This window comes from Adiantum capillus-veneris, chromosome 10 (genome assembly GCF_014529385.1).
Source record: "Adiantum capillus-veneris isolate H3 chromosome 10, ASM1452938v2, whole genome shotgun sequence".
Lineage (NCBI taxonomy): Eukaryota > Viridiplantae > Streptophyta > Polypodiopsida > Polypodiales > Pteridaceae > Adiantum > Adiantum capillus-veneris.
In genome coordinates this window covers 36,021,625-36,093,713 of record NC_140940.1, presented here as the reverse complement: position 1 = coordinate 36,093,713, position 72,089 = coordinate 36,021,625, and the positions used below count along the sequence as shown (strand labels likewise).

Sequence of the window (72,089 nt, the reverse complement as noted above, 5' to 3'; positions counted from 1 at the left end):
TGAGGAAGGAGAGCAACTACCATGTTTTTTGACGACCAAGACCACATCATCACAGTAGATAATCAATTGGAGCAAAGCTTTGATGGAGAACTACACTCTTAAAATGAGGAAATTGATGAAGAGGGAGAGAGAAGCATTGGGTTTCTCAACATTTAGTAAATTCAAGAAGATACCATTCAAAGAGATCTAAGAGAAATTTGCATTCACATGGGACTCCACATTCAAATCAGAGGGGCAAAGTGAAGGTTCACACTGATGTTAGCGGTGCCAGTAGACATAGTAGAAGAGCATGATCACACACAAAAGTTGGTCAAAGGGATGAACCTCATACGGTTATAGAAACTAATGATAACTACAATGACAGATGGGAGACAAACACAGATTATTATAGCAAGCATAGACATTGAGGAAGGAAATTAGATCACAAGGAGAAGTTCAGACGCAGTGAAAAAGAATTAGATCATCATAGATCAAAATACAGTGATCGGTCTAGTGATTTGAAGATCGCGTTTTCTACCTTCAAATGTAGAAGAAGGGATGATCCAAATGTTCATATATAAGCCTTTGAACAAAAATGTTGAACTGACGGACATCAATGAAGATGAGTGGACTGAGTACTTTCCACAAACATTAAAGGACACAAGGAGGAAGTGGTATTATCACTATCCAACATGTAAGCTTCGAACTAACAGTAAGTTGAAGAAGGAAACTAGATCACAATCTTCGCATACTTCAATGGGGGCACCTTGGGAGACATGATGTGCCGCCTGCCATTTGCCCAAGGAGTGTTTAGACGCTCCATGCACAGGCTAGAATATGGTTGGAGGACTTTGCCACTAGCAAATCAGAGACTACATGGCTCAAAGCAGTGATTGAGTAAATGCCAAAAATCTTACACACTCTTATTGATGGTGTTGCAGCTGTTCACTTAGCTCGTATAGTGCACAACGACTTACATCCTTTTAGCATAATGCTAGATTTTCCTCACACAAATAAACCCTACGTTGGCATCATTGATTGGGGCATGATGCTTAGAACACCAACCAAGCGAGTATCAAATGATTTTCAATACTCAAGGTCTAGCATGTAAGCCACACTATGGAGTGGACTATGAACACTCTTCCACCCTGCATGAAAGTACTTAAACATTATTTTTTGTTGACGAATTGGATAAGAACAAATAAGGTAAGTTGTCTATCAAGAGTCATGCAAAAACGATAAAGGAATTGACTAGGAAACTGAATGAACCACCATAAGAAAAATGCATGCATCCATGGTTTCTGAGTAGGTATAAAAATTAAACCAGCACCAACTCAAAAGTTTAATGATCTAGTGCAAAGAGCTCTCTAGTTAGAGGAACAGGCCAAGAAAGAGAAGGGTTGTAAGGGGGTTGTAAGGGAAGGGAGAGTTATAGTGATAGTGAGTCATCAACTGAAGGGTCTAGTACTAGCTCCAGCTCTTCGGATAGTGAGTCGGAAAACACGTCCAAGAGAAGTGAGAACGGAGCTTGGACCAAAAAGATCAAGGCACTATGCAAGCAGATGTCCGAGATCAGACAAATCCAAAGCCAACTAATCCAGAAAGGATACCAGAGAACATGGAAAATGGATCCATTAACAACAATATGGCTAGAAGAGGATGCTATCATAACTTTGTTGGTAGAGGTCTGGATAGAGCTGATTTTACCAAACATAACTTTAGCTGCTATACTTGTGGAAAATACAGACATTTTGTAGCACAATGTCCAAATAATCTAGAAGTTGAAGTGACTAAGGGCAAGATGGCAGAGACAGTTCCACTGCCTTAGATCACTAGGAGTGTTGGACTTGTAATCAAGTACTACCAAATGAGCCATCCAGTCAAAGAAAGCAAAGTGAAGAGGCTCAAACGTGGAAGAAATAGGAATCTATTTGGAAGGCAAAAAGCCAAAGAAGTGGATGAGTGGCAAGAGCAGAGGGCATTGGTGACTCAGATCACTAAGGATTTGGAGAAGAGAATACCCAAAATGCCAAAACACGCAGATGACAAAACCATTCAATGGATTTCATTGAAAGATTCAGAGGCTCTAGAGAAGGAACTCTTAGTTAAGGAATATGTTAAAGAACCTGCTAGAATAGAAATCAAGGAGGCAGGAAAAGGCTCAGAGGAGCACTTGGAGCAAGAGGTATGGCAAGTCAAGGTGACTTTGTTACCATACATATGTGGTAGTGATGTGTGTGAACACACTTAGGACCACCGGGGCAATTTTCCCCTCACTAGGAGATATTTACCCCGTGCATTGTTTATACGCCCATTATTCTAGGGCTTTTCATTGTACACTAAGAAAAACTACTCTCTGTTGTGTGTCTTGAGTTTCTTCGTCTTCTTCAAGTTGTGTCTGTTTCCCTGCAAACCGTATTTCCAACAATTGGTATCAGAGCATGTTGCATCCTCTTGGGCTTAGTTGCTAACACACGCCTGTTCACTTTCTCAAATTTCAGTGAGTTTTGGAGACTTTAGCAAGTCGACAAATACTTTGGGTAGACTCGTAGACTTTAGTCTACTCAGATTTTCCATTTCGGCCTCACTTTCCACTACATGCAGTATTGCACAGGCAATTTCACCCTTTTGTGCATAATTTCTGTCAATGCCCTTTTCTGCATAAGAGGTACCTTATAGTCTTCTTCGGGTTGTGCTATATAGCACACATTAGTCCCACTTCATTTCTCCTCTTATCGAATAGTTTTCACATCAAGTGCAGGCATTAGTCATGGCTGACAAACAACACAAATGTATTCAAGATGTTTGCTATTGAGGATGCACTGGATGGGGACAATTACCCAATGTGGGCTTAAATGATGCAACATGTTCTTGTGACAAAAGGTGTTTGGAATGTTGTGCAGGGCATTGATGTACTCCTTGATTTTGAGGATACATACAATATTGAGGATGTTGCAAGTTTTGGTGGTAGGGTTGCTTCTGCCAGAGCTGTTTTGCCAACGATTGAGCAAGCTCGTTGGGATGCAAGAGATGCGCATGCTCATGCATTGATTGCATTATCTATGAAGTGCACTATTACTCCTCACATTTGTTCAGCTAAATCTACAAAACAAGCTTGGGATATTCCGGTTGGTCTTTATGCAAGTCGCAAGTGAGGCTAAAATTGCATTACTGCATAAAACACTGGAATCAAAGATTATGCATGAGGAAGATGACATGGAAACTTTCCCTGCTGGTATCAAGGATATTGATGAGCAACTCATTTTTGCAAGCAAAGTCATTTCTGATAGTTCCCTTGAGATGACTGTTCTTGATGCTTTGCCACATTCTTATCAAACTTTTGCTAGTTTTTGGAGACTTATGACCCAAGGAAATCCTGATGTTGTCAAGTTTGATGCCTTATACATACACATTGATGTTGTAAGATTGACTTTTAAAAAAAAATAGGGCTAAACAAGGTGCAGTTGAGCACGCCTTTAGTGTTGCTCAAAGAAAAAGTGGTAATAGCAATGTAGCCACTTCTCATGGTTCTTCTGAAAGTGGTAAATCAAATTTTCCTAATGCTTCTTCTGGTAGCACTTTGTTTGGGAATTTTGGTGAAAAGGGCAAAAAAAAGATGCATTGCCATTATTGTAAACCTAATTATCACTTGATCAAGCAGTGTCCTAAGTTGAAGACAAAAGAGGCTAAGAAGAAAGAGGTTGGTTCTAGCTATTGTAGAGTCTTCTATGAAAGGAGATTGTGATGCTGATGTACATGTAGAATGGGCTTTTAATGCAGAGTGCACTTATGATCCTTTTGTCCATGATGCATGCATGTAATTGTTGCAGATGCTCATGTGTGGTACTTTGACAGTGATGCTACAAAGCACATTACCTCTCATCGTGACTTGTTAACCTCTCTCGAGGATGTCCCTCATGGGAATTCAGTCATTTGTGCCAACAATGCCTCCTATCCAGTCAAGGAAGTTGGAAAGATTGAATTATTGTTGTGAATGGCAGTTCTTTCACACTTGTTGATGCATTTTATTTACACCTCAAATCAAGAAGAACCTTTTATTTGTATCTACACTTGCTAGACTTGGTCTTGTTGTGAAATTTGTGGATGACATATCTACATTTCATGATCTCATTGTTGCATCATGCATTTTGTGTCGTGGGTTGTATAAGCTCACTTTGCATGACAAGTGTGGGTAGAGTTTTGCAAATGCAATTGTAGATTCAAAGGCCGTTTCAGATGCAAAACTTTGGAATGCACGTTTTGGGCATTTGAATTTTGCCAGTTTGTTGCGTTTTCAAAGTTGTTACTGAATGGATGGACTTGATGACCATTCCATGTGCAAAACATGTTAGGGCATACTTGACCTCGACAGAGCTCCCCAAATCAAGCTTGATGGTCAAGACGTGTGCACAATCAACTAGAGCATACTTGAGTTTGGCAGGGTCCACTATACATGGTTTCTCTTAATTAGGTGTGTTGGAGATACATTAGATATGGTACAAAGATTTGTGATGGGCAATTACCAAATGATAAATCTAGACCATTGGTGACAAGTTTTAGACCTTATAATGTTTTGCATATACTTACCAATTATGTGAACTTGATGGCAAATAGCTTAAAGTGCTTATAGCATATGCAAATTGAAGATTGATTGGCACATATTGTAGGTTGTACAGGTATAGAGGGGTTGGATGACGTGTCACTCCGCTTCCATGATGGAAAAATAACAAAAGGATCCATATTAATCTTATTTGAAGTCTACATGTTTATTGAGCAGTGACCAAGGCTCAATAGCAAGCAATTTCAATGCTAAATGTATATCAGATACGGCTTTAAAGGGCCAAAAACTATGTTTTTGATGCTAAAAGTGGATATGTTTGAAATTTTTCAAAATGGAAGTTTGTGGACTAATAATGTAGTGCTCAGAATGCTCCACGTGCCTCTCCTTACGGTTCGTCAATTGCAGCTACGGTGTGAAAGTTATGCCACTTTGAAGTTTGGAGTGGTTTGCAAATCCGTATTAGATTGGACAGTTGCAAATGAAGAATCAGGGATGAAATGAGTGAATGGGCCTAAAGTTCTCATCTTATGGTGCATGTTGGCCTTATTGAATTGACAATCGGAGTTCAAATGGCCAAGATATCAACGTTGGAAGTTTCACCAAGGACCAATTCTGTGCAAGATAGGTCACCTCACTAGGTGTGCCATCTAGAGGTTTTTTAGCCTCAATAGGGCTTGTATGAGAGGTATGTAGTATATGAAGGCCACAGGAATCAACGGCATGCCAATCAGGATCATGGTTGGCAAGATACTGATGGTCGAAGCAGGTGGCAGTGTTTAGCGGTTTGGTGATAGATGAATCTTTCCAATTTTGGTGGCCTCGGTTGGAGAGCCCGACAAAGTCAAAATGTGGTGAGGATTGCACGGGGAAAAGTCAATCATTGGCACTTTTAGTTGGATGTTGCGGCTTGAGCACTAGATGTGTGAGCAGGGAACTGCAATACTTGAAAGCTGGGGGTAAAAAAGAGTTTTTTGGTTTTGGAGGGCTAGGCTGATATGGAGGTGCCACGTGGCATAGAGAGGATAATCCCGTAGACGAATGCATACACAGTTGATCAAGGGTACTTATACTAAATGTGAGCCCTTATGGTGTGCAAGGGGGAGTGAGAGCCCTTGAGCTCCCTTAGCTATGGCTCCCATGCGTGGGCACTGGGCTTGGCAGCATTTTTGGCATCGGGTGGTGTTGCGATGTCGAGCTCTACCGTTGGTGGTGTTGAAGTTGATGATGACGTGGTAATTTGGGATGGGGGAGTTCCCACGATGCCTCCAAAGGCCCAAAACCTTTTATGAAGGCAAGACTCCCACAAGCTAATGTCACGGCGCCTTGACATCCAAAATGGAGGTTGCTCACACACCATTGCCTCCAAGGCACTCAAAAATAGCAAGGGGAGTCTCACATGCAAGTGGGGAGTTAAAAATAGGAAGATCAACTAAAATACGGGAAGCTCCATACGCCCATAAGTGGCACAAGGCACAATTTTTGGCAATTGGGGGAGATATTTTTGAAGGCAATTTGGAGAGTACTTCGAGCAACGGAAAAGGGGAAGAGAAGGAGAGATCTACAGGGGAGTTGGTGGGTGATCAAGGTTTTCCATTACTCTCTCCATCATTATTGGCTCTCGCATAGCTTATGCTATGATAACTTTGCTTAGACTTTTGTAAGGAGCTTAAACTCCATAATTCTCATTCAATCCAAGTTATGGTGCCGTTAAGGGCCCGCTTTGGCTATTGATTAAGCTTCACTAAAGGTTTATTTACCATCATGGTGATTGTTAGAGCTATCTGTGTCTACTATATTCCCTCTCTTACATCTCCCATAGCTAGAGGCCCCACGGGGCCTTCCCGACTCGCCTCTTGAACGCATATCCCCTGAAATTGTGGCATGTTGGAAATACTATTGTAGAGAAACACACACAACTAGGAGAAGATGTGGAAGCTCAAAGCACACAACAGTGAGTAGTATTACTTAGTGTGCAATGGAAAGATAAGTTAGCCCTAGAGTGATGGACGTATATACAATGCACGGGGGGGGAAATCTCTTAGTGAGGGAAAAAATGCCCCAGCAATCCTAAGTGTATTCACACACATCACTACCATATATGGTAACAAATCCCCCCTAGGAGTGATGCAGTGAACAAGAGCTGTCACATAATGTATAGGAAAGTGACATCCTCTGAGTGCAAGATCATTCACAAAGGGGTGTAAGCCCAAAGCTTTGTGGAAAGTTTCAAACTTCTCACAAGGCAATTTCTTTGTGAACAGGCCTGCAACGTTGTCCTGTGTTGGCACAGAAGCCAAGCTGATCTCTTGTGTTGAGAGTATCTCCTTGACATAATGACAATGCACCTAAATGCGCTTTCTGTTAGCATAAAAAATTGGGTTCCTCACAAGCACCAATGATGTCAAGGTACATGAAGTTGGTAGTGTCTTGTCCAACACCCAAATCACCCATAAGGCATCTGAGCCATACACACTGAACTGTAGTTGTGAAGAGCGCCATGTACTCAATCTCACAACTGGAAGTGGCCACAGTAGGTTTCTTCTTGCTCAACCATGATATGCATGAAATGTAGAGCATAAAACAAAGGCTACTCGTGGACACTCGCGTGTCATAACAACCAGCCCAATTTTAGTCCCAAAAAACATGTAAATCTAGCAAAAATGATCCTCTCTTGGGATAAAACAACCGAAGATGTAAAGTGTCACTCAAGTAGAAAAAGTACCTCTTGACAACTTGCCAATGCTTAGACCTTGGGCTATGCATAAATTTGTTGACTTATGAGGCTGCAACTGAATATTAGGCCTCGTTTTGTGTTCATAAATAAGGCAGCCAATAGCAGTTTGGTAAACATTAACATCAACAAGATCACCAACATCATGAAGACCCAATTTCAAGCCTATTTCCATGGGAGTAGCAATATGTTTATAGTTCTTAAGTCCAAACTTACATAGCAATGTCTCTATGTAACTTGTTTGACATAAGGAAATACCACCATCACACTGCCTAAATTGTATGCCCAAGTACTGATGCAACATCCTCAATCTTTGATCCTAAAAGTAGCATTCAAATCACTCTTAAATTCAGCAATGTATCTCATTCGGACCAATGATCAACAAATCATCAACATAAAGAATGACGATGAGAAGTACATCAACCTCACGCTTTACATACAAAGTTCTTTAAATTGCACTATTACGATAGCCTCATTTACCCAAATGAGTGTGAGCTTTCTTATACCAAGCACGAGAAGATTGCTTCAACCCATACAAAGCTTTCTTGCATTTGCACACTTTGTCCTCGTCCCTTTTTGAAAAAATTATGAGGCTGCATTACAAAAACTGCATTAGATAAACATCCTCAAATATATCACCATTCAAGAAAAAATAACATGCCAATGCCAAAGTTTTGCATATGAAACAACCTTTCAATCCTAACTGCATTTGCAAATTCTTCCCACTCTTGTCATATAAAGTGAACTTATACATTCCACGACATAAAACGCAAGATGTAAAATTTTTATCACCAAACCTAAGATCATGAACTCTATATCTGTCATCCACAAATTTGACAACAAGACCAAGTCTAGCAAGTTCATATACATACAAAATGTTCTTTTTTATCCCAGGTACTTAAAGTGAATCGACAAGTGTGAAATAACTGCCATTCGTAGCAGTCGGCACAATCTTTCCAACTCCCTTAACCGGATAAGAGGCATTGTTGGCACAAGTGATTGTATTTCCATGACGCACATCATCAAAAGAAGTAAACAAGTCATGATGAGAGGTAATGTGCTTTGTAGCACCACTATCAAAGTACCACACATGAGAATCTGCAACAATTGATATACATGCATCATGGACAGAAGATTCATAAGTGCACTTTGCACTCAAAGCCCATTCTGCATCTACATCAGCATCACAATCTCCTTTCATAGAAGGCTCTACAATAGCTGCACTTTTAGTGGAACTAGATTCTTTCTTCTTGGCATCTTTTGCCTTCAATTTAGGACATTGCTTGATCTAGTGATCCTTAGCCTTACAATAATGGAAACACGTCTTCTTTTTTCTTTTTTCATTAAATTTCACAGACGTGGTGTTGCCAGTAGCAGAAGCATCAAAAATAGGTGATTTACCACTAGCAGAAGAACCATGAGAAGTGGCCACGTTACTGTTACCACTTTTTCTTTGAACATCAACAAAAGCCTCTTCAATTGCACGTTGTTTAGCCATGTTCTTTCTTGAAACTGACTCTTGCAACATCAAAGTGCATAATGCATCAAACTTGACAACATCATGATTTCCTTGGGTCATAAGTCTCCAAGTACTACCAAAAGTCTGGTAAGAATCTGGCAAGGCATCAAGAACAATCTGCACAAGGGAGCTGTCAGAAATGACTTTGTTTGCAAAAATGAGTTGCTTTTTAACATCCTTGATATAGGCAAGGAAAGTGTCCATGTCATCTTCCTCATGCATAATCTTCGATTCCAGCTCTTTACGTAGCAATGCAATTTTAGCCTCATTGCGGCTAGCATAAAGACCATCCAGAATATCCCAAGCTTGTTTTGCAGATTTAGTTGAATGAATGTGAGGAGTAATAATACGCTTTACAGATAATGCAATCAATGCATGAGAATGTGCATCTCTAACATTCCAACGAGACTACTTAGCTGTAGACAAAATAACTATGGCAGTAGAGCAACCCTGCCCCACCAAAACTTGCAACATCCTGAACATCGCCTGTATCCACAGAACCAAGACGTAAATCAATGCCCTCCACAACATTCTAAATTGACACAAGAACATGTTGCATCATGTAAGGTCACATCGTATAATTATCTTTGTCCAATTTATCCTCAGAAGAGCAAACATCTTGAACACATATGTGTTGTTGTCAGCCATGGCAAGTGCCTGCACCTGATGTAAAAACTGCCCAAAAAGAGGAGAAACAAAGGAAGACCAACACATGTTATGTAGTAGAACCCAAAGAAGACTGTAAGGGACCTGTTATGCAAAAAATGGCACTGACAAAAATTTTGCACAAAAGGATCAAATATCCTGCGTAGTACTGCCTGTAGTGGAAACGAAGCCAAAATGGGCCTGAACGGAAATTTTGAGAAGACGAAGCTCTACAAGCTCTCCCTAGTATTTGTCAACCCGCTCAGGCTTACCAAAGCTCACTAAAATTTGAGAAAGTGAGCAGGCATGTGTTGGCAATGCTGGAGACTAAGCCCCGGAGGATGCAACCTGCTCTGATACCAATTATTGGAAATAGGGTTATATGGATACACACAGTTGATGAAGAAGCTCAAGGCACACAATAGAGAGTAGTATTACTTAAGTGTGCAATGGAAACATAAGTTAGCCCTAGAGTTATGGGCGTATATACAATGCACGGAGAAAAAACTTCCTAGTGAGGAAACAAATACCCCGACGGTCCTAAGTTTGTTCACACACATCACTACCACATGTATATGGTAACATGGCCCCCCCTTTTCACGCACCTTGCTACCTTCCATGATAGCGCCCCCATGCACGTCAGTTGCAGCCCATTGTCCACGTATCATGCACACCTTATTGGCTCCTGATGTCACTTCTTACCACTCTCCTTGGAGCTCTTTGAATCTCTACACATGCTAGTACCTCCATTTGTTGCACTCCCCAAATCACCATGTAGAACCCCTATCTCAATGGTGGCCCTTTCATATCTTTATCCTCACAAAACTCCTTTCTTTTAACTCAATATTGTAATCTTTTTTTTTGTTTAATCTGCTTAGTCATGGTTCTGACATGAACTCAACTTCAAGCTTTGTCAAGGCACCTCTTTGGCATATCTCTCATAAAATGCGCTCCAATAGATAACATCTTGGCCATCAAGCCCTTGAATAGTTTTTTGCTATCAAAGGTGCACCAGATTATGTACTTTTTTTAGCATAGTTTTACTCGTACGTGTCATTCAAGGCATCATATTCACCATCCATATCAACCAAAGCATTGCTCACTACAACATGTTTCTTTGATAGTCGCCCTTGGGCTAACAATATCCTTGTTAATTCTCTTTCCCATGTCATCGGCTTTTAATAAGGCCACTTCCCTTCAAGGTACAAGCATAGGTGATTGTATTGGAAAAAAGCCTTCCATTAGCATCGGATTAAAACATATTGTAGCTTCCCTTCCATAGCTATACTGGTCATATTTGCATTTAATACAGTCCGAATAATGACATTCCAAAGGAGAAGCCCATCAATCACTTTATCTTCTTTCTCGTGGCACCACATTTGGCATATATTTAAACTATGATCATGCTAAGAAAAACCTTATTCCAAGCAAAGCGTTGCTAAACATAACATTTCAACATACCCAGGTGTCAGTGCACCGCAAGAGATGAAATGTATCTGCTTATGTGAGAGAATCACATTTGGCTTACATATCAATCCAAAGTAGTGCAAGTCACTTAGTTTAGCCCAAATATAGTGTTCAATACAATTCAAATTGCTTGGAACACATTTGATTTTCTTCTTTTTTTCATAAAATATATCTAACTTTACCAAATGATTTTCTCATATTAAACTGATCATTTAATGTGGAAGAATAAACGGGAACAAGAGTTAGAATAAAGACATGTGCTTCTAGACCTGTCTCAACACGGGACCAAAAGGAGAGATGGTTGCATCTCAATAGGGGTCCAAAAGGAGATGGTCTATCACAGAGCAATGTGCAATAAGTGCTTCTAGACTTACCTCAGCAAGGGATCAAGAGGAGAGATGGTTACATCTCAATAGGGGTCCAAAAGGAGGTAGTCTATCAAAGAGCAATGTGCAACTAATGAAGCTTAAAAGACCTTAGGGTTAGCTTCATTAAAGACCTCCAATGGTTAGTGTTAAAAGTCCTTTGACCTTAAGCAAGCTAGGGCTGAGCTTGAGGTGGGAACCCGACCTAAACTTAAGCAAGCTAAGGCTGTGCTTGAGGTGGGAACCTTAAGCAAGCTAGGGCTGTACTTGAGGTAGGAACCTTAAGCAAGCTAGGGTTGTGCTTGAGGTGGGAACTCGACCTAAACTTAAGCAAGCTAGGGATGTGCTTGATGTGGGAACCCAACCTAAACTTAAGCAAGCTAAGGCTGTGCTTGAGGTGGGAACCCCACCTAAGGTGCTTGTCATGCTTGATGACTAAGGTACTTGAGGTACTTGTCACATTTAATGAGGAAGTTGCTTGAGAAGCTTCCTATGCATGGGGGGTAAGATGCTTGAGTCAAAAAGAGAACCTACTCACTTTAATGAGGAAGTTTCTTGAGAAACTTCTTATGCATAAAAATCTCAAAGTTAGGGAAATTCTAAAAGAGAACATGGGACACATGTCAGACTCTCACTAAGCTTCACCACATGGTGTGCTTGAATGTTGTTGGTTGGGCTAAAGAGGGGTCCAATGAGATTCTACTTCCATCTAACAAATATCTAGATATTTTCAAGCTCTCTCTCTCTAAGGGGTAAGGAGGACACTTGTCAAAAGACTACCCATATGCTTGACTGCATGCTGGATGTGATTGGCTAAGGGGAGAGGGGTCCAATGAGCTTGTAGCAAGTAGAATTTTTGCCCAAATCAAGAAAGGGGGGTGCTAGGGGGATATACTCCACACACACACACTCATTTGCAAGGCTATTCTCACTTGGTGAAAGTTGAGGAACACCACCTCCTTCTCCAAGCTTGTGAGAGTGAAAGCCTACACTAACACTCTTGGCTATGGAATGCAAATCCAACCAAGAGTCATGCTTCAATGCTTAAGCTTTTCATCTTCTCCATCTCCATTACTATGTTGTTATGTATGCTAGCAAGAAGAGTAATGATAAGTGAGGAACTATTTCTTTCTCCTATGGAATGTTTCGTCTTTCTCTTCCCTATCCTCATTCCCCGTTAGCTCTCTCCACCTTTGAAGGTGTTTGAGGCCTTGGGACTGAGGCTTGGGATAGTTAATGCTTTCTACAAGTTTATGTTATGCTTGTGATGCATGAAGCTTTCCATCTTCATTGCATCACGTAGGTCACAAGGAACACAAAGATTGTATTGTACTAAGTCTCTCTTGATGGGAGAAACTATAATACAAATGCCTACAAGTTTATGTTATGCTTGTGATGCATGAAGCTTTCCATCTTCATTGCATCACGTAGGTCACAAGGAACACAAAGATTGTATTGTACCAAGTCTCTCTTAATGGGAGAAAACTATAATACAAATGCCTATTAGAGGGGGGACCGGCTCCACTTGAATCCGGTCCTCAACTATTGTCATGTTCTCTAAACTCTCTCGCTTTTGCAAAAGTATTGTTCATGCCAAGTTAACTAAGTACCATGTTTATGTTGCTACCATCAATTAAGTTCACCCGCTATGCTCACAAAGTAATCTCTCAAAAGTGCTTCACCTAATTTCCTTATTCCGCTACTCTCAAAGTTCATAGGCCATTTCCATTACATTGGTATCAGAGCATTAGGTTTCTCTTTTCTTGCTTAAGAAGAGAGGTCCTTAAGTAGCCTATTAATGGTTGATCTTGTTAATTATATTAGGGTAAGTGGGACTGGGATTTATTATCGGTTTTGTTGAGCCCACTCTGTGGGATATGGTGCACACCTCGGGAGCTTTGGGCTTAATAATGGAGTCTTTTTAGACTTGCCTACGGATTTACCATTATTGAGCCATAAGAAGTCTGAAAGGAGCTATCCCTCGGCAACTCCGCTATGTTAGACTCACTCCACTACTCTCTATAATTAACCAATTCGAGCCGTGGGTGTAGATACTTAAGTGCCTATTTTCAAAGGCTAAGAGGAGTAGCAACTAAGGTTTTGAATTGCCAAAGCATACACTAAGTAAACACATAAGATCAATTAACATGGCTGACAATAACCAAGAGAGTAGAATGAACACTGATAACTTTGATTTTGCACATGAAGGTGCTAATGATGATGCCCCCACGTTTGTTAATTATCTTGTTACTAGGTTGCAACAAGCTATGTGCAACCCCTCTTTGCAAGCCGAAGTTACTCAACAACTTCGTGCTTATGGGATTTTATTTCCTCTCAAAGAGGAGGGAGAGCTTAGGAGGCCTCTTGGTGAGACCCCCAAAAGAAGACTCTCTCCCATACGAGAGGAGGAATCCAAAGAACGAGAAAGTAATGACTCCCTAGGCTCCTCAAAAGATGTGGCTCCATGAAGATGGCGGTCTAGATGATCGCCAACTCCTCCCAAGAGGAAATGGTTAACCCATAGTCCTTCTCCTTGTCACTCTAAAAGGGAAGAGAGGAAACAAAGGAAGAAATAGGTAAGAAAGTGGTCACCCTCTTCTCCTTCTTCTTCACCTTCCTCCTCTACCGATGAAAGCTATGGCTATTTTCCTAGAGAATACAAGAGGGGAGGACATCGCAAATCTTACCCTGCATGGCGAAGGTCACAAAAGTTAAAGAAGTTTAAAGAGGGAGGAAAGAGTATCTCTTTTCTCACCTATGATGGCACCTTCGGTGCTACGGACAAAGTATTGGCCTTCATCCAACAATTTGATGCGGCCTTTAGAGACGAGGGCTTCATGGAGTCCTCCAAGCTACACCATGTAGCTATGCACTTCCAAAAATTGGCTCATCAATGGTGGGCTAGCCTTTGTGGCAACGGCAAAGCCCCAAAGACATGGAAAACTCTACGAGTTTCCATCATGAAGCAATTCCTTGCAAGTGATGCAAAGGACAAAGTGCTTACCAAATGGTGAAGTTTAAAGCTTCTCTCTCATATCCACAAATATGTGGACAAATTTGGGATTTACATCTCAAGACTAGTATCTTTCAAAAGATATATTGTGCCATGCAAAAGAAAAAATTTTGTGCGAGATTACCCAAAGAGATGGCCGAGTATGTCAACTCTCAACGGCCTAGTTCTATCACCAAAGTAATCCACCACACCATGGTTGCTTCGTGCATCAATTTCCAACAAGGGGCTAGACGCAATGTCAAGCCCATGGAAAATAAAGACAAAAATGATGCCAAGGGGAAAACCAATGCCCAAAATTTTTACAAGGCTATTCCAATAACAACAACAATTGGTCCAAGGAGAAGGGAGTTTACAAAGGTAAATATAAACTCTCTCCTAAAGAGCTAGAATGTTTTAGTAAGGACCACAAATGTTTTAAGTGTGGGGAGCAATGCCATGGTTATCGTCCTTGCCCCAAGAGAATTGCCGCAATGAGACTCCTAGAGTCTCTATATTTGAAGCTCCAAAAGAGGATGCTCATTGCTAAAGATTTCTCCTTTCCTATGCTTGGGGAAAGATGCAAGAGCATGATGCCTTTATTTTGTTTGACACTAGTTCAACTCACAACTTCATATCCACGGAGTTGACCACTAAGCTAGGCATACAAGACCACAAGATGGGAGATGCATTGAAAGCCAATGGAGCGATCAAGGGTTAAGATATCTCGGTTACTTCTTTCATTGGAAAATTAAGGCTTCATGTCCAAAGCTATTTGGACAAAGAGGAATTCTTCATCTCCCCTCTCAAACATGAGAATGTTATCGTTGGGGCACCATGGTTTAAGCACATGGCTTCCAACATGAAGTTCCTTGAAAGGAGAATCTACTTCACTATAGGAAAAAGAGCATGTACATAGATGCTAATGAGTTGGGGAACACCATATCCTTGCAATAAAGGGAATCAAGAGGAATTAGAGTTGTCTAATTTTCTAAAAGGATTCCAAGATGTTTTCATTGATGGAATCCCTAGTGAGCTATCTCTAAAATGAGGGATGATGACCATGCAATTGAGCTCCTATCAAGAAGCTCACCGCCTAACAAACCTCCTTATCGAGTTTCGCAAGCTCAACAAGAGGAGATCATGAGGCCATCCAAATTCTCTTGGAGAGTACCAGCAACACCTCCAAGTAACCTTTCAAGTTGTGAGAGAGAATAAGCTTTTCATTAATCAAAAGAAAAGTGATTTTTTTCTACAAGAGATTCAATACTTAGGTCACATTATCTCTAAAGATGGCACCCGTATGGATGCAACAAAGTTAGAGGTAATAAATAGATGGCATAATCCAAGGAATCTACAAGAGGTACGAAGCTTTGTAGGTATGTGTGTCCATTACATGACTTAACAAAAAAAGAACGTTAAGTATTCATGGATTGCAAAAGTGCAAGAAGCTTTTGAGAAGTTTATCTCTCAACGTGTATTCACACTACTAGATCTCTCAAAGCCATTTGAGGTCCAATCTGATGCTTGTGGTGATTGCCTTGGAGCTATTTTGCTTCAAGAAGGGCATGCCATAGCATATGAGAGTCAAAGACTCGACTTCAATAAGTGAGTATTGGGCAAATACAAAAAAAAAGCTATTAGCTATTCTATATGCCCTAAACACGAGGAAACACTATCTCTTGGGGACTCCATTCATCCTACGAATGGATCACAAAACCTCAAGAACTTCATGACGCAAACCAAGCTCTCCGACAAACAAATGAGGTGGGAAATTTTTCTTTTGTAATTTAAATTTCATATTGCTCACATTGTTGGCAAGCACAATCAAGTGGTCAATGCACTTTCACAACAACCAAGGGTAAATGTGGTGTCTATAGCAACTCACAATGATCTATCTTTTAGGATAGATGAGTATGCTACTGACCAAGACTTTAAGTATGTAATTACAGCCTTTGCAATAGGAAAGAAACAAGAACCATTCACCTTGAAGGATGGTTATTTTCCAAACGGCAATAGACTATGTGTTAATCACCCATATAATACGAAAGTCGTGTATGAATCCCATACTTCTCCTTATGCGGGGCAAAGAGGGATTCCATAGTTTACTCTTTGAGGAGTAGAAATGAATTTTTGTTGGTCTACCATGAATAGTAAACATACAAGAGTATGTTTCAAAATGCATGGTATACCAAAGGTTGAAAATTGATCAAGAGAAGCAACTTGGATTGTTTCAGTTGACATGCTTAACAAGAAAACACACTCTATGCTTGTCAAAAAGACTATTAAGGCACATCAGATGGCAACCCTCTTCAGATCTCAAATTTTCAAGAATCATGGATTTCCAACATCTATAGTGTCAGACAAAGATCCTAGAATGACCAATAATTTCTAGAAGGGTCTCTTTTGGAATCTAAGAAGTAGATTAAATTTCTCTTTCGACCTATCATCCACAAACGGATGACCAAAGTGAAATAACTAATCTAATGATCCTTGAATCTACTAAAAGCCTATGTCATGGAAGTAGATCAATGTTCTCAATGATAGAAGTACCTACCTCTTATAGAGTATGCGTACAATGACATTGTACACACTTCTATGGGGAAAGCACCTTTTGAGGTTAAAGAGGGAAGATCCAAAAGTCCCTTACTACTTCAATTACAGGGGAAGATCTTCGCTGCTGATGAATATAGCTGAGACCTACAAGAATCTTTTCCAAAGATTAAAGGGGTTATATCCATCTCACAGGAAAGGCAAAAAGGGTTGCTGCTAATAAGCACAAAAGAGCCTTAGCCTTTAAGGAAAATGAATGGGTCTTGCTAAAATTTCTCAAGACTCATCTGAGGCATACTACGGGCAAGAGTCCTCGGACCACCAAGAGTATGATGCTAAACTAGCAAAAAGATACTATGGTCCTTGAAATTCTTAAGCCAGTCAATGATATGGCTTATCAATTGAAGTTGCCCAACCATTAGCTCATGCACCATGTTTTCCATAAGAACCTACATAAGCCTTACAAAGGAGCGCCATCAAAAGAAGCAATAGTTGTTGCAAACCCTCCAAAAATCAAAGATCAAGAAGAAGTACTTCAACCTGAGTCCATCTTATGACATGAAGACAAGGTATTAAGAAACGGTAAGATTATCTGACGATATCTTATTAAGTTTAAGAATTATTCTTTTAAAGATGCTAGATGAATGCTAATATGAACCTTGTCAATGCTTACAATGTTGCACTAGAGTAAGCATATGAAAATGCATTTTAAATGGAAAATGTTTTTGTCTTATAAGACTAGTTCTCTTTTTATTGTGCACAAATTTAAAAGTATGCATGCTTAGAATCATGTTTGTGGTGACGACATCTCCCAAACACCAAGTAGAACTTGTCACTCTACTTTGGAAGTATGATATGGACTAAAGAGTAGACATGCTTGCGGCAGCTATGTCTCCCAAGCACCAAATGGACTAGTCATCCATCTTGGAATGATGTCGTAGGGTAAAAAGGGATTCTCTACCCGCTAAGAAACATGGACTAATGACTAGGATTTATCTTCTCTACCTCATAGTCGAGGACGACTATGATTTCAAGAGAGAGGTAATGTCATAAAATATATCTAACTTTACCAAATGATTTTCTCATATTAAACTAATCATTTAATGTGGAAGAATAAACGGGAACAAGAGCTAGAATAGAAATATGTGCTTCTAGACCTGTTTCAACACGGGACCAAAAGGAGAGATGGTTGCATCTCAATAGGGGTCCAAAAGGAGATGGTCTATCAAAGAGCAATGTGCAATAAGTGCTTCTAGACATACCTCAGCAGAGGACCAAGAGGAGAGATGGTTACATCTCAATAGGGGTCCAAAAGGAGTTAGTCTATCAAAGAGCAATGTGCAACTAATGAAGATTAAAAGACCTCAGGGTTAGCTTCATTAAAGACCTCCAATGGTTAGTGTTAAAAGTCCTTTGACCTTAAGCAAGCTAGGGCTGAGCTTGAGGTGGGAACCCGACCTAAACTTAAGCAAGCTAAGGCTGTGCTTGAGGTGGGAACCTTAAGCAAGCTAGGGTTGTGCTTGAGGTAGTAGGAACCTTAAGCAAGCTAAGGTTGTGATTGAGGTGGGAACTCGAGCTGAACTTTAGCAAGCTAGGGATGTGCTTGATGTGGGAACCCAACCTAAACTTAAGCAAGCTAAGGCTGTGCTTGAGGTGGGAACCCCACCTAAGGTGCCTGTCATGCTTGATGACTAAGGTACTTGAGGTACTTGTCACATCTAATGAGGAAGTTGCTTGAGAAGCTTCCTATGCATGGGGGGTAAGATGCTTGAGTCAAAAAGAGAACCTACTCACTTAATGAGGAAGTTGCTTGAGAAACTTCCTATGCATAAAAATCTCAAAGTTAGGGGAATTCTAAAAGAGCACATGGGACACATGTCAGACTCTCACTAAGCTTAACCACATGGTGTGCTTGAATGTTGTTGGTTGGGCTAAAGAGGGGTCCAATGAGATTCTACTTCCATCTAACAAATATCTAGATATTTTCAAGCTCTCTCTCTCTAAGGAGTAAGGAGGACACTTGTCAAAAGACTACCCATATGCTTGACTGCATGCTGGATGTGATTGGCTAAGGGGAGAGAGGTCCAATGAGCTTGTAGCAAGTAGAATTTTTGCCCAAAGCAAGAAAGGGGGGTGCTAGGGGAATATACTCCACACACACACTCATTTGCAAGGCTATTCTCACTTGGTAAAAGTTGAGGAACACCACCTCCTTCTCCAAGCTTGTGAGAGTGAAAGCCTACACCAACACTCTTGGCTATGGTATGCAAATCCAACCAAGAGTCATGCTTCAATGCTTAAGCTTTTCATCTTCTCCATCTCCATTACTATGCTGTTATGTATGCTAGCAAGAAGAGTAATGATAAGTGAGGAACTATTTCTTTCTCATATGGAATGTTTCTTCTTCCTCTTCCCTATCCTCATTCCCCGCTAGCTCTCTCCACCTTCGAAGGTGTTTGAGGCCTTGGGACTGAGGCTTGGGATAGTTAATGCTTTCTACAAGTTTATGTTATGCTTGTGATGCATGAAGCTTTCCATCTTCATTGCACCATGTAGGTCACAACGAACACAAAGATTGTATTGTACCAAGTCTCTCTTGATGGGAGAAACTATAATACAAATGCCTACAAGTTTATGTTGTGCTTGTGATGCATGAAGCTTTCCATCTTCATTGTATCACATAGGTCACAAGGAACACAAAGATTGTATTGTACCAAGTCTCTCTTGATGGGAGAAATTATAATACAAATGTCTATTGGAGGGGGGACCGGCTCCATATGAATCTGGTCCTCAACTATTGTCATGTTCTCTAAAATCTCTCTCTTTTGCAAAAGTATTGTTCATGCCAAGTTAACTAAGTACCATGTTTATGTTGCTACCATCAATTAAGTTCGCCCGCTATGCTCACAAAGTAATCTCTCAAAAGTGCTTCACTTAATTTCCTAATTCCGCTACTCTCAAAGTTCATAGGCCATTTCCATTACACTTTTTATCCTATTTCCCATTGTGGAAGTGGAGCGACATGACATTCACCCCCACTGAGCCTGCACATCCTTCAACATGTGCCACATATATCCAAAACTACAAGCTTCCACATATACCCACCCAATCACTGTCCCACTTTAAGCATGCTTTGAAAAATCTTCCAAAATGTAGCTTCATGAGAGTATAGGAATCTATTACTTTTTTATAAAACAAAGTACCCTATACTGAACGCATTCCATGTCTCGGCACATAGAAATGCCCTACCCAAAACCATAAACACCATTTGGCTCTCTTGGATCGAGCGAAAAAGGGAGAAAATGTCCAAATACTGGAGCAACATAATATCCACTTGAGCATCATTGCCTGAGAACCATTGATGTCAATATGATGTTCCTGAATCAAATAGCAAACAACCATACTGTGTAGCCAAAAGCACCCATCCATATTTAACCTGATTTTGAAGATCTCTAGAATCTCCTAGATCAAACACCATTAAGAGCACATAGCACTGATGAGTCCCACAATAGACTTAAGATTTGCCTGAAACAAAGTGCAACATCCTCATCCCATAAAATTTTGGCAACTTTAGCTTGTTATCAACAAGCATACAAGAGCTTTGACTCCTTTTGATCTGCATCCATAGAATTACTAGCATACACATTAGTAGAAAAAAAAAGACCCAACCGTGCTTGGTACATTGTCCAAAATCGGGAGGAAACTATGCCCTCCCTGCACTGACCATGAGGATTTAGCATCATCACCTCCTATGACTGCATAGTCATTATGAACCTTTTCACAATTTGTACCCGTATTAGAGAATTCCTTGATTGGGATTCTAGCTTGGTCAACTTCTACCTATAAATCTGCATCCACAACACCCTCCATTGGATTGGTAGAGCCCTGAAAATCTCCATCATTTGTCAAAGAGCTAGACATTGTTTCCTCTTGTAGCTCATGATGAGAAAGCATGGAAGAAAAAACCCTCTACATATCCTGCACTTGTGAAGGTTCTTCTTGCACCCCTTCTGAACATGCATATATATTAGAAAGCCCTTTTATTTTATTAGTCTCATCTCCTATAGATCCAGCCAAGAAACCATTAATAATGGCATCTTCTTCTTCTTCTAAGATATCAGCACACTGTAAACATGTTGTCAACAATAAGCATAAACTCATTTGTATTCTCATCCACATCCTCTGTCGTCTCCACAATCTCTTGCACTTCATCAGTTACCATAAAATGTTATCTATTCAATCGTCTTCAACAAACTTACAAATCTATTTGACTTCACATGCTTCCATGATGCTTAAAAATCCATTACTACCTTGTGAAAGTTTGTCTTGAGCTCCTCGAGAAAAACCCTTGCCGAGGTCCTAGCTTGTGAAACACTTGCCGCACAATCTACACCTTCACAAGAACTAGCAATGGAGGTAACTGCCATGCGAGCAATCTTTGAAAAATTTCCATCAATTTTTATTTTGCCATTGAATTCTTTATTTACCTCTGTTAGATTGCCCAAAACGTGGTCCTCTGGGATTGAATCTGTTACTTCCAAAGCTACATTTGCTTTGGCTTTGTTTCTTGTAGAAATGTGTTCCCAAAATTCATCATAGCTATGGAACTCAATCTGATCCCCATCTCCTTTACTAAAGGTCATTTGACTTCGCCCATTAATTTTGTTCATTCCAAGTCCATAATCCTTGAACTTTCATAAATAAATCCATATGCAAAATAGTGGGATATTTGTCTGCCAATTCTTGAACATGATCTCTGAACTCAGAGGTTACAACTTCTTGAAAAGCTACAATCATCCGATCTCCTGGAACCCCTCCACTCTTCATCTCCACTTTATAGTTTCAAGGAAACCCTCAAGATCATGCCCTTGAAAAATACAACACTAGTTGCATACAACATCAAGTGCCATCTCTATTGCATCATCAATTTTGTTTTTCATCTTCATGGCTTTCACTTTCAATAGATATACCTAAACCAATTTAAGCATGTTGAATTGTTAAGTTTTTATGAAATCCTTTGAAATTGAACTCTTCAATAAAATTCATCAACTATTCTGGCTTTTCCATGTGCACCTCTCACCCCGGACAACTTCACATTGGATTCACCAAAGATGTGGAAGTGCACGGTTCTCTAGAGTTGATGAGGAAAGCGCCAGGCTTTTGGCTGTGAGAGAGTTGAGAGAGAGAAAGACAACAAGACAAAAACATTTATATAATTGCAATAAATATCCAACGTAAACGCTAAATTCATTCAATATCCCAATTTATGTACAAACTGCGATCGAGATCAACCCTCGATAATTACCAGAAAATTGAAAAAAAACCTAGGTAACGTGTAGAATGTTTGGCCCTCCAAGCGATAATAAATTTGATTCTTACCCATTGCATGCTCAGTCCGTCATTGACCCGAGCCCGCAATGATCACACGCTAGTCCTGGTACAAGCATTGGAATTCATCCCTTTGCACCTGAGCTCATCCAAACCCTTCTCTACCCACTTTGTCAGAATCACTTGAAAGTCCAAGGTGATTATCCCAAGCGCAGTTCTTTGTAGTCTTCACAAACCACTCTTAATTTCCATGGCAATGGGGACTTGCGAGCTTGCCCCTTCAAATCCATCCATGAGAGAACAAACCTTTCTCAATCTTATGGTCAGAGAGAGATATGTAAGAGCTTGAGTATGAGAGTGAGTTGTAGAGCTTTATGGAAAAAGAGAGAGAAAGTTGATTAGTTGTCAAAGCTTAATGGAGAGAAAACTATGGAGCTTAGGCTATGGGGTTTCAACTCAGGGTGCCTAATTATGGAAGCTTGATAATTAAGAACTATGAAGATCAATTAGGAGCAAGAGAGATAATTAAATATGGTTTAATGATAATCGAGCTAATGAGCTTGGCTTAACGAGGAGGAGGACGAGAGAGAGAGAGAGAGAGAGAGAGAGCTTGTTTTCAGTAGTGCTCTGCTTCTTTTTGCATTTCAAATTCTTCTTCCTTCGCTTGGTGTGTCCGAGCTCTTCTCCCCCCTTCTATGTAGCTTGGCTTTGCTTGCAGCACCCAAAAGCTAGGCCCTCTTCTACTCACGGCTTCTTGCCCTTTTTCAGCAACATGCTATCTCCCCTTTCTTGTAGGCACCGCTAGCACCCTCTTCTATAGCACCTTATGGCCCTCCCACCAGCTCACAGCCCCTTCATCTCCAGACAACACTCCCCTTTTCCTCCCCTTGGCGACCTCCTTAATTACTCCTTACAACCCCCACCCCTTGCTTTTCAGTAGCATTCACACCTCCCATGCAATAGCACAAAAACTTTAATGCCTTAGCCTTTTCATGCACCTTGCCGCTTCCCATGATAGTGCCCCCATGCACGTCAATGGTGGCTCATCATCCATGTGTCATGCACACCTCCTTGGCTCTTGACGGCACTTCTCATCAACTCTCCTTGGAGCTCTTTGGATCTCTACACACGCTCGTCCCTCCATTTGTTGCTCCAACCAAATCACCATGCAGAACTCTTGTCAATGATGGCACTCTCATTTCTTTATCCTCTTAAAAATCCTTCTATTAACTCAATATAGTAATCTTTTTTACTTATTACTTGGTTGGCCTACGACCTTTTTTTCCAAATATGCGTGCATGCTTGTCCATGTAAACCAATTGTCTGACGTTAGATGACTGCCATCATTGTACGGCCAATCCTCAGTCTTGTCCGCTTTGCTTTTCAAACCCTTTCATAGCTAATTGTCTTTTATTGCTGGTGTTTTTCATCACTGGCGTTTTGTGTGAACAGCCTGGCCCATTAACAAGTAGCAATAGCCTGCGTGAGACCTTGTCCTATTATCTTCTCCTTTGCCCGACCCATTCACAAGAAATTAGCTTGCTTTCTTGGCTCAAAGGAAACTATGAAGACGGTGAGGACGGTAGATGCAGCTCGTGTAAACCTGTTGAAGAAGAGGAACAACACAAAAGCAGTGACGATGGTGTACATGCTACCGAAGCAGAACGACACGGTCAACACTATAGTAGAAGTCGTAGAGGAGGTCACCGTAGTTAACAACAAGGAAAATATTGTACACTTTAGTCGAGGTTGCTAGCTTGTAGTGTGTAGAGAGAGAGAGAGAGAGAGAGAGAGAGAGAGAGAGAGAGAGAGAGAGAGAGAGAGAGAGAGAGAGAGAGAGAGAGGGAGAGAGATTTAATCGCATTCATAATGTCAATTGCATATGACGATGACAAGTAGGCAACAATTGAGCCGCTACCTGCTACGGATCTCCATCATCATCTCCTCTACCTGCAAGTTACGAGATATGTTTCCAATAGTGGAACCAGATATACAACAAGCACTCTAACTATCACAATGTAGCACTGAAGTCTGATAAATGTCAAGGTCTTCCACTAGGCGACCTAACCATAGAGCTTCCTTGTTAGCACCAAAAATTGCAACATACTCTACCTTCGTGGTGAAGATGGTGAAATCCCGGAGACATGATCTCTATGACATGGCTTCTCCAACAAATAGGAATACATAGCAAGATGTGGATCTTTGACTATCAACACAACCCACATAGTTCGCAACCATGTAGCCACTATGGATACATCACTACTCTCGAAGAATGATCACTTTCTTGTTATACCCTTACGATATCTCAAAATGTGATTCACTACCTCCTAGTGCTTCCAGCCAGGATTTTCCATAAATCTGTTAACCACTCCCATTGCAAATGCAATGTTTGGTCTTGAGGCTATCGTGGCATGCATAAGGTTGCCTGCTATTGAAGAATAAGGCACCTTGGCCATTTTCGCTTTCTCAGCATCAGATTTGGGAGCATCGCTCTTGCTAATTTTTTCATATGGCTACATTGGGGTACTCAATGTAGCCTTCCCACATGCATATTAAGATGTTGCAAGACCTTCTTGTGGATATGCATTTTGTGAGATAACTCTAGTATTCCACATTGCCTATCCCTCTTGATACACATACCAAGAAAGTGGTTTGTATCTCCCAAATCCTTCATAGAAAATTGTTAGCTAAGTGACTTCTTCAAGATGTCAATTTTGTCTTTAGACTTATCGACAAGGAGCATGTCGTTGGAATAAAGTATCAAGACGATAAGTGAACCACTATTCAACTTATGGGGATACAAGGAGTGATCTTCTTGGCTCCGTACATAACCTTGGGACAACTTATGGGGATACAAGGAGTGATCTTCTTGGCTCCGTACATAACCTTGGGAGTGCATGTACTTGTCAGATTTCCATTACCACTACCTTGAGCCTTGGTTTAGGCCATACAATGCCCCCATCTTGTGTTCTCTCTCTCTCTCTCTCTCTATCTCTCCCTGTGTGTGTGTGTGTGTGCAAACACCACATTTGTGCACCCTTCAATTGGTATTAGAGAACACGATGATGGTAGGGAGCATGGCAACGTTGAGAGTTTCGAGGAGATAGCTTGCTCGCTCTTCGCGATGGAGAGATCAAAGCTTTGTGAGAAAGCAATATTGTGATCTCAATCAAGAGTGATGTATGCTCTTGTGGAAGCTCACAAGAGACTTGAAGATAGTGTGTAGGTGAAGGTGAACCTATCTACCGTTGTTGTGCCACTTTGTGGGCACGGAGTGAAAGACGAGGATATGCTTTCCTTTTCATGGTTTTGCCAAACTGATGATTTAGACCAGATTCTGCCATGATATCAGGAGATGATAGGAATGTATGCATTATGTGATTTTTGTAGACCAAAGTGGACCAATTGGGCTGACAAATGGAGATTGTATGGGAGGCTGGTATTCTACTTACAAAGGTAGAGCTTGAAGTGCTGAGTAAATTGATCCAGACGGCTCGTTAAACCGAGCTACAGAGCCCAATATATTTGAGTTTGAAGGTGTAGTGCATTGCATATCTGAGATGGAAAGGGCATGTGATGCCAGGTAGTCCGAGCCAGTGTCAGTGGATACATGTATAGTGCTTGATTTACGAAGCCTGTTGGTCTTTTCAGATCGGCAATCTCAGTCCCGAATGTCATTATTAGCAGTCAAAGTTTTGCCGAGGGCCAGGTTTGGGCCGGATTGGTGCCCACTTGATCACATTGGGAGTCGTGCCATCTGGAATTTTTGGGGCCTCGTTAAGGTTCCAAAGGGTGATGTGTATCAAGTAAAATCAACAGGAACTTATGGCACGTTGATCGGAGTTTGGACGAGGGAGATCTCCCACTTTGAATTTTGGGCAGTTGTTTGAGGGACAGTACCAAATGCATTTTGCTGATTTGGCGGCCTGAGTTTGTGGGCTCGGAGGAGTCAAAAGGGGGCCACATTTGCAAGGCTCGGAGATGATACGGCGGAGATCTGACACAGCTTGACAACTTGGGATTCCAACCGGCGGATAGAATGTGGGAGCACGAGGAAGGTGGGGACAAAAAGAGCCTTTTAATGGGCTTTATGAAGTTTTTTATGGAGCAAAGGGGGAGGAATTCCCTGCAGGTGCCACGTGGCGGCTAAGTCATCCCATATGCATGGTCAGGGGTGGTACGGTTGGTTGTGGTGGCCGTCGGCGGGCAGCAGCATGTAGTGATCGCCTACGGGTGATGATGTGGCATCTTATACGAGGATTGCTCCCGTGCCCGCTGGGGCCCCATCTTTTGAGTGTTAAGGCAAAACTCCCCCCCCCCCCCCCCCCCCACACACACACACTAGCGACCTCGCTAGTGCTCGGGGCCGGGGCAGGGGAAGAATCATGGGACAGAGAAAGAGAGAGCTCCAGAAGGGCATTTTCGAGGCAATCAAAGCCTTGCACAAGGGCAGTCAAAGAGTAAGGGGGAGTTCATGAGCTGAGAGAGAGAGAGAGAGAGAGAGAGAGAGAGAGAGAGAGAGAGAGAGAGAGAGAGAGAGAGAGAGAGAGAGAGAGAGAGAGAGAGAGAGAGAGAGAGTTCAAAGATCGGGAAAGGGAACTCTAAGGGCACAATTCACATGGAGCCATCCAAGAAGTGATTCCCATGCAAGGGTGTGAGCCGAGGTGGGAGTCATGCAGTATACATGCTAAAAGGAGGGCCACATGTGGGGATCATGCATAGGAAATTCTAAAAAGGGACTAAAACGGGATGCACGGGCGGGAAGAAGCCATTTTTTTGGCTTTTTTTTGGAAATGCTCACCTCCTATAAGAGGAGTTTTTTTATGAAGTTGAAGGGTTCTTTTTGGGGCCAATTTTGAGGATCAATGGGAGGGCTTTTTGGGGAATCGACAGCAGAAGAGAATTCTAGAGCCTGAGAGCAGTTGGAGAAGACAAGGGAAGGGCGGGAAAAGCATCAAGAGCATGAAACGACTGGATGGTGGTGCAACTTGGGGGAGTTTTCTTATCCGAGGGTTGCAATTCGAACGGCATACCGAATCGAGCATATGCAATGGAATTGTAAAAGAGCAATCAAGAATCTTAAGATGTATCTGCTGTCAGTAATCAGCATCTCTTGAGTCTTGAATCTCTATTTCTATTCGTCGTATCAATTACTAGCGTTCTTATTTGCAGTATACTCTCTCTCTTCAACTCTCTTTAATCACCAGTATTACGTGTATTAAGCCATTAATTAAGTCTATCTGCACTCTTTTATCCTAGTTTGAGCATGTGCTAAGCTCCTATCTATAGCCAGAGGCCCGGTGCTCTCCCAGTCGACCCTGGAATACCGCGCACTCCAACACCATTTTTGGTAGAGTTGGCTTTAAAGGGAAACATTTTGAGAGATAAGAAAAGAGGCAAGCGCTTGAAGGTTGTCAGCATAAAGACTTGGTGGTCACCTAAACGACGTTGGAGGGAGCATGCAAGAGTGCTCTTAAATTTTATCACAAATCCCTATCGTATGACCTTAAAAAACAAGGTTAAAAAATGGTTTTTCTATAGCACTTGTCTGTTGCACTAAAAATACGGGAATATTCTCCGCAAAAATTTATGACAAGGGCCTCCTCTATCGCAAAGCTAGATTAGATAGATGCTATGTCCCCTCTACTCTGTTGTCAACTTTCTCAAGAGCTAGAGTGTCCACCTCTAGGATGAGTTGTATGTTAGCAGATCATTACCCGGTCGTTATGTATCTAGAGGGGTCATCCAAACCACCTGGGGGGTGATTCCATGCAAACATGTCACTTTTGAAAATCCCTCTTATAAAGGAAGAAATCCATTCTAATTGGGAGGACTCTATCACAAAATTTAAATCCCTAGCCAACACATGGATGCAGGCCACCAAGTCTGCACAAAGATGTTTCTCAAAGTATAGCAAAAGGTCAAATAGATTCGTAAAGACATACAGATGCAAAGATATAGACAGTAGAGTCCCTACCTAGGGAGCAAACCCAAGAGGAAAACGGACAGCTTCACCATGATGTAGCAACTACAAAGTTATATGAGCTCAAGTGAAAATGAATGTATTTCAAAAATTGGTGCCTACCCACTCCAGAGATATTCAAGCTGCTCATACGTAAGAAAGCCAAAGACACTATCCCCTTGCTCCTTGTAGACAATGGAGAATGCTCCTCTACTCAAAACAATTTAGAGTTTGTTCAACGATATCTTTGCAGCCTTGCCATGAAGCTCTAATGCCAAAGTACTTGTGCTGGAGGAAATTTAATGGCATAGAAAGAAGGTCGTCCCCTTCTCCCTTGCACAGAAATTGGACTTTCCCTTCTCTTTGTCAGAGGACAAAGAGGCTATCAAATTGATGAAAAAGGGGAAGAGCCAACACTATGATGGCTTCCCAACCGAGTTTTTGCATAGCTTCATTGACACGTTGGTGCCGAACCTCCTTTCATTGTGGGAAGAGTCTCTCAAATACAAGGCTTTGCCCGACTTTATTAACACAATATTGTCAAGCTCATACATAAGAAGGGTAAAAAATGAATCATTAGCAATTGGCATCCTATCACCCTCTTGTCATGCGCTTGTAAAATTTTGGCTAAAGTCATCACTATCAAGTTATAATTTCAGCTTCAATTTTGGATTAGCAAGGAACAAATAGGCTTCATCAAGGTTAGATTTATTTTGGATGCCATAGTTGCTTTATGGGAGGGCATCTAATATGCGAAAGACACTAACCAAGAAATTCTTTTTGCAAAGATAGATTCAAAAAAGCTTATGATAGAATAGAATGGGATCTTATCATAAAATTCTTTAGTGACATGGGCTTACAACATGCCAACTCAACCCAAAGTTGGGCTTTGGATAAATTAGGACTATTGGCCATTACAAGGGTGCCCGATATTGGGCTTAATATGTGAAGGAATATCTCCCAACATTAAATGAATAATGAACTTGGGTTGTGGACTGAATGGGCACCCAACTATACGCTATTGGGTAGGGGCCTTGGGCACCCCACTTAAAAATAGGAGTCGATAATGCAAAATCAAGCTAAATTTAAAAATCGAAAACACCATATCCAACAAAGAAGAGAACTGCCGAGAATTTTCAATGGTATGTGCTATTAAGTAGGGGCACCCCACTTAACAATATGAGTCAACAATGTGAAAATCAAGCTAAATGAAAAAACCACAAATAGCATATTCAACAAAGAAGAGAAATACCAAGACTTTCAATGGTATGATAATCGATCAAATAAATCTTATGAGATCTATTAGGAAGAATTGTTCGTTGGCACCTCTTCCTATTTCTATTACTATTGAAGGTTTAAATGCGTTGTCCAAGATAGGATCCAACAAGACAAGATAAAGGGAATTTTCCTTCTTGAAGGGGATCGGATGCGCTTGGAATTGTTTGATGATGACACCACCAGCCTAATCCACAATGATGATTAGTCTATTGCTAAATTATGGAAATGTCTTGACCTCTTTTGCACAACTTTATGCTTGGTAATTAACCATTCTAATATAAGTGTTTACTCTTCGACCAAGTACATTTCAACCCAGCTTAGAGCTTACGTCTGTCAAGAAATAGAAGGAGTGCCTTTTCACCTCTTAGGTGTTTTGACATTAGTAAAAAAAAAAGGTGGAAATGGGTCCTAAAAAAAAGGTGGAATTGGGTCGGTCCTTTATAAATTTGAGGCATATCTTCAAAGGTCGAAATGTTTTCTTTCTAACATGCCAAGCAGAGTTTTGATAAACAATCGCTACATTGTGTTCTCTTTACTATTTCATGTCTCCTACTGGAGACCCCCCCCGGGGGCCCCCAACAACCCTAAAACAAGTGCACAAGATTTGCAGCTTTTTTTAATGGAAGGGTGCCCCTTCCAAAAAGGGCATAGCCAAAGTTACCCTCCCTAAGAATCAAGGTGGCCTGGGTATCATTGACATCTCAGTAGCTGTGGATAAACTCATGGAAAAATGAATCATTTGTCAAACTATTGGGAACAGAAAGGTGGATAATAATTTGTAGATGAATCGTTTTGTGTATAACTAAGCATGTTGTATCATAACATTTGCAAAGACATACCTAACTGAAACACAATTAGAGAGAAAGATCGGGAGAGTCAAAACCAGTTGAGGGCGGGAATTTTTGGAGCCAACCCCCCTCCAAAAGAACAACGATTCTCTTCCATCAAAGAGCATTTAATTACTTACAATGCTAATCACACTTCTCGCTAATCGAATTAGAGAGATGGGGACTCTAAAATTCGATAGCATCTTGTGAATAGTTTTGATCTATAATTAACTCATAGGACTCAATCTCAAGGCCTTAAATATCTTGTGAATGATAAGATCTACGAAGGTTAAGTAAGAACCATATTGGAAAAGAGGAATACATAAGCATTACGAAGTAATAACCTATTCCAGTGTTAATTAGCATAAGCAATATAATTAGCTATCGTGCGGAGAGAGAGAGAGAGAGAGAGAGAAGATGATGAACCTTGAGAAGAGCATGGAGATTTTGCTTTAGACTGAGAATTGCATGAAGCTTCATGAGTCAAGAAGACAGAAGTACCCCTGCTCTCTATAGTGCAGTCCCACATGATAAATGAAAAATCTCCCATTTGTGGTCCTCAAATAGAAAATTTTTGAGCATGAAAGTTATTCATCTACCCATTTCCTACGGGATTGGAGGCCCATTGTTTTTAGAAATATCTTCTTTTTCAAGTTGCTTTAAAAAGACCCACACAAGATCCTTAAGAGACAAATTTTTTATTATAGAACTACTCCTTTTACCTTCTCTCTTGCATGGGAGGTTTGTGTCCCTTGTCCCTTATCTCCACATAGCTTTAGCTTTGTATGTGTGGATAATAACACTTTGGCTTCCATTCTCATTTTTTGGTTTGCTATACTACCCACTTTTGGAGGCTTTTAGGATCCGTTCTGGACTTGAAAATATTCCGTTTTCATCCTATAAAATTTCGATCAAATTCTTATCGAATTTCGTTGTCACTTTTATGAATACATTCACCTTATGGAACCATTTATCTAGATTTCATTTTACATTATTAACCCTTTTACTATTTTTTATTTTCTCTCACTAGAATGACAAATTTAAAGAGAGAAAATCATTTTACTAGACCAGAATGAAATTTGGTAGCAGTACCTCACCCGTGAAGTCGAGGCAGGCCCAAAAAAGGGGAGAATTTCAATGTAGATATTATTTTCATCGGAATTTGGTTCGTAAAAAATGGCACTTTGATCTATCGTGATTCGTTGACGATGGCAACAATTGCCGTGTGAGCAGTGAAGTGAGCCGATTCTGGACCCTTTTAAGGTGCAACAGTCTAGCGGAGCTAGCTCGAGCTATTAAGCTATGGCGACTTCAGCTCCTGCCGCAACCTTCACTCAGATCGCAGGCCCCTCTTCGTCTTCCTCTTCATCATCATGCTCATCCTGCTCAAGGTCTTTCCTGCTCAGATTCAAGACGTGGAGAAACACGAGCTCTCTTCTGATCAAGCAATGGTCCATTTCGCTTTCAACAGCGAGTATTTTGCCAGCTGCATCGACCAGGTATTTGCAGATTTTTAAGCTCCATGCCTAAATTGCTATGAAGATAATTTCTGCGATATCTGATTAATCCTCAGCGATGGCTGAGTTGTCCAGGAAAAAGTGTCCACAATCGGGTGCTTTTAGCCTGGGGAATCTTTCAGGAATGGAAAATAGATAGATTGGGCTGCTATGTAACATGCATAACTGTGCACAGAGATACACATACACGATTGAGTAACACGAGGGTATGTCCAGGAGATGAGCCCGGAGGAAGAACCATATGGTTCGAGCCTGCCTTCGCCTCGTCTGAACAACGTCGCAGGTGGAAGAGAGATGAAGTGAGAGGTGTTGAGAGAGGCAACAGCTCTTCCGGGGGGACGAGGGTCGGAACAACTCTGGCGGGCCCGGAGGAAGAGCTGCTCATGTTGCAGCCAAGCAGCTCCAGCCACATAGAAATAACACCCCTGTGCGTAGGTTTTCCAGCGCTTGGTCTGAACCCAATCTAAGCTTGCTATAGAGTCCTTCGGCTTCAAGAAACTCACAAAGGCTGTTTGACGAGGAGGTGACAATGATTACTTAATTGGGCACGGAACAAACAATGTAAACATTTTTTAATGGCTTTCTGTCCTTAACTCATTGAAGTGCTGTGGTTTTCTTACGCATGTGTACATTGAATATACTGCGTTGCTCATTGAGTTCAGTTCCTACCATTATGCTTTTATTCGATGGATTTTTACATCTTTCATTCGATGATCCGAGGGACAGCGTGCACACACACACACACACACACACACACACACACACACACACACACACACACACACACACACACACACACACACATACACACAGTTTTGGAACCCCAACTCGAGGGTCAAGTGCGATAAATACCAATTAAATACTGTAACCTACCTTCGAGAAGCTTTTTTTCCAAATTGTAGTTATAGAACCTCCAGTTGTGCATGTTTTTGTGTTTCTGAGTTTTGCATCTGGCGCGTTGCGGGTTTCTGATTAGTTATGCACCGTTTTATGTATTTTGGATGCTGGTCTGTGGTTGTTCTTGCACCTAGCCTAGCTGATCAAGTCTCTTGGTCGTGCACATACACATTCTCTCTTTCTCAGCGCCCGTCTTGTGTATATTGAGATTTTTTCGTACAGAGTTTCTCAATCTTTATCTACTGCAAATCATCGTAATCTGTGTTTGTGTGTGTGCAAACAAAAGTTTTTCACCTCGTTAGTATTGCAGTTTGGTTAGACCATGGAGAGTTCTTGGATACACTTCTGAGTAGTATCATATATTTTTTCTTGGGATTGCCCTAGAGTGCTAGAGCATCTCTCCCTGCTTTTCTTAAAATCTGTACATAAACACGAGTTAATACAGTTTGTCAAAAATTTACCAGCAGGTTAGTATGTTATGCCACAAGCGAATCACAAGATCCCGCTCCTATCCCAATAGTCTTGATTGATCAAGACTCAGATGTCAATGCAACAGTGGTTGAAGTGAGCTTTGGAGATCGTCTTGGAGCTCTTCTGGATACGGTTTGTAACTTTACATGCTTGAAGGATTGTTAGATAAGCTCTTGCCTTCTTATTCATTTGTCATGTGAACCTGAACGTGCATGCATTAGAATAATGAATTGCCTGATGGCTCGTCTATTTCTTTTATTAAATGCTCGCAACATGCTGTCCGCAGATGAAGGCCTTGAAAGATTTAGGTTTGGATGTTGCCAAGGGTAATGTCACAATCGCGGCGCCAGTTATTAAAACCAAGTTCTTCATTACAAAATCGTAAGTGTGAGAGCCGCCATTACTGTTACAAATATTCAATAGTTGCTTCTCTTTGTTAATGGTTTCATGACGAGAAATTCTTGCTGATAGCGTCTAATATGAACAGTGTGTGGCTTCTATCATCCCATCTTTTTTTTATGCTTACTGCTAGTCCTTGGTCTAACTCTGTGGATTTTTATTGTCCTATCTCCTAAGTTAGTTGTTTACTTGAATACAGCTGCTGCAGTATCTTTGTCATCTCATCTGTCATTCACTGTATGCCAAAAATGAACCTAGATTCCAAGAAATCTTAAGCAAGTTGCCCCACATGCAGTATTGCCATCTGACAGTTCGTCAAAATGATGGTTCAAATCTTTGTTGATTAGGTCATCGTGGACTATATGTCTTTTGCACTATTGCTAGCTATGTTGTCCTGCATGTGTCAATTTCAAGTAAGCAAGGATTCTTTCTTGTGTCATCCTTTACTCATCGTGTTGAGTTCTCCCGCTCCCTCTCTCTACACATTCACATTTATTCATACACGCACGTGCACAACCCCCCACACTTACAAGTAAGGGTGCTTGTGCTCATCTACACTTCATCCACACTTCTTTTACATCTTGGCCTTCTTGTGGCACTTTAGTTGAATGTGCTTCTGTAGTGATACAGGCCGGAAGATTGAGAATCCAGAGCTGCTCGAGAGAGTACGGTTAACTATACTTGGGAATCTTCTGAAGTACCATCCTGTAAGCTCCCTAATCTCCATTTGCAACTAAAATGAAGCGAACTTTTATGCACAATGATTTGATATATACAGCATTGTGTTTATATGCAAGTATCCTTAGGGACATAGAAGGAAGGAAGTTGTGTATCAAATAGGGCTCGCTTCTTGAAGCTTTGAGGAAAGCTAGTTTTCTGCCCATGTTCTTTTAATGTTCTATGTTGTCTCTGAAGTGTTAAGTTTTAGGCATCTTGATGACGGTCAATGGAATAGTATGATGCCAGATTTTTGTCTGGTTTATGAGTTTCTGCTATCCCTTGAAAAAAACATCGGAGCCAACTTTTTCAAAGTCTGGAAACGCTGATGCTGAGGCTGATGGCTGAGTGCTGAAAACGCTAGGGCTGAACTGAGGGAATCTTCAAACGCTAGCGCTGAATGCTGATGGTGATGAGGCGAAGGGAGAAACATTGGTGGAGGCCAAAATGCCAGAGATGGGGTGCTAGCTGCCCATGCAAGGGGTACTGGGTTCTGATGCAAGGGAGATCCCCAACCTCACATATATATGCTTCTGAAGGGTGGTTGAGCACTGCAAATAGATCCCACGATTCTACTTATTAAAGGGTTCACTTATTATTAATTGACCTAAGTGCATGTTCACATACCTAAGTGACTTTATGAATGCTTTGTGCAAGAGGTTGTGCACTCTAATGATCTGTCTGTGCATGCGGGTCCTTTGAGAGGCTCACAAAGGTGCCAGACTAGATCCCTAGACTTTACTTAACTAAGACTGATGCTAACCTGTAGCGGTAGCATGTCCACGTGGCTCAAGTGCAATGTGCACGTGACAACTGCAATTGTCTTGCTTTGTGTGGAAGGCTGAGGCTATTACTCTAGGCCATGCTATGAGGAGACAGAGGCGGAGGGGGGACTTGAGATGTGCTTCAAGTGTTAATGAGGACCCCCCACGCGCCGCTTTCTAGTGCACACCCTTTTTTTGGTCATAGCTGTTTCTTCTCGGTCAAAACGCCAACCAACTGTTTGAAGGGTTTTTGTTTCAAATGCTGACATGAGTTGTAACATGTAATGCGTATTGCGTATAGGAATCGAGTGAGAGTCTTGCAATCGGAGAGGCTTGGGGTATCAAAGCGCCGTCCAAAAAGGTGAGTTTCTACTTCTAGCACTTTAAGATGAGGCTTTAGTGTTTAAAATTTCATCAACTAAACTTTGTTAACTTCTGTTTTGACGGGTTTGTGGGACCTTGACACTGACTACTTGATTTGATGTAGGTTGATGTTGATATATCAACCAGTATACGAATTGTTGATGATGGAGCAAAAAGAAGGTTGGCTTTCTACTTGTGAACTTTTCATGCTGAAGTATAACTATATCAGGCATCCGACAACTCATAGTTAGTTATAGACAAGAACTGCCCTTTTGCTAGTAGTTCTAGGATGGATAGATGCATTAAGCTAGCACAGATTTGGGGGCATTATCTTCTTGCTTGCTAGAAGTGCAAGGTTGACTAGACGTATTAAGCTAGCACAGATTTTGGGGCATTATCTTCTTGCTTTATGTATGTATACCATAGTTTATTCCTGGTTAAGTAAACGCAGCTTGGTACCCTTTCCTGTTACGATTGTAAAATACACACACACACTTTCTTTTTAGTAATGCCAGATTGAATTACCAATGGGAAACCTCAGAAGGAGGAAAACTCATAGCAAATATTACAAACAGTAAATCAGAAATAGTCAAAGTAGAGCTCATAATGACTAACGGGCAGCTCGTCCAAGTCACAGGCAACTTGAAGAGACTGTCGAAGAGATTTCTTGAAGAAGGAACATACTCCACCCGAATCTATTGAAACATGAGGAACCAATATCAGCATAAGCAATCTAGAATCCGGCATAATATGAAGATTGACCAACAAAGTCGTTCTGAATATGCTCCTGTAACACCACTATATGTGCTTTATTCATTTGTGTATAATGCCAGATTAGCTTCCACTTGTCGTGATTGCACAATCCGCGCACATTATACGTAAAACATCTAAGAGAAGAATGCATCTGTACAGTATTTACAAGAGAAGCACGAGGCACAATCATCAAGTAGAATTGCCCATAGGCACATCTGCCTCCATACTAACAGTCAATAAAGCAGACTTTATATGCGTTCCTTGCGGAGGATTTTGATGCATCGGCAACGACACAGATGTCGACCCAAGCATAAAATCTTTATATGAGTTAACCACACTATCCCACGCTTCAACTAGTGACTTATGATCATGAGATGCAGATGCAAAAGTTCCACCACTTCTCCCATTCAAAACAGGTACATAATTTCTTGAGATAGGCGAAGCACGAAACTTTGCAGTCTTCCTTGGAGTTTGCCAACCGTCAGTGGAATCTCCCATTTTGGCTTTACCTTTGGTATCAGCCTTTGCAACAGGATGCACATTAGCCAAACTCTCAATTCAGTCTTTATCGTGTTTGACCTGCATGCTTCCATTAGAATCCCCCATCTTTGGCCTCACAGATGAAGATGAGGGAGAGGCAACATGAGTTCCAGATGTAGGAACAACAGAGGGTGGCAATCTCAACGAAGACTCTTGGCATTCAGATTGCATATGGCCAAATTTGCCACAGCTAAACCATGCACATGAAAACTTCCGCCATTTTAGTTTAAATGGCCTTTTCCCTACCATCGGATCACCAGAGTTAACCGTGATTCCTGAGGGCGTCTACTTATATGTCTCTTACAACACACAAAATCTATTGAATTTAGTATCCAAGTTTGGGGGGCATATCACTTTGCCCAACTGAGCAGCTAGAAGAGGCAAGAAATGCTTCCAAGTCCGTGGAAATCCAACTATTTCCACCCAAACTGGGCACCTATGTCGTACTTTGATAATCTTTAGTAAGCGCCCATGGAAATACGTGGGTCATTTGCATGTTGAAAAACAAAGGCGACATTTCCAACAGTTGCAAACAGCGTCCATGTCTGCCAGCAACACCTCGTAAAAACCACGGGCACCAAAATACACCCCAAACCCCTCAGACTGCTTGTCTTTTCAACAAAAAATCAAGCCGTTGACTTACATCCTGTGCCGAGGGTTGCCTGGGAAAAACAAAATAACCGCATTCAACGCATATTGTGCAACCGGATCCATAAGCTGCTGAACCGGAATAACCACTTCAGTAGCGGGTTGCTGACCTTCCCAGGCATTCCGAGCATCCGCAAAATCCTCCGACAAACACTCTTTTATGATGTTTGCAGCATCCATCGAAGACAGATCGACTTGTTTCCTACGCTTACATACAACTTCTTTTGCCATAACCAACCAATACTGCACTTTCTACAGATGAAGGTCTACCTCAATTGAAGACTACTTAATGAAGCACACATTAAGACAAGCACTCATTTTTTTGTTTTCTTAAACTTTCTGCAGACGAAGGTCTACCTCAATTGAAGACTACTTAATGAAGCACACATTAAGACAAACACTCACTTTTTTGTTTTCTTAAACTTTCTCTGTACAAAGCCAGAAAACTGCTGTCTCTTCAACACAAAACTTCAAACAAGAACGAGAATACGTCACTCTGTTGAGTTGATGGCGAAACCCTAATTCGTCACTGTGTTCTCCAGATGACGGAACCCTAAAACGAGATGCTTTGCTGTTGGCATAACCCTAAATCAACACACTGTTGTGCTGCTGATGCTACCTACTGACAGCAAAAGGCTGACGCGAGCTCATGAAGATGATGACTTACAGGTCTGCGAGAAACTGCTAGCTGCCCAGTGTTGTTGATGAGGGCGACAACGATGACAAAAATGTGCAGGGGTAAGAGGTTGCATCGGGCAGATGGTTACGCCTTGCAGAAGGGCGCGGAGGAGCTTGCTCATTTAGCTGAAGGTCTCTCGCCTCTCTCAATCTCTCACCCCCGTGCGCACGCACACAAACATAGAGAGAAGTAGTAGAAGTAGAGAGTTTTAACGAAGTAGGAAACTATCCCAAGAGACCTTATAGATCTAGCCGACGAGGAGTTGAACTCAAGACGTGTTATTCAAGTGGGAAATGGCATAACCAATCTACCACACTTGGGTGATAGAAAAGAGAGAGAGAGAGAGAGAGAGAGAGAGAGAGAGAGAGAGAGAGAGAGAGAGAGAGAGAGAGAGAGAGAGAGAGAGAGAGAGAGAGAGAGACTTGTATGAAATGCATGTGACGGATACAGAAGGCCGTTAGCTAAGCGAGAGGACACACATTGACTAGGCTAGATGGGATGATGGGCCAACATGCTCTTTACACTGTTGGTCATGCTTCCTAGGTTGGGGTGTAGGTGATTGGAGCTACTGACGAGATCTGCAGAGGGGTTGTTGCTTGTATGAGAGATTGATGAGACTATTCCACCCGATTGGCACGCCCTCATCGGAGGACACTCGTTTCCCCTCTCATCACGAACGGTGGGTGTACGTCGAGCCTCACTCTAGAAACCCAATCATTGCTCAGCAAGGGACTTTCGTCTTTAGCATTGCGGAGACTGATCATCGTGGATGTCACATCAAACAGGAGTTTCAGGGTCAGGTTTCGAAATTCGTTTGATCAGCAGTTGACTGCCAGAGGCACCACTTTGGAGACTGTGGATTTTGTAGGGAAAGCCACTTGTTCAACTGGACTGGGATCCTAGTGAGTGGCAATGGCCTTCTTTGAGTGATGACGTAGCCCCTCTATCCTCTTTTGAGTACTTTGGTCTGCAGACTCAACACCCTCCTTACCGTCCACGCCAGTCATAGGTATGGCAGAATCAACGCATCCTCTTAGCTTTCCAGAGACAGTTTTGGTCATGCATTTGGACCCTCCTGATAAGCTGTAGGATGTTAGGTGCAGCGGAATTGAAATGTGCAACGGAATTGAAATGGTGACAATCTAGGTTTTACACTTCCACAATGCTTTACTTCTTTTCCTTGCGTTAGTGTTTCCTTTTAGCTTGAATGATGGTTCCTTTTACTTTTCCTCGAAGAGAGGGAATGAGAGAGTGTGGCAGAGATGTGTAGAGGGAGAGAGAAAAGGAGAGTGACACCCGATGGGATCCCAACCAACCCTCTCAAGGGCCCCCCACACCGTTGCCGTTGTGGTATTTGCTTTAGATTGCGTAAATGGAATGTACACGCATGCAATACCTTAGGTGCAGACTCTACTGACTTGAATGATGATTGTCGCCGTGGTAACTCCTCAAGACGAGGCACCTTCGGGGCTGATTTGATGCATGTTTGGATTCTTCTTGTTGTGGGATTGCGAATGGCCACCAAGGGGTAGATCTGGGGCTGAATTACATTCCCGATGTGAGAGGAATGAGGGGCTGAAAACACAGATCTCTATGACGGTGATGATGGACATCAATGGAGCACTTGACGCCAACGAGGGAATGGCCGAGGTGAGGCTCGATGTGGGTATACCAGATTTACAAGGTTTGGATACACCAGATTTTAAGGGCTTGGATGTACAAGAGTATGTGCTTGAAGATCTGCAAAGTGATTTAGAGGGGCTGCAGACTCCTTTATCAAAATATTGTGACATAGGGCTCACACTGTGGCAGAATGATCATGAACTTGATGATGCTTATTTAGAGGGGGTGCATAGTGAAGTGCAACCGCTTGGTGTTGCATATGATTGGTTGCATTGTGCCATGGACAGGACAGTCGATGAAATTTTCGATGTGCATGCTGAACTTTGTGCTACAGAAGTTCAAAGATATTTGAATGAGGGAGAGAAGTTTGAAGAGCAATCTACATCAAACGTGGCTAGCATGCATGTTACATGTGGAAATCCTAGTCTACAGCAGCTTGAGATGTGCAGAGTAGAGGAATCTTCTGATGCAATGGACCAGAGTTGATGTGCTTATTGGACGAAGCTTTGGAAGGATTCTCAAATACAGATGCTAAGGGTACTGAGCAATCTAAATTTATGCTTTAGCGAGTTTATTTAGATGCAACTAATGATGACCTTATGTAGTTGCTGGATGATGCTCTACTTGATTTTGAGCATGTAGATAGGGAAATATTTTCTGATGCATCTTGGGAGCCCAATGAAGAGAGTTTTTCCCCCCACGACGGTGCCGTTGGTGTTCAAAAAGGAAGGGATGCTATATATAAAAAAGGGCTTTTGGGCGTGCAATAAGCGGGGAAGAAAAACGTGAAGGGTGAAAGGATGGCACGAGCGAGGAAGGAAGGACTGCTGATGTGTCAAGCCACTGAAGAACGTAGCAATTGTGTAGATCCTGGCTGAGGGGCCTAAACCCTAAGAATAAGCAGGCGAAGAAGAAGTTCCTACCAACTTATGGGACCCCGTGTGATGGGGCCCAAGTGACACAAGAGAATAAAATAAAGTAGGACCTACACATAAGCGCGCGTGGAAATGATGACGTGGCGATTGTACGGAATTTCGGATTTTCGTAATTTGCTGACGTGACAGAATTGCACGGATTTTCACATTTCGCGTTGACTGTGCTGATGTGGCAGTCTGTACGGATTTTCGTGATTTACGCTGGGCAATTTTTCAGCACTAGCTTTTGGGCGAGTTGCTTTTGAGTTTAAGGCTTTTCATATAAACTGCTTTTGGGCCTAGGGCCTTTAAATATGAGGCTAGGGCTCATTCTCTGGCACTCTTCTAGGAGAAGGTGCAGAGCGTGGAGTACCGGCTTGTAGTGTGTTGATGCAATATAAAGAAATACCGAAAGGGGCGCCAAGGTTTGGGGCCAATACTCTCTAGGGTGGAATTCCGCCACTCCGTGTCGTGTGTCGTCTCTCTCTTTCAGTTCAGTTGTTATTGAAGTGCTAAAAGTTTGTTTAGTCTGCTCTTTTCTATTGGCACGTGTTGCCCGTCTTGTGACATCCTGGGGCTGAGCCTTGGAAGCAATTTTCATCTTATGCTTTGTCACCTGCCTCTCCTAGGTTTGGGTCCATGGATAGCGATGGTGGTCGGTGCTTGACCATCCATTTCGTTTTTACAGATGCTCCTTTGGATGTCTCATTTATCACCCTTTATGTGTTGCTTGTTGAGGATTTGGATGGATCTTATGATTCGATATACACTTTGTTGTTTGGAGGGGGTAGATAGGCAGCCACTTATTTGGAAATTGGAATGCATATGTGACAGATTTAGAGGGGCGACAACTACGAGAGACGACACACGGCTAGATGGGAGGATGGTCCTATAGCATCCTTATGTCGTCTGTTAGAGGCTTCCTTGGTCGGTGCAGAGGTCATTGGAGCAAACTCTGGGATCCGCAGAGGGTTGCAACACGGATGTGATAGATTGATGCGGGTATTCCTGCTGATTGGCATGCCGTCCTTGGGGGACATACTATTTTACCCTCTCATCAGGGCTGGTGGGCGATGGCTATCACATGAGATTGGCTTTTTAGGGTGAGGTGTCTCTTGATCAGCACCGCCTAGATTCTTGTTGGCAGCCTGTTTGAGTGGTGGGCTCTTTCGAGCAGCGCTCATGCTGACCGGGTTTCACTGCAGAGGAGGCGTTTTGAAGGTTGTGGTTGGGACGGCCACTGGTTGAGTTGGACTGGGATCTTGGTGAGTGGCCACTGGCAGTAGCCTTCTTTAGAGGCGGATGGGGCCTCGCTTTCCTTTTTGAGTACACTGTATCTCTCGGGAGGAGGATCATCTTGAGGCAATGATGCTCCATCCACGGCAGTCAGAGGTATGGTGAGATCAGCCAATCTCTCTATCCTTTCAACCACTATTTTGGTCATGCATTTGGAGCATCGGGATCAGCCGCCGTCGGTGTCGTCTAGTCCCGCTCCCATGCTAAGAAAGATGCCAGCAAAATGCACATCAAGCTTATTTGAAGCTTACATGATTATTGAGCAGTGATCAGGCTTGTTAACAGGCCATGTTTAATGATTAGTGTATGCGAGATGCGGCTTTAAAGGGCCAACTGATGCCTTAATGATGCCAAAAAGGAGTATGCTTGAAGTGAGCATAGAAGCGAGTTTATGATCCAGAACTACAGTGCTTGAAGTGCTCTACCGGCCTTTCCTTACGGCTCGTCGATTGAAGCTACGGTGAAGAAGTTATGGCAGTTTGAAGTTTAAGTCGATTGCAGATCTGTACCGAATTGGGCAACTGCAGCTGAGGGGACAAAAGTGAAGTGAAAGCGTCGGGCTGAAGTGCTCAATTTCTGGAGCGCGTCGATCTTTTCAGATTAGTGATCGGATTTATGGTTGCCAAGTTATTGGTTGTTAAAGATTTACCGGGGGTCGGTTCCGCACCAGTCCGGTCCACTCGATTGGAGTGCTATCTTGGAGTTTTTGTCTTTCGTCCAGGTTTTGGAATGCAATCGTTGCGGGGAAAGGCCAACACTGTTGTGGCTTGCTGGAGAAAAATGAGTTGCTAGGCAATGCTTGGCCGATGTGTATACTAAATGTGATGCTGTTTTACGAAAGCACAAAAAGTGCTTGAAGAGCTTCGTGTTCGGAATGTGGCCTCTTGGAATGCATTGATTGCGGGATTTACCCCAAGGTGAGAGATTCCCTGATGAGATTGTTGGACGGGGCTGTTGGAGAAAGTTGCAGTGCTTGGCATTGTTTGGTCGATTTGTATACCAAATGTGATGTCCTTTACAAAGGCCGGCCGCCCAAAGGCCTTTTCAATGGCCGCCCAATAAGGGGTTTAATAAGGGCAAATGGGAAAAGAAAAGAAAAGGAGAAAGGAGATGGCGGGCAACAGGGAGCACAGGCAGCGAGCAAGGCAAAAAAGACTCGCGCTCGCCAGCACGGGGCTCGGATGAGCTCGGCGAAGAGACAGGTTATCTTCAGCAGGCCTAGGCGCCCCCATTCGAGCCAGAAGCTGCCGGGTTTGGTGCTGTCGGATGCACGAGCTGCCACGTCACCAAGAGGCATTGTTTAATGCCTCCCTAGCAACGACGGTGCTGTCGTTGCTAAGGGAGGGAGGAAGCTATTAATAGGGTGCTTTTGGCATGAAAGGGAGGAGTATTATTCACATGCGAGAGAGGTTGAAGAGCTTGGGAAGAGAGCGGAAGAATGAGCAAGGCGGAGAGCTTGGTCGAAGGCGAGCCATGGTTGAAGCTTGAGAGAGCAAGAGGTCTGGGGGAGCTTGGGAACCAAGGAGCTTAATTAAGCAAGGGAGTTTGAAGCAAGAGAGCTTCGGTGAGGAGCTTGAGCAAGAAGCTTGCCGAAGCTTGAGCAATACAAGGCGAGTAGGGGATTCATCGGAGAAGCTTGGTCGAAGAAGCTTGAGGGTAAGCTCGTCGAGGCTTGAGCAAGCTAAGGCGAGAAGAGGATTACAAGCAAAGTTGAGGCTTGAGTAAGAAACAAGGTTGTACCAACACGTACGTGTTGATCCGTGCTGTACGGTACGTCCGTATTGATCCGTACAGTACGCGTACGGATCGTACAGTACGGTGCTTTTTTTATAAATTTTTTTTAAAGCCTTTATAGGCTATTTGGGATGCGTTTTGCGTGTCATTTTCGCTGCACACTGTCGCTACAGAGCGTTACAGAGAATTGCAAAACGCTGTGCAGAAAAAGGTACCCCCCCCCCCCCCCCCAACTCTCTCTCTCTCTCTCTCTCCTCTCTCTGTGCGAGAGAATTCACCAGTCTCGACTCTTACCTGTGACCCATTATTTGCATGTTTTCAGCAGGCTGTTTTCATCATGCCGAAACCTACGAACCCTTTGTGGGCAGAGCACACCAATGTAATTGAAGGTGTGAATACTCTTGGGCAGGCTGGATCAGGTTGTCGCAAGTGGTCATGCAAGTACTGTGGTTTCACACTGTCGAGTACAATCACTCGAGTTGTGATGCATCTAACTGGCATCAATTGCACAAATAATTGTGGCAAGTGCAAGAAGGTACCTCCAGGTGTGCGGGAAGCATTGATTGCTGAGAAATTCCCTGCATTTGCAACAACAGACAAAGGAAAAGTGGCACAACAAACAGAAGACCGTTTGCAAGACGCTCTTCTTGGACAGCTTGGTGACTCTTCTACACAGGTGGAGGAGAGCTCAGGGTCTGAGCAAATTGGAAACAGGAAGAGGGCTTGTACCATACAAGAAGAGGAGAATGAGGAGGTTGGTGATGTGCATGTGCGTAGGCAGAGCACCTTGCCTTCACGTGTGCATTCTGTGTCTTGGGTAAAAGAGCGTCAGAAAGTGGCTGAGATGGAGATTGCTCGCACTCTCATTGAGTGCAACATCAGTTTCAATGTCTTGAAGACTGAACAATGGAAGAGGATGGTGAGGTCCATTGCCTAGGTAGGTGCTGGTGCCACAGATACATGGTATGGCCTCGATTACAAAAAGATGCGCACCACAGCACTGGAGGAGCAGAAGGCCTTGATAGATAAGGCGCTGGTGCCTGTTAAGGCTGGATGGCAGCAATTTGGATGCACCATCATCTCTGATGGATGGAGTGATGTACGCAGGCGACACATCATTAACATACTTGTGTCTTCTTGTCTTGGTACATATTTCTTGCGTGCTGTGGATGCAGGAAAGGCAGGAGATAAGAGCACAGGTGAATTCATTTTTGAGCATATTTCAAGGGCCATCAATGATGTTGGTAAAGAGAATGTGGTTCAAGTTGTCACAGATAATGCAGCCAATTGCAAAGCTATGGGAGAAATGGTAACGACACAGTTTCCTCACATTTTTTGGACTCCATGTGCAGCCCATTGTTTAGATTTGTTGATGGAGGAAATAGGAAAACTGCCTTTGGTGCAGCCAACAATTTCAGAGGCTACCAGATTGACCACATTCTTCTGAAAGAAGCATCAGGCCTTAGCCATCTTTCGTAGCCATAGTACCCTTGATATGGTGCGGCCCTCCAAGACCAGGTTTGCATATATGTATTTGGTGTTGCAGAGACTCTCCAAGGTGAGGGATCCACTGTTGCAGACAGTTGTGGACCCAAAGTGGAGAAACATGGCTCGTGCAAACAGTGAGAACACCAAAGCCATTCAGAGGCGTGTGTTGGATGAGTCTTTTTGGATAGAGGTCCATACCTTGATAGTGGCTTTGCAGCCAATGTATATCTTGCTACGAGTCACGGACATGGAGAGCTTGACATTAGACCTTGTCTACCATCTCTTCATGCAGATGAAGAGCCACATCACGGCATGCCAAGCCTTGACTCAAGAGCGGTGAGTGTCAGATTTTTTCATGACATTCTTTTTATATCTAGGCCATGAATCCATTGCTAATTTGAGTGTGATCATTGCTGATTTTTTTGCAGGCGAGATGATACCGCATGAGGCTTGTGCGCTCTTACCACGCTTTGGGGACACCCAAGCAGGTAGTATGACGATGTAGTATGACATCCTGTGTATATGTTTCTTATTTACACTATTGTTAACAAAATGTACATTGTACAATAGGTTGATCCCTCACGTATCACGCTGGTAGTTGATCCTACTGTGGAGGAGGCGGACCAACATATCAGAGATGAGCAGGAGGAGATAGTACGCATGCTTCATAGAGAGCTAGAGGATGTCGATCGGCGTGTGACAAGATCTCGTGCACGTGCTTACAACATTCCATTACGCCTCCAGGATACAGGTGAGGGGAGTGCTCGACGGAAGAGCATTCGCAAAGGCAAGCTACCCATACGTACTCCTCGGCAGCGTGCGAATGAGGCATTCCGTCTCATTCACACTCCAGAGGAAGAGGAGGATAGTGATCCAGACCCAGTTGGTGCAGACGAGGCCACATATGCTATGGTGATAGAGCCAGAGTTTGATGACGAGGGCAATGTCGTGGCAGATGGCGACATGCTCTTTTCAGCATCATCTTCTTCTTCTTCTGAGGATGAGTTTCACTAGGCACTAGTGACTGGTTACTACTTTAGAGTCTAGACATTTTCACATATTTCAGCAAGATGTTGTTTTTTATGTACGCTCTAGCAGGAGCCATTTTGGCTCGACATTTGTCATTATTTTGGTTCCATCCTTATTAGCAGTTTGTGCCATGTGGGCTACTTGAGTTTTGAAGCAATGCTTGTACAGTTCTGAGTTTATTGTCAGCAACTTACCTTTTGTTCAATTGCTTGAAGCTTCATGCTTGAAGGTTTGTCATTGTTCTGAGGGGGGTCAGCACTGAGCAGGTAGAAATGTTTTTACGTTGTTCAATGTATATTGTTTCTTGAAGGTTGGTACTTGTTTTGAAGTTAAGTGAATCTCTAGTGGATAATGTGTATGTGTGTCCCCAAGTACTTTGCGGGTATACATTGGTTAACCCTCTAACGAGGAGAATATAATTTTCTTAAATTTCCTCTCATTTATTGTTTTTTTACAAACGTACGTATTTTTACGTACCTAAAAAATTTATCCATACGGCACGACGTACAGTACGTACAGTCACGACCCGTATAATACGTATGGTACAACCTTGGTAAGAAAGGTGAGAAGCTCGAGTCGAGGTCAAGGAGGGAAAATCTCTCTCTCTCTCTCTCTCTCTCTCTCTCTCTCTCTCTCCGAAGCTTCCTCTCGTTCCCGGCAAGCAAGGAAAGGCATTGAGGATTGGAAAGCATGGAAAGAAGGAAGATGTTCTCACTCTCTCGTGCTTGAGAAGCCAGAGCAAGAGGGGATTCCAAGCGAGGCTAGAGCAAGCCAAAGAGGAGAAGGCAGATCGAGGTCGAGGCTTGAGCAGGCAAAGGCGGGAAGGAGATTTAGAAGCAAACGGGAAGCTTGAAGTAAGCAAGCAGGCTTGAGATGGCGAGCTGGGTCTTGAACCAAAGCAAGAGAAGACATTCACTTTGGTAATAACTGAAGCTTGATGATCGAGGCAGTGAACTGAATTGAAGCTTGCAGAATCCGCGAGGTATTTGAAGCAGATAAAGCGACAGAGAAAAATTTCCATCACCGTCATCCGTTAGAGATTGAATTAGCATTTTGTTAAGTCCGGTGTCGTTAACGGCCTGGTTAATCCTGTAAATGAGAGCTTAAACTCCTAGTTAGCAGCTGATCCAAGTGACGGTGCTGTTAACAGTCCGCCTTGGCTAAAGACCAAGTTGTACTCAAGGTAATATTCAATTAATTCATGATTGCGGTGATTGTTAGAGCCGTCAGTGTCTCTTGTTCTCTCTCTTTCATACCTCCCACAACCAGAGGCCCGGCGCCTGCGCGGCTCACGTAGGGAACATATATCCCCTGATATCTTTGGTGAACCCGACGCGAAACGAGCCGGGGTGGGAGGTAAAGATGGAAAATTTAGAGCAGATGATGAAGATGATTGCAGAATTAAGTGCAAACGGTTTTGATGATAAGTCAACAGTTTCAGATTTTTCGAAGATTCTGCAATTGGTTCAAGGATCTCTGCTTGAAATAGAGACCGTAAAGAAGAAAAATCAAATTGATGAAGCTTTGGATGTAGCTTTAGATGCAGTATACGACGAGAGACGACTCTTTGATAGATACGATCCAGAGGGCTACCTAGAGTGCTATGAGCTGGAGACCAAGGTAAGAGGGATACCAGAAGAGTTGATGATCAAATCTTTTGAGCAATTAGTGAGTTCAGATGTGAAGGAACAGATTCAAGAGGTTACCAGAGCCTGCAACGGCAACTGGGAGTATTTCAAAGAAGCTATTGTGCAAGTAAGTTATAAGCAGTATGAAAGCTATCAAGAACAGAGTGCAAGTCTACCAAACTCCGCAGATATTCGAGGACAAGTACGATCAAAGTTAGAAGCTGTGATTGATGAGTTTTTTGTGCAGGATGCTACTTTCTTACATGCTAATGATGACGACATAAGAGGTGATTGAAGATACTGGTACAGGTTTTGCCAAAGAGTTGATTAATGATACAGATATTATAGGTCAAAGCAGGGCTGTTGTTGAGAGCAGCAGGACCATGGATTTTGGTATGCCAGATTTACCGAATTTGGATGTTCCAGATTTTGAGGACTTTACTAAGCAAGAGTATGTGCTTGAAGATCTACAAAATGTTGATTCAGAGGGGGTGCAGACTCCTTCATTTACAAGTTTTTGTGAAGCACAGCTACAAAAGTGGGAAATTGGTCTTGAATGTGATGATAATGAATCAGAGGGGGTGCAAACTCCTTCTTTGAAAAGTTTCTGTGACCTAGAGCTACCGATCTGGCAGACTGATCCTGAATTTGTTGATGGTGATTTAGAGAGGGAGCAAACTTCTTCTCTATCGAGAATTTGTCACACAAGGCACACACTATGGCAGAATAATCATGAACTTGATGATGCTGATTCAGAGGGGGTGCATATTGAAGTGCAATCTCTTGGTGTCGAGTATGATTGGTTTCATTGTGTCGATGATACAGACAGGGCAGTAGATGAAATTTTCAATGGGCATACTGAACTTTGTGCTACAGAAGTGCAAAGATATTTGGATGAGGGTGAAAGATTTAAAGAGCAGTATACAGCAGATGCATTTAGTATGCATGTCACATGTGGAATCTTAGTTTACAGCAGCCTGAGATGTGCAAGATGGAGGAACCTTCTAAAGCAGTGGACCTAGATCTTATGTGCTTATTGGACGAAGCTTTGGAAGGGTTCTCAAATACAGATGCTAAGGATACCAGTCAATCTAGATTCATGCATGAGCAAGTTTGTTCAGATGCAGTTGATGATGACCTTATGCAATTGTTGGATGAGGCTCTACTTGATTTTAAGCCTCTACAAGATAGAGGATTGTTTTCTGATGCATCTTTTGAGCCTAATGAAGAGGATTTTACCAGAGACTTGATGTATTCAGATATGCATGATTGGGATTTCGATACTAGTGAGAGTGAAGGTGAACTGCCAATGCTTTTACCTCTGATTGATGATCAACAATTGGATGAGCCAGTTGCACAGGGGATATGATGCTACATGATGCCATATGGGATTTGATGTTACTCTATGATGTACCCAGGAGGTGACAGATATATACATGGTCCAGGACAATTGACTTATATACCATGCAATCCAGGCGGTTTGAATGAAGATTTATGGGTTAATATATGTTTATGCTTTACTGACTGAAAATTATTGTATTTTCCCTACGATCCTAGAGGATGGTGCAAAAATTTTAAAGAAATGCTCACAGTGGGGCAAATGATTGGTTTCTCGTTTGATCCCAGGGGCTACTAAAGTGCTAGTTGCAGATTTGAAGAGTATCAGCTATCTGATGTAGCAGGTTGCATGGTATAAGATTTGCTTTCTAGATTATGCTAAGTCAAAAGAGTTTTTCGTTATGCATTCAATGAGATTACATGGTTGGCTTCCAGCTGACTTCTTTGGACAATTGATGAAGTATCTTCACATCTTTTGAGTTGGTTTTGCTACCAGAACTTGAGGTAAAGGACTTGACGGCCATTCCGTGTGCAAACTGAGTAAGGCATACTTGAGCTTGACAGGGTTCCTTAAAGAGAGCTTAATGGTCAAGCCATGTACATCATTAACTGAAGCACTTGAGTCTGGCGGGGTTCACTAAACAAGTTATCCATGATTGAATGCTTTGGAGATACGGTAGATACGGTTCATAGATTTCTGATGGACAACTACGTAATGTTTAAGCTAGAACATTGATGATAGGGTATAAGCCTTATTTCATTTTTCATATGTTTACCAGTTACGTGAGTCTGATGATGGCAAAGAGCTTAAGGTACCTATAGTAGATGCTGATGAAAGTGTAGTTAGCACAGACCGGAGGCTGTGCATGTTCAGAGGGGGTGGATGTCGTCCAGCCTCGCTCCCATGCTAAGAAAGATGCCAGAAAAATGCACATCAAGCTTATTTGAAGCTTACATGATTATTGAGCAGTGATCAGGCTTGTTAACAGGCCACGTTTAATGACTAGTGTATGCCAGATGCGGCTTTAAAGGGCCAACTGATGCCTTAATGATGCCAAAAAGGAGTATGCTTGAAGTGAGTTTATGATCCAGAACTGCAGTGCTTGAAGTGCTCTACCGGCCTGTCTTTACGGCTCGTCGATTGAAGCTACGGTGAAGAAGTTATGGCAGTTTGAAGTTTAAGTCGATTGCAGATATGTACCGGATTGGGCAACTACAACTGAGGGGACAAAACTGAAGTGAATGCGTCGGGCTAAAGTGCTCAATTTCTGGAGCGCGTCGATCTTTTCAGATCAGTGATCGGATTTACGGTTGCCAAGTTATTGGCTGTTAAAGATTTACCGAGGGTCGGTTTCGCACCAGTCCGGTCCACTCGATTGGAGTGCCATCTCGGAGTTTTTGTCTTTCGTCCGGGTTTTGGAATGCGATCGTTGCGGGGAAAGGCCAACACTGCTGCGGCTTGTTGGAGAAAAATGAGTTGCTAGGCAATGCTTGGCCGATGTGTATACTAAATGTGATGTTGTTTTACGAAAGCACAAAAAGTGCTTGAAGAGCTTCGTGTTCAGAATGTGGCCTCTTGGAATGCATTGATTGCGGGATTTACCAGTCCGGTCCACTCGATTGGAGTGCCATCTCGGAGTATTTGTCTTTCGTCCTGGTTTTGGAATGCGATCGTTGCGGGGAAAGGCCAACATTGCTGCGGTTTGCTGGAGAAAAATGAGTTGCTAGGCAATGCTTGGCCGATGTGTATACTAAATGTGATGCTGTTTTACGAAAGCACAAAAAGTGCTTGAAGAGCTTCGTGTTCAGAATGTGGCCTCTTGGAATGCATTGATTGCGGGATTTACCCCAAGGTGAGAGATTCCCTGATGAGATTGTTGGACGGGGCTGCTGGAGAAAGTTGCAATGCTTGGCATTGTTTGGTCGATTTGTATACCAAATGTGATGCCCTTTACAAAGGCCGGCCGCCCAAAGGCCTTTTCAATGGCCGCCCAATAAGGGGTGTAATAAGGGCAAATGGGAAAAGAAAAGAAAGGAGAAAGGAGATGGCGGGCAACAGGGAGCGCAGGCAGTGAGCAGGGCAAAAAAGACTCGCGCTCGCCAGCATGGGGCTCGGATGAGCTCGGCGAAGAGACGGGTTATCTTCAGTAGGCCTAGGCGCCCCCATTCGAGCCAGAAGCCGCCGGGTTTGGTGTTGTCGGATGCCCGAGCTGCCACGTCACCAAGAGGCATTTTTTAATGCCTCCCTAGCAACGACGGCGCCGTCATTGCTAAGGGAGGGGAGGAAGCTATTAATAGAGTGCTTTTTGCATGAAAGGGAGGAGTATTATTCACATGCGAGAGAGGTTGAAGAGCTTGGGAAGAGAGCGGAAGAAGGAGCAAGGCGGAGAGCTTGGTCGAAGGCGAGCCATGGTTGAAGCTTGAGAGAGCAAGAGGTCCGGGGGAGCTTGGGAAGCTTCCTCTCGTTCCCGGCAAGCAAGGAAAGGCATTGAGGATTGGAAAGCATGGAAAGAAGGAAGATGTTCTCGCTCTCTCGTGCTTGAGAAGCAAGAGCAAGAGGGGATTCCAAGCGAGGCTAGAGCAAGCCAAAGAGGAGAAGGCAGATCGAGGTCGAGGCTTGAGCAAGCAAAGGCGAGAAGGAGATTTAGAAGCAAACGGGAAGCTTGAAGTAAGCAAGCAGGCCTGAGATGGCGAGCTGGGTCTTGAACCAAAGCAAGAGAAGAAAGTAGGAGAAGGATGCACTTTGGTAATAACTGAAGCTTGATGATCGAGACAGTGAACTGAATTGAAGCTTGCAGAATCCGCGAGGTATTTGTAGCATATAAAGCGACAGAGAAAAATTTCCATCACCGTCATCTGTTAGATATTGATTTAGCATTTTGTTAAGTCCGGTGTCGTTAACGGCCCGGTTAATCCTGTAAACGGGAGCTTAATCTCCTAGTTAGCAGCTGATCCAAGTGACGGTGCTGTTAACAGCCCGCCTTGGCTAAAGACCAAGTTGTACTCAAGGTAATATTCAATTAATTCATGATTGCGGTGATTGTCAGAGCTGTCAGTGTCTCTTGTTCTCTCTCTTTCACACCTCCCACAGCCAGAGGCTCGGCGCCTGCCCAGCTCACGTAGCGAACATATATCCCCCGATACCGGATATACGATTTCATGTGAATGATTGCGCATGTAGGATTGCCTGTTGGTGCTTGGGCTGAGATTACTGGTCATGATGTGACTTGCCAGAGATGTACTTCGCAGCATGAGTCCTTGAGGCACTGTTTCTGGGTTTGTCTGTATGCTCAGCTATTGTGGAGGGCGGTTTGTTTGTTTGCTGATCAGAGTGGGAGTTCATGATGGATATGAGATGTGGGTGGCAGCTGCATGGCTTTTGCGATGTTCGGGGTCACACACTCTTTTTCTGGGCTCTCCGACAGATCTGGTCCTCATACTTACATCATTAGGATATAGATTAGGCAATCCACAAATGGTTCCATACGCTGTCCATCTGGCGGACTACTCCCACAGGGATGCAGGTTTTACTACGATCTTTGACATCACTTTATGGATCATGTGGAAGACTCGTTGTGTTCACATTCTGGGCAGGCTCACAGTCTTCCTTGACATTGACCACTTTGACAAATATTTTACAACCAACCCTCTCTGTTTTCTTTCTGAAAATGGCGGGCTTGAACTCATTACTACAAGGTGCTGCTTGAGCCTTGCATGATCGATTGCTGCAGAACTAGATCGGACCCTTCGTAGGAGAAAAATCGACTGGTACTTTGAGACCACTGAAGCTGGCAAGTCACCTGACACAGCGGTAAAACAGCGCAACAATACCACCATGGAAAACAACTAACTTGAACTGAAAGTGAACCTGTGAGACGAGACATAGCAGGGTGCAGTTCCCCATTCAAAGATGTTGGCCCCTCCAACAGACACCCCTTGCTAATATTAGTCAAGCTATCGGTCATGACTAGTTTTCATATAAGCAGCTCATAATGTTGTTCTGCTTGTTTCTTTCGTTTTTCCAAAAAGAAATTCTCTTATTAAAATAAATATCTCAAGGGCACAGATAAATGTTCAAAGCTGGGTACCACAGAGGTGTCAGTTTATTTGTTGAGGTTTTGATTGTTTCTAATATAACAAAACTCTTTGTTTCTGATGATAAATGTGAAGCGATTTTCTTAAGATTTATATTGATTACAGACTGACTAGGCGCATGCCTACATGGTTGTGATTGCAGCCTATTAACTATCAAAACAGCAGATAAACCTGGCCTACTAATGGAAATTATTCAGATTATGAACGACATCAACATTAATGTAGAATCAGCGGAGATTGACACAGAGGTTCAAAATTTGAAACTTCTGGTTGCCTTAGTTGATACATAGGCTGAGCCGAAGGTAAGTTTTACTTGTCAACTGACGTCAACTGATTAATTTCAAGGGACTCGTGGCGAAGGACACGTTCCATGTCAATTATCACGGTCAGGCACTCAGCAAGTCATTATCTGAGGTATTTTAATGAGTGGAAATACTAATTCTATGAGACAGTTGGCATGTTGTTACCTCTTATTCAATTGTATGTTTTGTTGCAGGTTTTGACAAACTGTCTGCGTTACCATTTGCGCCGACCAGTGACTGATGATGAAAGTTACTGATGTGCATACTAGTGGAGTGAGGATTGTATCCATTTTGGTGGCATGGCAATAAATATCCCAAAAATTCTTACATGAGATTGGGCCGCTACCTTTCATGTGTATGATCTTGTGTGTGAAAGATGATCGTCCTTGCGACGCATTAGAAGCAGCTTTTTGTTTAGCAATCATCTAACAGTTATTTGAGATTCATTTTTGAATCAATACATGTAGAGTAAATTCAACAAGAAAAGAGGCCTTTCTATATATCCCCCTCCCAACCCCCAACCACCACACCCACTCACCCGGGAACCCACACGTGCGCGCGCACACACACACACACACACACACACACACACACACACACACACAAAACAGCCTCGAGAGCTTGTTGCACCTGTTAGGAAATTATGCTTTTACGTGGATATGACAAGTTGATTGATTCCTCAAAAGAAGACATACATCTCTGATCTTAAACTTGGCAAGTTCTTTTGGGCTTCGGCAATATATGTATATGGTACTGCAAGAACCATCATTGGTTCACAAAAAAGATACATGCTTGGCTAAGAGGAGAGGAACCCTAAAGTCAAACCGGTGTAGATATTATGGTCAAGCAGGTCCAATGTGGGTTGTAGCTATCTCAGCCATATTGATTGCCAACTAATGTATGAACCATAATTTTGGCTCTAGAAACCTTGAGAGGATCGGGATGCTTGAAAATCCTTTGTACTTTTTTCTATGTTCACATAACCCTAATCTAGGCAGTTACGACTATTTTAGCTGTATTTGATTGGTCTAGTGCAAAGCCTAGTTTTTTAAATCCAATTTGATAAATATCCTATCTCAAATGATTGAGGGTTCTAAAATTGAGGAGCCAATCACATCAAAAGCTCGAGAGGTTTGTGAATACCAAGGAGATCCATAGCTTCTACATCCTCCCAATCACTTTGTATCCTTTGTTTCCCACAATCCTCTTTATGCGTTGTGGTTGGCCATCAAGCAATAGGGCTATTGTTTTGTTCTCTTCATTGTTGCAACGTATTTTGAAGTAGTCAATAAATGATGCTTGCTAATCATGTGTGTTAAATCAATGCGTGTAAAGCTCCACTTTGCTAATTAGGTTGTGTGTACTAGTAGACGTGGATTGGAGAGTTGCATTGTGGGATTCATTTTGTGCACACACATTGGCTCTTCATGCACTCAAGGAGAAGCTACATCTTGTTTTGTTTCTGCCGAGTTGAGTGGCATTCATCATTTGGGTTATCAATCCAAGTATAGTAGGCAAAAGAGTGGATAAGTCGACCTTACAATGTATGCATGGTGATTCTCTTGAAGCCATCGATGTATCTATGGCATATATATTTTTGCACTTTGGTTTAAGGTCAACTTCTTTGTTCGTTGGATTGAAAATTTTGTTGATTAATGGCAGACTTAACCATCTTTTGCATGGTTGTATGCCGACTATCAAGATTACTATTATAAACTAAACCACAATCTCCTTCTTGATCACTCTTGGCCTCATCATATGCTGTCTATAAAAACCCTTATTCTTCAATCAAGCATCCTTTAGCTTTTCCTTCATTGCTTCAATGTCTTGCCTTCTCTTTTCAATTGGCATGTCCTCGAAGCAAGTAGGTCCTTGTTACTATGTATCCCAAGGTAAAATATTCCAAGTTATCACAATTTCTTCTATAGTGATAATAGGCTTCTTGCTATACATCAATTTTGTTGGCATGTAACCTATAATTGTATTGTGGGTAGTATGTTCTATCCACAAAGCATAAGGTAACAATGTAGGCCATCCCCCAATGCATCCTTTACATGCCTTTGCCAGTGATTTAATGAATGACAAGGTTTTAATCTTTCATTTTTACCATTACCCTCCGGGTTATAAGTTGAACTAAGAGCCATTCCGGATGGTGTCACGCACGTATGCTGTGATAGATGACTTGACAGATATAAGTTCTCAACCATTTCTCCACAAATTTCCCCCTAGTAATTCCATTATATGATCGTCAAGCAAGAGATATGGTAGCTAACATCGATGGGTTCAAGTTTGATAGTGATATGATCCGAGGGCCACTACAAGACTTGCCATGGACTCTAGATGCCCTCGGAGCACCATTTTTGACTCGAGTGGAGAAAAGAGAGTTCTTTGCTTGATAAGTCAAGGAGGGAACCTCTATGCTTGATTTTGGCCATTGACAAGCCTGCTAATGTGCCATTGAAATGTTTGCTAATGTTTATGCTATCATAAATGATGGTTATTGGGCACCTTCACAAAGTTTGGGATGCAGTTTTGGATTGTCTTGCAGGTTGTGGTGATTGGCTTTGGAGTGGGAGCGTCTACAATGACATTGCATCAGCATTGATCGGGATCACAATTTGTTTTCGGTACGTGTTCAACTGCAGCAATGGCTTCCTAGTGGTGTAGGATTGACTCTTCATGTGGACGAGGTATCACGTTAAGCACATTCATAGCTACCTTTGCCTCCTTCACGACGTCATCAGGAGATGAGTGTGTCATATGCTCCTCCTCTGAGCAGACCTCTAGCTATAGTCCAGGTTGGCCAATCCATGGTCAATCATTCTATCGGCCACTATTTTCCACACTGCCCATAGGACCCCCCACCTGCACACTCTCCACTAGTGCTACCACCATAGGATTTACGGCTACCTGGAACCTAAATCCCAATTCGTATTGATTACTCCATATGAGCTTATTCTCTACGTAATGGCACACCAAAACTTATTGGTTGGTCATACTATGTTTTAGTTTCGATGAGCATCATGTGCTATGTGTTTTCCACTATGTTTGGTGTTTTGTAACTATGTTTAAATTTTTTAAGGCAAGTCAATCGAAGATGGTTAATCTTTTAGTGAGATTTTTTTTTGCTTAATTTTACATGAAAATATTACGGAGACATGGTAATATTAAAGATGCTTGGGGTTCTTTATACATAGCAAAAAAATACTACTTTCATTCATTCATTCGTAAGTTTCTCTAAGTATCTATTTTCAAAAGCTATTCCTTCAGTTTCCTCTCATTCACATATTAACCATGCCTAGGGGAAATCGCGGACAACATGATCAACGTGTCCAACCACCCCTCCCGGTTGACCCGATCAACAATATGCACGCTAATTACATTCTCAACGATGTATATGCTATGAATGTTGTATGCACATCACAGAGTACACACAACTACATTGATGCTCCTCGTGCAGTCAACGAGACCATATGCACCATATTCAACACCATGCAAGACCTTGATATCAATGCACATCCAACAAAAGGGGACATCAAGCAAGTTGCCACTCTAACCAACAATGCAATCATGATTTGGGGGGAACATGGTTTTTGCACCCCACATGAGTGTGCAACCTTCGAATGACATGTAGAGGCTTGGGTACAAGTGTGGATGACATACATTGATGCGCAAGGAAAGCCAATGGAGCCAACAATGACAACAAAGACACTAGCGATGAGGACAACTAGATTTCACCTTTCCTCACTAATGTTAGAGAAATAAGCCCTTAAGACCATATTAGCATATTGTAATGTTTTGTTTTGGCCCCTATCTATCTTATTGTAGTTGTTGTTTTAATTTGTGTACTTTAAACCCTTTTAATATTATTCTATGGTTTTGTTATTGCATTCTTTAAAAGTTGTTCAATGTTGTTCTAAATTGAATTTGATTTTTATGGGGTGTTAATCATTGAAATTGACGTGTTGCGAACATTTTTCGTGCATGTATCATTGTTTGGTTAATGGCTAATCATGTTGCACGCTGTATATCATGATGTTTGTAAAGGAGTACGAGCGAAAGTGCGACGCGAGAGAGTGCAAGAAGAAGAGCACGACGATATGGTGAACTCGCTGTACTGTAATGTGTAGAGCATAGCGAGTTCTCATTAGGTTTTTACAAAAGAATATGTGTACATACCTGGCGGCTCGCCCACTTACCTGGGTGACCACATTGGGCTTTATACCCCAACAACCTCCCACTTAAAGTCCAATGTGGTACTGTAAGTGTGAGAGAAGCTACTATACAAACTAATATACAAGAGATGTAGAGAAGTGATGTACTACCCTACACCTAACTGCTTGCGAAAATGCGCAAAGCTCTCTGAGGGAAGTCCTTTTGTAAGTAGATCAACAGGATTTTCTGTGGTGTGAACTTTGAGAAGCTGAAGTTGCTTATCCTCGAGCATTTCCCTGATGAAATGATACTTCACATCCACATGCTTTGTCTTTGAGTGATAAACTGGATTGCGAGCCAATTGTATAGCACTTTGACTATCACAATATAACACAGGCATCTCTTCTTTGATTCCCAAATCTGTTACTAGTCGATTAAGCCAAATTGATTCTTTGCATGCCTATGATGCTTCAACATATTCAGCCTCTGTAGTAGACTGAGTAACACAATCTTGTAATCTAGAACGCCATGATACTGCTCCACCAGCCAATGTAAAGACATACCCTGACGTAGACCTTTGGTTGTCTAAGTCACCTGCATAATTTGAATCTGTAAAATCCTTTACACTTAGCTCCTGACTCCCATAGCATATACGCATACTCTTTGTAGCTTTCAGGTATCTCAATATTCCTTTCACTGCCTCCCAATGTTTCTTGCTTGGGTTTGACATGTATCGACTTACTACTCCCATTGCAAATGCAATGTCTGGGCAAGTAGCAATCATTGCATACATCAAACTACCCACTGCAGACGCATATAGAATCTTATCCATTTCAGCTTGTTCTTCCTCAGACATAGGACAATCTTGTTTGCTAAGTTTCACATATGGTGGCAATGGAACACTCAATGCCTTTCCCTTCTCCATATTGAAACGTTGCAAAACCTTGTCAATATACTCTGTTTGAGATAAGCAAATCAACTTCTTTGATCTATCTCTCTCAATGCGCATACCAAGTATATGACTTGCCTCACCCACGTCTTTCATGTCAAATGATTTTGCCATCTTTGACTTCAAAGCTGAAATTTCTTCCTAGTGCTTGCCAGCAATCAACATGTCATCCACATACAAAATAAGGATCAACCAACTGCCATCCTTAGCCTTCTTTGTATATAGACAGTGATCAAACTCACTACGTTTGTAGCCTTGAGAAAGCATAAACTTGTGGAACTTATGGTACCATGCCCTCGGTGATTGTTTTAAGCCATAAAGACTCTTTAACAACTGGCATACCAAATCTTCCTTGCCTTTCTCAACAAACCCTTCTGGCTGCTGCATGTAAATTTCCACATCTAAATCACCATGCAAGAACGCTGTCTTGACATCCATTTGGTGCAACACCAAATCTAATATGGCAACCAATGCAAGAAAGCATCTCAATGTAGTCATCTTGACCACCGGAGAGAAGACTTCATCAAAGTCAATGCCTTGTTTTTGCTTAAAGCCCTTGGCAACAAGTCTTGCTTTGTACTTTGGTTGACTATCATGAGCGGTGATCTTATACCTGTAAACCCATTTACAAGGTAGAGCCTTTTTGCCCTGTGGTAATTTAACTAGCTTCCATGTCTGGTTTTTATGCAGAGCTGTCATCTCTGACTGCATGGCCAATTGCCAATTCCCGGAGTCCTTCATGTGCACTGCTTCCTTGTAACATGAAGGCTCATTGCAATCAGTCAACATGACATAGTTCATAGATGGAACAAACCTATCAGGAGGTTGCGTGATACGTTCAGATCTACGCATAATAGGTGGCTCAGGCTCAGCCACAACCTGTGGTTCCACTCTATCCTGTCCTTGCTCCTCTTGAGCCCTAACATTTTGTCTTGCACGTGTAGGTCCATCTTCTTGGAAGACAACTCTTCTAATCTCCTCAACCCTCTCTGGTTTAGAATGATATTTGGCTTCATTAAAGGGAACATCATTGCTGCGGATAACCTTTCTGGATTCGGGATCCTAAAGTCTGTACCCCATCTCACCAAAATTACCATAGCCTAGAAAGATGCACTTTCTACTCTTTGGCTCATGTTTGTTCCTAAATTCCTTTGGAACATGAGTATATGCCTCACAGCCAAAGACTCTGAGATGCTTGTATGAGGACATTTTGCCTGACCATACCATCTCTGCCACCACTGAATCCTTCTGCAAAAACTTGCCAGGAGATCTATTTATAAGATGAACAGCTGTTGATACAGCTTCAGCCCAAAACCCATTTGGCAGTTGTGCATTAGACAACATACTTCTGACCTTCTCTTGTATGGTCCTATTCATCCTCTCAGCAACACCATTTTGAGGAGGATTGTAAGGAGCAGTAAGTTCACGTTTTATACCTTTTGACTCACAAAAGTCCTGAAAGGCCTTTGAAACATACTCTCCACCATTGTCAGTGCGTAAGCATTTAAGCTTCTTGCCACTCTGATTCTCCACAAGTGTCACAAACGTTTTGAAAACACTAAACGCTTCATCCTTGTGCTTGAGAAAGTAAACCCATACTTTCCTCGAGTAATCATCTATACATGTCATAAAGTAAGAAGCTCCCCCTAGAGATAGGTTAGGCATAGGTCCACACAAATCACTATGAACAAGTGCCAACTGTGTATCTCTTCTACTGCTTCTATGCTTATGTGGTTGCTGTGTTTGCTTACCATACAGACAATGTTCACATAATTCAAAATCATTAAATGACAAGCCAGGCAAATAACCAGAACGAGACAAGATTTCCATTCCCTTCTTGGACATATGTCCTAACTGGCTATGCCACAAAGAAACGTTCGGCTGCTCGGTTACATTGATTACATTTTTAGAGACATTTGATACATAAATTATGTAAAGTCCTCCAGACTTTACTCCATGTGCTACTGTCATAGAACCCTTGGATATCTTCCACATGTTCTGTCCAAAAGTGGTGACGTAGCCAGCATCATCAAGTAAACCTGTGCTGATCAAGCTCTTTGTAATTGCGGGAACATGTCTCACATTCTTCAGCGTGAAAGAAGAGCCATTCTGAAACTTCAATTGAACAACTCCAACACCTAAGATCTCACATGTCTACCCATTGCCTAGCCGAACATGATCTTTAGTGGTCACATAAGAGGTAAACCACTCCTTGTTTGGAGACACATGAAGTGATGCCCCTGAGTCTATAATCCAGTCACTCAGTGCATTTCCATCAGATGCTGTAAGAAGAGCTGAGTCCATTGTATTTTTCAAGAAGTAGATATCTCCTGACACTAGACTGTCATCCTCTGCAACAGTGTTTGTCACATTTATTTCTTGAATCTTCACTGAGGACTTGTTCTTCTCACCATGGTCTTCTGATTTCTCTTTGCGTTTTTCTGCTTTCCATTCTCTGCAGTCTCTTTTCATGTGACCCTTCTTGCCACAATGGTAGCATTTATGCTACTCTTGCCTTTAGCACCGCGGGACTTGCTACGAGACTGATCCCTCTTTCCACCTTTGTACTTTTCTTTGGTCCTTCCCCTGACAACTAAGGCTGTTCCTTTGCCTTTGTCCATTGTCTTTATGTTGGTTTCTTCACTAAGCAGACTGCCTTCTGCACGTTCTATGGTCAAACCATCTGAAGGTGCAGAATTACTCAAAGCTGTGCGAAAAGTGTCCCAACTTTCCGGCAATGTAATCAACAGGAACATAGCTCTAACAGGTTCATCAAACTTGACACCTTGAGCTGACAACTGACTGTAGATGGTGTTGAATTTATTCAGATGATTGGACATAGGGGTCCCTTCTTTCATCTTCAAGTCAACAAGCTTCTTAAGCCAGTATACCTATGAAGCTGCACTCTGCTTCTCATAAAGATCACTCAGCTTTGTCCATGCTTGATAAGCCGACATCTCGTCTGCTACATTGAAGTAAACGCTTTTTGCCAAAGTCAGCATAAGGGTAGAAAGTGCCAATTCATCCATTTCGCTCCATTCATCTTCGTCCATATCTTCTGGTTTTATCCCCTTGAGCTTTATAGGTTTTATCTGCTTCTTTTGTACCAACACGTGCCAAATCTTCTTCTTCCACAATGGGAAATTAGTTCCATCCAGCTTCTTGATATTGTAAAGAGCAGTGTCCTGTGATCTAGCCATAACTACGCTTCATAGTAGTTTACTTTCCTGGGAAAAACTCGGCAGAGTTTCCCCTGTAAACTGTCCTTTGAACCAATATCAACCTGTCAAATGAACCAATAAAGCTTCAGATTCTGCATAAATTTTGGCAGAGTCTCCTTTGTAAAATGTAGCCGACATCTCGTCTGCTACATTGAAGTAAACGCTTTCTGCCAAAGTCAGCATAAGGGTAGAAAGTGCCAATTCATCCATTTCGCTCCATTCATCTTCGTCCATATCTTCTGGTTTTATCCCCTTGAGATTTATAGGTTTTATCTGCTTCTTTTGTACCAACACGTGCCAAATCTTCTTCTTCCACAATGGGAAATTAGTTCCATCCAGCTTCTTGATATTGTAAAGAGCAGTGTCCTGTGATCCAACCATAACTACGCTTCATAGTAGTTTACTTTCCTGGGAAAAACTCGGCAGAGTTTCCCCTGTAAACTGTCCTTTGAACCAATATCAACCTGTCAAATGAACCAATAAAGCTTCAGATTCTGCATAAATTTCGGCAGAGTCTCCTTTGTAAAATGGCTCTGGTGTACTAAAAAACAGACCAGAAAACAGCTCAAAAAAACCACTGTCTCTCTAGCACTGTAAGCTGTGGGTAAACCTGTCCTGCACCTCTACTCTCTCACTGTCCTGTAAGCATAGACTGCGACAATGCCTCAACGGCAGTAAAGCAAAGATGCAATCCCAACTGTCTAACTCACAGTCAATACATCCTAGCTGCCTATCTAAGGGTGCTCGAGGGATCGCTCCAAGACCTGTATCACCGAAAGGATGTCAACATTCGAGAATCCCCCAGCTCAATAAAACCTCACTCGACCCTCAAAAAAGGCTGCGGTAAATCTGACAGTACATAGACTTCCCACAAAGTCATACATCCACAAATTTCCCACTGTATGCTGTAACCGCTGCGGCGGTTGTTTGCTGCGTGACTCACAGCCAGCAAACCCTCAACAGACATACATCATCTTTGACAATACATCCCATGTGGAAGTACCTGCAATGTCAGGATGAAATCTAGAATATCAAGCAGCAAACACAAGCTACCTGATGAACTGGTGGATGTCGCCTACAGTTTGTGTGTAGGTGCGCTCGTGTCGTATGTGACACGCGTCCAAGAACTGTAAGCCGTCCTTCGTTGTGTAGATAGCCACAAATCAGCTCTCTGGAAGTGCAGATATCCTCAGCACTTGCAGTCGTAGGCCGAAACCCCAAATTTGCAAAGTCGGATCTGCACCCGCCTAGACCACGTAGTCGAAAATGGCCTGCACAGATCTTTGTTGAAGCCGAACGGTGGCCGAGATGACCTCAGAATGAAATTCTGAGAACACCTAGTCCTTTGGGCTTTCCCATAGGAATTGGGGCCGTGTCTTCGCCTGTCGAATCTCACTCCAATCTGAGCAGGTGACTTTGGCTACCTACAAATTCTGCCCCGAACCTCGATCTGAGCTCTGATACCAGTTGAAGGAGTACGAGCGGAAGTGCGACGCGAGAGAGAGTGTGAGAAGAAGAGCACGACGATATGGTGAACTCACTCTACTGTAATGTGTAGAGCATAGTGAGTTCTTATTAGGTTTTTACAAAAGAATATGTGTACATACCTGGAGGCCCGCCCACTTACCTGGGTGACCACATTGGGCTTTATACCCCAACAATTTGAAAAGAGTGTGTGTGTCCTGCTATGGGTATATTTTTCGTGTTTGTATACAGGTGTGATTGTGTAACAAGTGCACACAAGTGTTACATAATAGAAGGACACTTCGCACTTTGGTGTTTAAGCTTGTTGCCCAACTATCTCCCAACATTTGAGAAGACTATGTGCTTGTATGAGTGCACATGAGAGAGAGAGAGAGAGAGAGAGAGAGAGAGAGAGAGAGAGAGAGAGAGAGAGAAGTAGATGATGATGATGAAGAAGAAGAAGAAGAAGAAGAAGAAGCAAATTGATCAAATGTTGTAGGAAACTATCCCAAGAGACCTTGGAGATCTATCCAACGAGGAGAGTTGAACTCACGACAGGTTATTCATGATGGAAATACCTTAAACCATCTACCAAGATTGGGTGGTAAAATGGTTTAACCATTTTTCCCTTTTTTTTTCACACACATATAACCACCGGCAAGGCACACACACACGAGAGAGAGAGAGAGAGAGAGAGAGAGAGAGAGAGAGAGAGAGAGAGAGAGAGAGAGAGAGAGAGAGAGAGAGAGAGAGAGAGAGAGAGAGCTGGTCAGAGACAACAGTGATAAAGATTTGACAAAGGAGATTGGAATGGCACACATGGTGGTGGTCACAGTGGCTACGGTGCCAGATTTCTAGGCAGGTGGTAGTTGGCGCAACCAGCTTCAGCCAAGGAGAGGCTTTTGAGCGGCATAGAGGGGCAAAATGAAGCTCCCTACAAATGATTTGGACCCACGTGCTAAAAATCAAGTTATCGGTGTTTGAATCCATGGATCAAAGTTCAAGGCACATGAATCTGGAAAGGAACCAATCACTAGGAAAGTTTGGATGTGATGTGCTCACAGTTCACGAATGGGGATTCTTAGACGTAGCGTGGTCTATATTTTGATTTTCTACGAGGCAAACGGTGCTCAAGATGGCATTTTTCTAAGGTAAAAAAGTTGGAGGTTGCATAACAAAGGCATACCCGGTGGAAAGGATCCTTTGCTGGAGTGTCAATGGTACCTTCTTCATTAACTTGGTCCACTATGAGCTGTAGAGAGGATGTTAAAGTTAATAGAATCTCAAGTGAATGCCCCAATGTGATCCCAATATTTATTTTAGCTTTAGGTATTTATTTACTTATTTGTCAAATCTTGGGTAGGGCAATTTGATAAGCTGAGTTTATAGACTCCACCTTGCCCCCGTTGTATAATCATCAATTCATCGCCAAGGTTGGTTGGTTCAACAGTCTCGTGTGTGTGTGTGTGTGTGTGTGTGTGTGTGTGTGTGTGTGCATGCTAACAAAAAGAGGAAAATGGTATAAATTTTCTATCACCCAAGTGTGGTAGATTAGTTATACCATTTCCCTCTTGAATAACAAGTCTTGAGTTCAACTCTCCTTGTCGAATAGATCTTTAAGGTCTCTTGGGATAGTTTCCTACGACGTCAAAACAATCTTCTTCTTCTTCTTCTTCTTTTCTCTCTCTCTCTCTCTCTCTCTCTCTCTCTCTCTCTCTCTCTCTCTCTCTCATGTATTCTCCCCATTTCTCTAAGCTTCTGTATCATCGACTCTGATAAGAAGGGAGTGTATAAAGATGTGGGGTAGAAACTTGTGCTACAAGTCAAATTTATTCGAATATAAGGCATCGCAATGGTTTGCATCCTACTTACCCTTTGGCTATGCATTTTAAATAGGTTGTGGATTTGTTTACTATGCATGTACGTATATGGTATATATAGTATATTGTTCTTGTGAGGGAATTTTGTAACCAACCAGAATGAAGGAAGGTCTATGAGAACCAAAGCTACGAGTGTAGTGTGAATTTTTGCTTGAGGGTGCTATATACAGGTATGGATGCATAGGGAAGATTACTACTAGCAGAGGTGAATTGATGTTGTGATGAAGCTATGGTCACCCGCGGAGGACATCACAAAGTCCTCAAGCACAATTGAAAGGAGACTTATATCAAAGCAGGTCTTATTGAAAATGATTCATCTCCATTAATCAGAACTTCAGAAGAGCTTGAAGCAACTCAGGCAATATCAAGTGCAGATCAAACAGAGCAAAGAGCAGCCACGATAGCTATTGAGCAGAGAATGCCACCGAGACCAGAGGTAAAGAAGACAAATCTTGCAGATAAAGGTAAAGCTAAAGTGGAACTTCCACTGATTAGCAAAGAAGATGTGACAGCATATGCCCCTACATCAAAGAACCCTCATGGATCAGCTTCTTCAAGCAAGTCAGGCTTTCAAAACTTCAAGTCAAATGCTGACGCAATTGAAACCAAAAGAGCAAAGATATTTCAGCCAAAGTACTCAAGAAAGCAAAGGAAAGTCAAGCAAGTGTTTGTTCCGAGCAGTTTAGTCAAAGTCAATGATCCAGTTTGGATTAGGGACAAGGAATCAACACAGAAAGACAAACACATGGGATGGATAGCATCACAATGGAGATTAAAAGAACAAGAGTACTATGGAGGTAATGGACAGATATGGGTGCCAAAACCGCAGGTTACAGCGTATGAAGTGACTTCAAGTCCCTTCCAGGAAAGAAGGCCCACAAGGTATCAACCTCGACAATATCCTAGGGTACCTAAGAAGCAAGTCTACAATAGAATGACATCAAATGCTAAAGTCGATCACATGTTTCAAGAAGATATAGAACAAAGACGGATCTCAAAGAATGTTCCTCTTGGACAAGGATTCTACACAGGCTATACAAAGATTTGGCTACCAGTCAACCACAAGCCAACTGCAACTACACCAAACCTGCATGAAGATCTCAAGAAATCAACAAGACCTAGAGCGAAGCAAAGTCAACAATGGAGATACAAAGGTCATCAAGATATTTGGATTCCTAAGTCTTCCAATGCTCCTGGTCAAAAGCCAAATGTCGATAGCCAACAAAGGCCTACAACAACATCAAAGACTCCTATCAACAGGCCTACTTGGAGAATCAAACAGAGAATGGAGTCTTCACAGTCAAAGAAGGACAACCCAACACAACATGAATGCAAATTCAAAGATGATAAAATAGGTATGGCAAAAGAAACCTTCAATGCCAACTTGGTTCTTCACTAATCCTCTTTTTGAGGATTCAAGATTACTTTCACCTAAAGAAATGTTTGTAGTAAGCACAAGAATATGAAAAGTCAAGTCACCAGGGTGCAAAAAACACTCTTTGGCATAGTCAGAGTTGGGCTGTTGAGCCATAAAATGAGCAAAGCATTAGACCTAAAGCTTCAAGTCATATTAAACTCTCTGCTAAGAGTCGTAGTTATTAGGCTTACGCTCAAGCTGAAAGAGTTGAGCATATCTAAAGTTGTGTTGCTCATGCTGGATGAGATGAGCATAAGAGTCGAAGTCTATTAACTTACAATTGGTGGAGTGTCATAGAGTCCAACACTCATGCACAATGCACAGTAAGATGAGAGCACATATCCTTGTCAACAAAAACCATTCTTAAAGGGGTGCCAGCTTGCAAAGCCATGTCATATACTTTTATAGCTACACCCTCTTTATGAAGAACCCCTCAAAATCTTTCTTGCACCGCATATTGTTTCCCATGCATTTATGTGTATGCATAAATAGGATGTCCCATCATCGGACATATGCATTAGACACTCTTTTTTTGCTTCTACCTATGCACCTTGAGTGGACTATAACAGGCAAACCAATGTTCCATCATGCTACCCTCTCATATTTGCTGCCTCTTAATTCCATATCTATCAGCAAATAATCCCTTGAGTACTTTATTAATATTTTCCATGCTAATATGTACTTCAATAATGCGCGTATCCCAAAGGCACTTTTTTCCCACTGGGTTTTTTCCCTTTGGTCATCGAGGTATTAGACCCTAATTTAGAACCTCATCATTCTACTTCCCTTGTACATACATTTCATAAATAAACAGAAGCCTCCTCATTATGCTATTACAACAGACAAATGCAACATCATCTCTCACAATAGACATATTCCGACCAATGAAGATGCTGCAATAAATTGAACCTCATCAACAAATCCAACGACAAATGAGACCCTCATCAACAAATTCGACGACAATTGAGAAAATCAGCCCATCAACAACCAATCAAATACCTTCCCAGCCTCCACGGACACCTTTCAACAGTGCCCAAGGACGGTCACTAAAATAGGAAGGGGGAATGTTAACTGAGTCAACGTCAGTTAATAGAAGCTGCTAAAGATCGAATACGTACGAATGCACATCGAGGATGAATGCAAACAAGTAGTAAAGATTGGAGTTACACATTTTTCACGTTTTTCCAAAATGGTCATGTATTGTAAATTCCCGATTTATTTCAAACCATTGTAATATTTTAATGTGTTACGGGCTCAATGGGAGTTCCAAGTTGTAAAGAATAGGTCACTTACTTTGCTTCGGTTGCAGATTCAGTAAGTGGTGAGCCCTAAAGGCCTTGGGTGCCCGGACATTGCATATTTTTAACCTAGGTATATAAGGCAATGTGTAAAAGAAATTAGGGTTCTCAAGTCATTTGTTGAGAGCACTCTTTGGTGAGAGATCTTGAGGTGTGTGGCTATGGAGTCCTTGAGCTTCTCCTTGCTCATGAGACTTGATTAACACTAATCAATGCTTCATTCTCTCTCACTATGCCTCTCTCTTACTTCTTATGATTGCCTATGACGCTTAGATTAACTAGATCTTAACTAATTAGTGGTTAATCCCTCTCTAATCTTGTGTGATTTCCCACTTTTGCTTGTGTGTGCATGTAGGTTTGATTGGAGTGTGGTGCTCGATAGATCTATGTGTGTGTGCTTGCAATTTGTGTGTTGCATGATAGGAGTAGCGTTGTGTGCGTCTTACAATCGTAGTGTGTGTGATTGGGTTGATTAGAGGTGAAGAGAAGTGGATATGGAGATTGCCCTTCATTGCGGCTTAGCTCCTCCATAGGCCGAGAAGCTCACCTCATAGAGTTAACCATATGTGTTGCCACGATTAGCTCACTAACCATGTGAGTGTCTGCATTCCCTTGCCGGGTAGCTCATCCCTCCGGATTGATGATTTTGTTGGTCATTGGAGCTATTGCAATGATGGGACTCCCAACAGTGTGGCATGAGAAAATTCTACATTAGATTGTGCAATCCTTCACAATCAAATGTAACATGCATGCATGTTTTTGTTTGTGGGAATGTATGCTATCATGCCAAGGGTAGGACTAGGCGGGCACGGCCCTGGAAATGTGCCAGACACACATGCAGTAAAGGGGTCTATATATGGAAGAGGGCCAAGGACCTATATATAGGATGGTTGGGAGGTTATTCGCATGTCTGTCTACCCTTCGATCTTACATTGGTATCAGAGCTCAGGGAGGAGCGGGCTATGGAGAAGGGGGGAAATGCTTTGCATCCCTTGGCATGCTCTCTCTCTCTCTCTCTCTCTCTCTCTCTCTCTCTCTCTCTCTCTCTCTCTCTCTCTCTCTCTCGGGCAAACCGTCATGGCGTGGAGGACTTAGCTCGTGAGGGTTCGGCATGAAGAGAAATTCTGTGGGCAAGGTCCCTTGGTGAGAGGCCGAAGACGGGAAGACTGTGTGCAGGTGCCCTAAAGGGGGATGAATCGAGCAGCACATGGCGGGACAACCCGCTTGTGATGGGATGAGGCCGTGGTTGACCTACGTTGGTTGGCTCATGCTCGGGCTCAGTGGATGCGTAGCGGCAAGGGCAGCGATTTTTGTCTCTTGAGCGCATCGTGCACGAGCTTGTGGCAATCATGGTGATCAAAGTTGAGAAGGATGCAGGTTGTTGCACTATGGACGCCATGCTTCAACCTTTGCTTCACATTGAAGCCCTCTATTTGCAACCTCTGCAGTGCCCAAAGGAGTAGTTCCCACAGGAACAAACCTCCATGAGTCCCAATGTAGGATGAGCTCGTGCTTGTCGGCCTGATCGTCGCACAAGGAGCTCAAGGCTAAGTACAAAGTCTACAAAATTCCACAGCAAGGAGAATTACAAAGTAGACAAAGCATATGATCTTTTGATTTCTTGCAATCTCTCCATGGTGGGATTGAAAGCGAACTCCAAGGCATGCATGAAGAGCAGTGCTCGGAAAGCAAGGCTTCTAATTCGCCATGACACTAGGGAAACAATATTTCTAACTTCGACGTGGATTGGAACTCACATGCAAGGCATCACTAGCGAACGTCGATTGTTTTTGAAAGGAATCCGGCAAATTTATAGATTCAAGCCGTACCAAGTCTGGTACAGATTTGATAACGCCAGACTCGAGAATTTACGGATCTCACGAGAGGGATCAAGCACCATGCATGAGAAGCTCGTAGGTTGGCAACTTGGAGAGGCTTCAAGGTGCATCCGCTAACGTTCCAGGTACTTCTGACATTACTTTTTGTTTTGTGAATTCTGACTTCTGCAATGGTTGTCGCCCAAGATATAGGTAGAATTTATCAAGCAAGACTTGAATGATTTTACTAACGCTCTTGTTCAAGTCAGTCACTTCCATTTCTCGACATGGTTTAGCAAGTGTGCTTGATCATTCATTTACAAATTTGCGAGATTTCTGCATTTGGAGCACCCTTATCATTTGCATTGTTTGTTTAATGCATGCCATGCTGCAACAAAATTTTGAAGATTGCCGACAAGCACAGCTTGTATTGACTTTTCAAATGATAAGTATTTGTTGAATGTATGCGTTTAGTATGATGCTCCTCGCATACATTGTTGGCATAGCGATTAGACTCACGCATGGCTTGCATCTATACCGCCTTGACTTGAAGCACAACTCGTCCACGATTCAATTTGATGCAAATGCATAGCCAATTTGCAGTGTTTTTGGACTCTCAAGGAGACTAGCACATCCTGTTGCTCGACTTGATGTAGGGGGAAAGTTGTTCGGCATGGCTGACTCCTTGTCACTATTTCTAGCAGACAGCTGCCAGAGGATGCACATCCACATAGTATTAGTTCATTCCAGTTGAAATTGCTCGACAAGGTCGATTCTTTTTTTCATGCTCTCTGTATGTCAATAGCTACATAAGTTGGCTATTACAGCTAACAGATTTTGGTGAAGCAAGGATTCAATTTCAAGATCTTCCATTGCCGCTTCTCTCGTTTGGCATATGCTATGAGCATATGGATTTGGGAGGGATTAGGCAATGGGCTTGCAAGTTATTTTATTTGGTGCCTGACAGGGCATATATGGCGCAAGAGGGCAAGTTGTGTATACAACAACTTTCACTCGTGTATATGACCACTCCCACTCGCACAGCCAATATGGATATGAGCCATCTATGACAGCAGATATGGCTATGAGCCATCTATGTGACAGCAGATATGGCTATGAGCCATCTGTCCGGCAGCCAAATATGGCTATGAGCCATATTTGCGCAAGTTTCTCCTACGAACTCTCGGCACAACTGGTTACAACAACGGCCAGTTTTACACAAAGCAAGGCTTCTTGCTTCTGCCAAGGTACTGCCCATTGACTTGGAATCAAAGGCGTTGGTCCACAAGTTCGGGGAACTGGCATAATAGGGATATCACCTCACAGAATCCCTACCAATTTAGAATGTGCAAGGCACTTAAGGTTTTGGCTCTCACGGTTGAGGCCATCACTTTTGCCAAGGGCTTAAAATTTTGTTGCACGGCATGCTAGCTGGGTGGATTCAATTCTACCGCCTTATGAAACACGCTTTCGCTATAACACAAAACACTTTGTCAATGACAAGATAAGTTCTGGATTGTTTAAGCATGATTTTTGGGTTGTTGCCAAAACACAACAACACTAAAAAGAACCTAAAACTTGGACTTAATTCAAAGGCAAAGTGCTATCATTAAGTCACACTGGTGTCATCGCCACCAAACCCACGGCACGTGGGTCAGTCTGTGACTTGTTTGTGTTTTTCTATTACCTCTCTTGATGAGAGAGTCATCGCAAAAAAATGTTTCCTGCTTATAGGATAAGCTGTACGTTAGGCATAAGATTCACAAGAGCATGTCAATCAACTATACACGTCATAGTCGTTTAAGGGAAGTTCCTCAGCCCAGCATGCTCTTCTTCTCTCTCTTTCTTATTTCTATTGAAGAATAAAGAAAAAGTTTTACGAATATTTTGATACATGTTTTTCTCGTGAGTTAGCCTGAGCCAAGGTGCTCTAACTCTCAGCTAGTAAGTGGCCAAGGCGCCACTCCAATTATTCTTCATCGGTTCCTTGATGGAACACTAATTTGTTACTAGCATAAGGGCTCTGAGACACACAGGCTAAGAGCCATTGTCAGACCTAGGATAAGATCCAAATGATGGCATTTCTTGGGGGATTGTTCTCCAGCTTGAACAAATCTACCCTATGGAGTTCCCATTGATGTTAATGTCCAAGCAAGAGTCTTGCCATTACAGATCTTTTGGATGTTCTGTAGGCACTACATGTTTTGAGTGCGACGCTCGCATTGAGTTTCTGATAATCTTAAACTCACATCAACTGATCTCTACCACGAAGTATGGATGCAGCAATCAGTCAAGACGGCATGGTTGTCCATAACAGCTAGGCATCTCCCTTGTGTAGATCTTTTGCTCTCTCTATAGCACTATGAGTGTCTGTTGGCAGCACAGTTTTGGGGTAAGACCCAGCGGGTGATTTAGTTTAATCTATTCCCGTTATACTTTCAAGGAAAGAAGTCCGCAATAAACTACCACAAGGTAGCAGACAAATTCAA

The 72,089-nt window shown here is 42.4% G+C and overlaps 2 protein-coding genes across 3 annotated transcripts; both read left to right on the top strand.

Annotated features, from left to right (window-relative positions):
• The first annotated feature begins 31,415 nt into the window (after positions 1-31,415).
• LOC147448690 (ACT domain-containing protein ACR12-like) lies at positions 31,416-53,899 on the top strand. Of its 2 annotated transcripts, none has more exons than XM_086521225.1 (9): positions 31,416-31,703; positions 33,083-33,221; positions 33,376-33,470; positions 34,111-34,195; positions 35,271-35,330; positions 35,457-35,512; positions 53,240-53,345; positions 53,443-53,511; positions 53,594-53,899. In XM_086521225.1, the coding sequence occupies exons 1-9, from the start codon at positions 31,507-31,509 to the stop codon at positions 53,654-53,656; spliced, it is 870 nt and encodes a 289-aa protein (XP_086377351.1). In that variant the 5' UTR covers positions 31,416-31,506; the 3' UTR covers positions 53,657-53,899. The 2 variants fall into 2 exon arrangements, with proteins under 2 accessions (XP_086377351.1, XP_086377352.1); XM_086521226.1 differs by having other exon boundaries at positions 31,422-31,703; positions 33,086-33,221.
• LOC147448691 (uncharacterized) lies at positions 45,206-46,034 on the top strand. The gene is made up of 3 exons (XM_086521227.1): positions 45,206-45,343; positions 45,436-45,495; positions 45,578-46,034. Exons 2-3 carry the CDS (start codon positions 45,451-45,453, stop codon positions 46,019-46,021), a joined length of 489 nt encoding a protein of 162 aa, XP_086377353.1. The 5' UTR covers positions 45,206-45,343; positions 45,436-45,450; the 3' UTR covers positions 46,022-46,034.
• Positions 53,900-72,089: the final 18,190 nt, after the last annotated feature.

Bases quoted from the DNA above. Each gene is read 5' to 3' on its own strand.
- LOC147448691 (XM_086521227.1), top strand. From the start codon at position 45,451: ATGAGGCTTGTGCGCTCTTACCACGCTTTGGGGACACCCAAGCAG. The intron at 45,496-45,577 runs GTAGTATGACGA...ATTGTACAATAG, and splicing joins CTTTGGGGACACCCAAGCAG to GTTGATCCCTCACGTATCAC.
- LOC147448690 (XM_086521225.1), top strand. From the start codon at position 31,507: ATGGCGACTTCAGCTCCTGCCGCAACCTTCACTCAGATCGCAGGCCCC. The intron at 31,704-33,082 runs GTATTTGCAGAT...AAAATTTACCAG, and splicing joins TTGCCAGCTGCATCGACCAG to CAGGTTAGTATGTTATGCCA. The intron at 35,331-35,456 runs GTGAGTTTCTAC...GATTTGATGTAG, and splicing joins TCAAAGCGCCGTCCAAAAAG to GTTGATGTTGATATATCAAC.